The following is a 72,089-nucleotide window of genomic DNA, read 5'->3' as shown; positions in this document are numbered from 1 at the left end:
GACGCACAGTTCGGGACCCCCTACCCGAGATCCGCCGGTTTTGACACCGACATTGGTGCTTTCATTGAGAGTTCCTCTGTGTTGTCACCGATAGGCTCGATGGCTTCTTCAATCAACAACAACGCAGTCCAGGGTGAGACTTTCCTCCCCGGACAGATCTTCGTGTTCGGCGGCTTTGCACTGCGGGCCAATTCGCTTGGCCATCTGGAGCAGATCGAAAGCTACGCCCCTGGCCATCAGGTCAGGTTTGGAAGCCTAAACTTCACGGCTGACATCCGCGGAGACTTGATCTTCGATGGATTCGAGCCACAGCCGAGCGCGCCACACTGTCACGATGGGCATGATTTAGCTCTGCCACCGGACAGTACCTTGGAGGCCGCACATGAGTCCGCTCTGACCCATAGTTCAGAGCTGACCGCGTAGATCGAGGACAGGTGGCTGGACACCGCCTCGGGGGCTGCAACTTCCACAGCGATGGAGCCGAATACTGACCTTGTCCTTTGCAAAACTCGTGACTCCGAGGTGCTGGACTCCTCGCCGGACTCCGAACCTCCTGCGCCCCTGCCAATTGAATCCGATTGGGCGCCGATCATGGAGTTCACCGCTGCAGACATCTTTCAGCACTCACCCTTTGGCGACATCCTGAATTCGCTAAAGTATCTCTCGTTATCAGGAGAGCCCTGGCCGGATTGCAGTCAGGCTGGTTGGGATGCAGACGACAAAGAAACTCAAAACCCACCATCCACCCACTTTGTAGCCACTATCGACGATCTAACCGATATGCTAGACTATGACTCCGAAGACATCGACGGTATGGACGACGATGCCGGAGACGACCAAGAACCAGCGCCTACGGGGCACTGGAAGACCACCTCATCATACGACATATACATGGTGGACATCCCAAAGGATGGGAACGGCGAAGAAGCAGCGGAGGCAGATTCCTCTAAGAAATAGCCCAAGCGCCGACGTCAGCGGCGCCGCTCTAAATCCCGCCATAGCAAGAATGGAGATTCCGGCACCGGAGATAATAACACCCCAGAGAGTGCCGAAGACAACCCCCTCCAGCAGGATTCCGCACAGGAGGACGGAGAAGCCAGCCCTCAAGAGAAAGCGGCAGATGAGGAGATAGAGGATGATAATTACATGCCTCCCTCCGGAGACGAGGCAAGCCTCAACGATGACGAATTCGTCGTGCCAGAGGATCCCGTCGAACAAGAGCATTTTAAACGCAGGCTAACGGCCACGGCGAACAGCCTAAAGAAAAAGCAGCAACAGCTTCGAGCTGATCAAGACCTGCTGACCGACAGATGGACCGGGGTCCTCGCGGCCGAAGAGCATGAACTCGAACGCCCCTCCAAAAGCTACCCAAAACGCAAGTTGCTCCCCCGATTAGAGGAGGAGGCATACAAACCTTCATCACCAGCGCACAATACAGCAGACCGACCACCTCGTGGCCGCGACAGAGAGGCATCTAGGCCCTCCACCAGAACCGTACCCCGGCACCGCGCGAAAAGCGCGAAGCCACGGGGGAATGCGCCGGACTTGCGAGACGTATTGGAGGACAAGGCAAAACAATCAAGATCTATCTACGGATCACGTGGGCGCCCCACGATCCACGACAACTACCGTCGCGCCAGATACAACAACTCTGGCCGGGCCGAACACAGCAGACAAAGCTCTCTTGAGCTACATCGTGATATTGCCCAGTATAGAGGCGCCGCACACCCACTATGCTTCACAGATGAAGTAATGGATCACCAAATCCCTGAAGGGTTTAAACCCGTAAACATCGAATCCTACGATGGCACAACGGACCCCACGGTTTGGATCGAAGATTATCTCCTTCATATCCATATAGCCCGCGGTGACGATCTCCACGCCATCAAGTATCTCCCACTCAAGCTTAAAGGACCAGCTCGGCATTGGCTTAACAGCTTGCTAGCAGAGTCAATTGGGTGTTGGGAGGACCTAGAAGCCGCATTTCTCGACAACTTCCAGGGCACATATGTGTGACCACCAGACGCCGATGACCTAAGCCACATAATTCAGCAGCCAGATGAATCGGCCAGACAGTTCTGGACACGGTTCTTAACAAAGAAAAATCAAATCGTCGACTGTCCGGATGCAGAGGCCCTCGCAGCCTTCAAACATAACATCCGCGACGAGTGGCTGGCCCGGCACCTAGGACAGGAAAAGCCGAAATCCATGGCAGCCCTCACATCACTCATGACCCACTTCTGTGCGGGGGAGGACAGCTGGCTAGCCCGCAGTAACAACCTCAGCAAAAATTCTGGCAGTCCGGACCGCAATGGCAGGTCGCGTCGCAACAAAAACAAACGCCGCGTTAACGGCGATAACACTGAGGATACGGTGGTCAACGCTGGATTCAGAGACTCAAAACCCGGTCAGCGGAAAAAGCCATTTAAAAGAACTACCCCGGGTCCGTCCAATTTGGACCGAATACTCGACCGCTCTTGCCAGATACATGGCACCCCCGAAAAGCCAGCTAATCACACCAATAGGGATTGTTGGGTATTCAAGCAGGCAAGCAAGTTAATTGCCGAAAACAATGGCAAGGGGCTGCATAGCGATGACGAGGAGGAGACCCGACCGCCGAACAGCAGAGGACGGAAGGGTTTCCCCCCACAAGTGCCGACGGTAAACATGATATACGCAACCCACATACCCAAGAGGGAGCGGAAGCGTGCACTTAGGGACGTATATGTGATGGAGCCAGTCGCCCCGAAGTTCAATCCATGGTCCTCTTGCCCGATCACTTTCGATCGAAGGGACCACCCCACCAGTATCCGCCATGGCGGGTTCGCCGCATTGGTTTTAGACCCAATCGTCGATGGATTTCACCTCACTAGAGTCCTGATGGACGGCGGCAGCAGCCTGAACCTGCTTTATCAGGATACAGTGCGCAAGATGGGCGTAGACCCCTCAAGGATTAAACCTACAAAGACAACCTTCAAAGGCGTCATACTAGGAGTAGAGGCCAATTGTACAGGCTCAGTCACACTGGAAGTGGTCTTTGGATCCCCGGATAACTTCCGAAGCGAGGAGTTAATCTTCGACATAGTCACGTTCTGCAGTGGCCATCACGCTCTGCTCGGACGAACCGCGTTTGCAAATTTCAACGCAATGCCGCATTATGCATACCTCAAGCTCAAGATGCCAGGCCCTCGTGGAGTCATCACGGTCAACGGAAACACTAAACGCTCCCTCCGAACGGAGGAACACACAGCGGCTCTCGCGGCGGAAGTACAGAGCAGCCTCTTAAGGCAATTTTCGAGCCCGGACGTTAAACGGCCGAACATAGCCAAACGCGCCCGGAGTAACATACATCAAGACCACTTGGCACATCCCGAGAACGCATAGCAATGCGGCCCCAACCCCAGCCCTTGCATGATTGCAAGACTAGCCCTTCGCGTACATCATTACGCTCTGGAGATACCATGGGCATAGGGGGAGGGGCACGACCACGACAGGCCCAGAGTGCGGCTCAACCACACCAGGGGCTCCCAAGCGTGTCGTTCTTTTTATTATTATTATTTTTATCCACACGACTCCGTTCACCAGAGGCCCTGTCCGGCAGTGGATCTGCCGAACTCACGATGCAACAGCCAGGGAAGGACGAAGGCTACGACGAATACTCAGGTGGTCTCCATTATGAGCATTAATCTGTTTAATACACCATGCCGCAGCCTACCCTTGGAGGGTGACATGTCTAATAGTCCAATCCCTTTCTTACCGCACTATTTGTATCGTTCTGCACTCATGGCAGAATTCCTTGAATAAACAATGCATCACCCTTCGCTTATAATTGCATTCCTTTCTTACACATATGTTCATTCATGACGTTTTGCATCCGTACACTTTGGTACGGCCAAATACACCAGGGGCTTATGTTCCCCGCATTATGGTGTGATAAGTCCGAACACTTTCACAAGTGCGTCACCCCAAACTTATAGCACTATATGCATCGGCTCCGAATCATGTCTTGGGTCAATAGTTGGGTTTGCCCGGCTCCCATGTTTTGGTACCTTACGTTCCGTTCTATCGGCTAAGGTAGCACTGGGAGAGCCACTGCGATTGCGCCCCGGTTGAGCTGGGCGAGCGCCTCAGTGGAGAAAGCTACAACTGACCGTCATGATAAGGCGAGAGCTGGTCGCTGTTCGAGACGTCTTTTTGAGTTCCTAAAGGCTTATGCCGCTTAGAGCGAGGAACCGGCTTCGTCCGGCCCAGGCGTGGATAGCGCCCCGAACTCGGTCTTCCGAACACTAGGGGCTTCGCCAAAATTTAAAATTATAGAATTCTATGGCTAAGTGAGAGTGTTCAAGCATTATAAGTCCGGTTGCCTTGTTCGTCGTGTTGAGCGCCTCCCTAGATGGACCCAAAAATGGGAACAAGAGCGCTCAAGTTTATCCTGAACACCCCAGCACTCGTGGCATGGGGGCCGAAGCCGACGACTTGCCATCTCTCAGATTTGATAAACGGCTGCACAAAAGGTAATATTTTAAATTAATAAGCATTGCTTAGCGCATATGAACAAAGTTTTCAGCGCACAGGATAACACATTACGAGTCTACTCAAATATTACATCTTTGGGGCACTCATCCGCAATCTTGCGGGCACCCTTCAGGACACTCTTATAATACATTTCGGGTGTGCGATACTCCTTGCCCGCTGGCGGCGCATCCGTCAGAAGCTTCTCAGCATCCAGCCTCCCCCAATGCACTTTTGCATGGGCAAGGGCCCGACGGGCACCTTCAATGCAGGTGGAGCGCTTGATGACCTCCAACCAGGGACACGCATCCACCAGCCGCCGCACCAGGCTGAAGTAGCTCCCAGGCATGGCCTCTTCGGGCCACAGCTGAACTATGAGGCCCTTCATGGCCTGCTCGGCTACCTTGTGAAGCTCGACCAGCTGCTTCAGCTGATCGCTAAGGGGCACCGGATGTCCGGCCTCAGCGTACTAAGACCAGAAGACCTTCTCCGTCGAGCTCCCCTCCTCGGCCCGGTAGAATGCGGCAGCATCGGACACGCTGCAAGGCAGATCTGCAAACGCTCCTGGAGAGCTCCGAATTCGGGTAAGTAACAGGTAATTCACATTCACATGCTTGCTTTGCATGAAAAATGCTTTACCCGCCGCTATTTTCTTCACCGCCTCAATCTCCTGGAGGGCCTTATGGGCCTCGGCCTTAGCGGCTTTGGCACTCTCAAGAGCCGAGGCAAGCTCAGACTCTCGAGTCTTTGAGTCACGCTCCAAACTCTCAAGCTTTTCCACGAGAGCCTGGAGCTCTTGCTGCACCTCCACCACCCGCGCCTCCTGCTTCTCTCGCTCAGCTCGTTCCGCGTCCGCATTACGCTCGGCCGCGGACACGGCCTCCTTCAGGGTCGCCACCTCGTTCCTGGCCCCTGCAGTGCCCATGTTATCCTGGTTATTTCTCTCGCAACCAAAATCCTGTTCTGTAAGGTACAAATTTAATACGGTGTTACTCACCTTCTTTGTCCTCGAGCTGCTTCTTGGCAAGGCCGAGCTCGTTCTCGGACCGCTCGAGGTTCTGCTTCACAGCATCGACCTTCGTAGTCAGTGCGGCAGAGGTCAGCAGTGCAGCCTGCAATCCCATATTGACATAATTTTTAGAACTCCTGCGTATATCTTTTTAGATCCTCAGTCCGGCTTTTCTTTCCGAACACCAAACCGAGCATCAGGGGCTACTGTCTATGCGGTATTACATTACATATTTTAAAATTTCTTACCTCAAAGCCTGTTAGCAGGCTGTTACAGGCTTCGGTCAGCCCGCTCTTGGCGAGCTGAACCTTCTGAATCACCGCACTCATGACAGTGCGGTGTTCTTCCTCAATGGAAGCGCCGTTGAGCGCCTCCAACAAGTTGTCTGGCGCCTCCGGTTGGATGGAGGCCGCCGGTGCCACGGTCTTGCCCTTCTTACGAAGGGGCCGCCTGCCGGACTCCGGAACCACTGCGGGTTCCGGGGCGGAGTCCGGTGCGAAGTCCGGGAGGTTGCCCTGTGGCACCTCCGGAGCATCACCCTCCTGGCGGGTCCCCTCCTGGGATCCCACCTCGGCATCCTCGGCGTCGCGAGGGGTGGAGGCGGTCGGAATGGAATCCACATCTGACGGAGCCAAGAACCCGCTCGAAGAAGCAGGAAGATCGTCCTCGGCCGGACTGCAGGTTGTATGCGGCATTAGAAGGACACCATGTGGCCAAAAAAAGAGAAATTATAAATCATTCAGGAATCCAGATACTTACGATCCTGCCGGAGGCTTGGCCCTTGACGGCCACCCCTCGTCGCCGTCGTCGGCGTTGGCGGAGCAGTCCGGAGGAAGGGTCCTTCCCCTCTTGGACCCTTCGGCCTCCCCCGTTGGGGGAGCCTTCCTCTTCCTCTCTCCCCCCTCCTGGGAAGAGTCCTCTTTCTCCTCCTCGTCTTCGGGGGAGGAGTCCGCCTCGGAGCCATCGGGCGATGAGTCTGATACCACCTGGCGCCGGGAACTCCTTCGGGTTCCCGTGGCCTTCTTCTTGGCCTTCTTCTCCGGCACCACGTAAAGGGCCGGAACCAGCAGCCCCGTCAAACGGGTGTCCGCTGGGTCTTCGGGAAGGGGAGCCGGACAGTTAACCTGTCCGGACGTCCTCTGCCAGTCCTGTTAAAGGCATTGGGAGTTTTAGATCCCACATAGAGTCAAACTATGAAAGAAGTAAGTGTCCCATAAAGGATAGCGAAGCTTACCTCGCCGGCCGGGCGCTTCGTGCTGAATCCGCGATCTTCAGTTGCGGATGCGGGGGCTTCTCCGCCCTTGAACAGCACCCTCCAGGCAGCTTCGTACGTCGTGTCGAAGAGCCCGCTCAGGGTCCGGTGCTGTGCCGGATCAAACTCCCACAAATTGAAGGCCCGTTGCTGGCAGGGAGAATCCGGCGGACGAGCATGACCTGGATCACGTTGACAAGCTTAAGCTTCTTGTTCACCAGGGTCTGGAGACAGGACTGGAGTCCTGTCAGCTCCTCCGAACTACCCCATAGCAAGCCCTTCTCTTTCCAGGAGGTGAGCTGCATGGGGATACCAGATCTGAACTCGGGGGCCGCTGCCCATTTAGGGTCACGCGGCTTGGTGATGTAGAACCACCCCGATTGCCACCCTTTGACGGACTCCACGAAGGCACCCTCGAGCCAGATGACGTTGGGCATTTTGCCCACCATGGCGCCTCCGCACTCCGCTTGGACGCCCTTCACCACCTTCGGCTTGACATTGAAGGTTTTTAGCCACAAGCCGAAGTGGGGCTGGATGCAGAGGAAGGCCTCGCACACGACGATAAACGCCGAGATGTTGAGGATGAAGTTTGGCGCCAGATCGTGGAAGTCCAGGCCGTAGTAGTACATGAGCCCTCGGACGAAGGGATGAAGTGGGAAGCCCAGTCCGCGGAGGAAGTGGGGAAGAAATACGACCCTCTCATGAGGCCTGGGGGTGGGGATGAGCTGCCCCTCGTCGGGCAGCCGGTGCGCGATGTCGCTGGATAGGTATCCGGCGCCGCGCAGCTTCTCGATGTGCCCCTCCGTAACGGAGGAGGCCATCCACTTGCCTCCCGCTCCGGACATGGCTGGAGAAGGTTGAGACGAGATGTGCGGACTTGGGCGCTGGAGCTCGAGTGCGCGGAGATGGATAAGCAAAGGAGGAAGAAGGCGTAGGTAAAAAAGGTGGATCCTTATCCCCTATATATGGGCGGACGAAGACTATGCGTCCCCACCGGCCTGGTAAAACTCGCTTATCTCCCAAGCACCACAATCAATGGCGCGGTTGGGTTACCCACGTCCGTATTGATGGGAATCCCGGAATAAGGGGAACACGATCTCTGCTTTGACAAGACGTGCCAAGGAAACCGCTTCGCTAAACGCGCTGAGGTGGTATAATAAAAACGATTCAAGTAAAGGCTTGGTAGTGGTGTGACGTCATGCCACAAATACGTCAGCAGATTGAACTTGTGTACATATTATTCTCTCTACGGTGGTACGTGGAATTTATTTTGCAAAGCCGGACACTATCCTGGTGTTCACAATCTTCTATGAATTATTCGGAGGAGGAACCCGCCTTGCAATGCCGAACAATATGCGCGCCGGACTCATCATCATTGAAGCCTGGTTCAGGGGCTACTGAGGGAGTCCTGGACTAGGGGGTGTCCGGATAGCCGGACTATCATCATCGGCCGGACTCCAAGACTATGAAGATACAAGATTGAAGACTTCGTCCCGTGTCCGAATGGGACTTTCCTTGGCGTGGAAGGCAAGCTTGGCGATACGGATATGTAGATCTCCTACCATTCTAACTGACTCTGTGTAACCCTAGCCCTCTCCGGTGTCTGTATAAATCGGAGGGTTTTAGTCCGTAGGACGAACAACCATTACAACAATCATACCATAGGCTAGCTTCTAGGGTTTAGCCTCCTTGATCTCGTGGTAGATCCACTCTTGTACTACCCATATCATCAATATCAATCAAGTAGGAGTAGGGTTTTACCTCCATCGAGAGGGCCCGAACCTGGGTAAAAACATCGTGTCCCTTGTCTCCTGTTACCATCCGCCTAGACGCACAGTTCGGGACCCCCTACCCAAGATCCGCCGGTTTTGACACCAACAATGTCCACAGCGGCGAACTCCATGATCAGCGCCCAATCAGATTCGATTGGTAGGGGCGCAGGAGGTTCGGAGTCCGGTGAGGAGTCCGGCACCTCGGAGTCACGAGCTTCACAAGGGACAAGGTCGGTATTCGGCTCCATTGCCGTAGAGGTTGCAGCCCCCGAGGCGGTGTCTAGCCACCCGTCCTCGATCTGCGCAGCCGGCTCCGAATTAAGGATCGGAGCGGACACGTGTGCGGCCTTCAGGGCACTGTCCGGCGGCAGAGCTAAATCATGCCCATCGTGACAGTGCGGAGCGCTCGGCTGTGGCTCGAATCCATCGAAGATCAAGTCTCCGCAGATGTCAGCCGTGAAGTTCAGACTTCCAAATTTGACCTGACGGCCAGGGGCGTAGCTTTCGATCTGCTCCAGATGGCCAAGCAAATTGGCCCGCAGTGCAAAGCCGCCGAATACGAAGATCTGTCCGGGGAGAAAGGTCTCACCCTAGACTGTGTCGTTGTTGTTGATCGAAGGAGCCATCGAGCCTATCGGTGACGACACAGAGGAACTCTCAATGAAAGCACCAATGTCGGTGTCAAAACCGGTGGATCTCGGGTAGGGGGTCCCGAACTGTGCGTCTAGGCGGATGGTAACAGGAGACAAGGGACACGATGGTTTTACCCAGGTTCGGGCCCTCTCGATGGAGGTAAAACCCTACTCCTGCTTGATTGATATTGATGATATGGTTAGTACAAGAGTGGATCTACCACGAGATCAAGGAGGCTAAACCCTAGAAGCTAGCCTATGGTATGATTGTTGTTGTTCTGTCCTATGGACTAAAACCCTCCGGTTTATATAGACACCGGAGGGGGCTAGGGTTACACAGAGTCAGTTACAATGGTAGGAGATCTACATATCCGTATCGCCAAGCTTGCCTTCCACACCAAGGAAAGTCCCATCCGGACACGGGACGAAGTCTTCAATCTTGTATCTTCATAGTCTTGGAGTCCGGCCGATGATGATAGTTCGGCTATCCGGACACCCCCTAGTCCAGGACTCTCTCAATCATGCTAAAACTTGGGTTTCGTCTTTGCCTAAATATAGTATTGATTCTTAGAATAAGTGCAAAGATGCTTTTATCTCTAAGTATTTTCCTCCCACTAAGATCATCTCTCTTAGAAACGATATTATGAATTTTAAAAAACTTGATCGTGAGCATGTTGCCCAATCTTGGGAAAGAAAGAAATTAATGATTCGCAATTGTCCTACACATGGTTTGAATTTATGGATGATCATACAAAAATTTTATGCCGGATTGAATTTTGCTTCTAGAAATCTTTTAGATTCGGTCGCGGGAGGCACTTTTATGGAAATCACTCTAGGAGAAGCTACTAAACTCCTTGATAATATTATGGTCAATTATTCTCAATGGCACACCGAAAGATCTGCTAGTAAAAAAGTGCATGCGATAGAAGAAATTAATGTTTTGAGTGGAAAGATGGATGAACTTATGAAATTGTTTGCTACTAAGAGTGCTCCTATTGATCCCAATGATATGCCTTTGTCTACCTTGATTGAGAATAACAATGAATCTATGGATGTGAATTTTGTTGGTAGGAATAATTTTTGTAACAACGCGTATAGAGGAAACTTTAATCCTAGGTCGTTTCCTAGTAGTTCCTCTAATAATTATGGTAATTCCTACAACAACTCATATGGAAATTTTAATAAGATGCCATCTGATTTTGAGAATAGTGTTAAAGAATTTATGATCTCTCAAAAGAATTTCAATGCTTTGCTTGAAGAAAAATTGCTTAAAGTTGATGAATTGGTTAGGAACATTGATAGACTTTCTCTTGATGTTGATTCTTTGAAACTTAGATCTATTCCACCTAAGCATGATATCAATGAGTCTCTCAAAACCATGAGAATTTCCATTGATGAGTGCAAAGAAAGAACCACTAGGATGTGTGCTAAGAAAGATTGCTTTATAAAAGCGTGTTCTTCTAGTTTCCATGAAAATAATGATGACGATCTAAAATTTATTGATGTGTTCCCTATTAAATCTTTGTTTTGCAATATGAATCTTGATAATGATGGGACTGGAGATGAGTCAACTTTAGTTAAAAGGCATTCCAATGATTCGAAGTTTTTAGATCTTGATGCTAAATTTGGTAAAAGTGGGATTGGAGAGATCAAAACTTTACATAGCATTGAACCAACTATTATGGATTTCAAGTAATTTAATTATGATAATTGTTCTTTAATAGATTGTATTTCCTTGTTGCAATCCGTGTTGAATTCTCCACATGCTTATAGTCCAAATAAAGCTTTTTACCAAACATATTGTTGATGCCTTGATGCAATCTTATGAGGAAAAACTTGAATTGGAAGTTTCTATACCTAGAAAACTTTATGATGAGTGGGAACCTACTATTAAAATTAAAATTAAATATCATGAATGCTATGCTTTGTGTGATTTGGGTGCTAGTGTTTCCACGATTCCGAAAACTTTATGTGATGTGCTAGGTTTCCATGATTTGATGATTGCTCTTTAAACTTGCACCTTGCGGATTCCACCATTAAGAAACCTATGGGATCAATGATGTTCTTATTGTTGCAAATAGGAATTATGTGCTCGTAGATTTTATCGTTCTTGATATAGATTGCAATCTTTCATGTCCTATTATTCTTGGCAGACCTTTTTCCTTAGAATGATTGGTGCAATTATTGATATGAAGGAAGGGAGTATTATATTCCAATTTCCATTAGGGAAAGGCATGGAACACTTTCCTAGAAAGAAAGTCAAATTACCTTATGAATCTATTATGCGTGCCACTTATGAATTGAATGCCAAAGATGGCAATACTTAGATCTATTCTCGCTTTTATGCTTAGCTAGGGGCGTTAAACGATAGCGCTTGTTGGGAGGCAACCCAATTTTATTTTTGTTCCTTGATTTTTGCTTCTGTTTAGTAATAAATATTTCATCTATATTCTGTTTATATGTGGTTTTATGTTTTAATTAGTGTTTGTGCCAAGTAGAACCTATAGGATAACCTATGGTGATAGTTAATTTGATTCTGCCGAAAAACAGAAACTTTTGCGCGCACGAGAATAATTTTAATAAATCACAGAAACGTGATTTTGCGTTGATTCTTTTTGCATAAGATCAATAGACAAATTTCCCAGGACTTTCTATTTTGGTAGGATGTTTAGAGTTCCAGAAGTATTCTAAAGTTACAGATTGCTACAGACTATTCTGTTTTTGACAGATTCTGTTTTTCGTGTGTTGTTTGCTTATTTTGATGCATCTATGGCTAGTATCAGGGGGTATGAACCATAGAGAAGTTGGAATACAGTAGGTTTAACACCAATATAAATAAAGAATGAGTTCATTACAGTACCTTATGTGGTGGTTTTTATTTCTTGCACTAACGGAGCTTATGAGATTTCCTGTTGAGTTTTGTGTTGTGAAGTTTTCAAGTTTTGGGTAAAGATTTGATGGACTATGGAATAAGAAGTGGCAAGAGCCCAAGCTTGGTGATGCCCATGGCACCCCAAGATATTAAAGGACAACCAAAATCCTAAGCTTGGTGATGCCCCAAAAGGCATCCCCTCTTTCGTCTTCGTCTATCGATAACTTTACTTGGAGCTATATTTTTATTCACCACATGATATGTGTTTTGCTTGGAGCGTCTTGTAAGATATGAGTCTTTGATTTTTAGTTTACCACAATCATCCTTGTTGTACACACCTTTTGGGAGAGACACACTTGATTTGGAATTTATTAGAATACTCTATGTGCTTCATTTATATCTTTTGAGCTAGATAATTTTGCTCTAGTGCTTCACTTATATCTTTTAGAGCACGGCGGTGGCTTTATTTTGTAGAAATTGTTGATCTCTCATGCTTCACTTATATTATTTTGAGAGTCTTATAGAACAGCATGGTATTTGCTATGGTTATAAAATTGGTCCCAAAATGATGGGCATCCAAGTTGGGTATAATAAAAACTATCATAGAAAGTGAATTGGATGCTATGATCAATTTGATGCTTGATAATTGTTTTGAGATATGAGGATGGCGATATTAGAGTCATGCTAGTTAAAGTAGTTATGAATTTTAGGAATACTTGTGTTGAAGTTTGTGATTCCCGTAGCATGCACGTATGGTGAACCGCTTTGTGATGAAGCTGGAGCATAATTTATTTATTGATTGTCTTCCTTATGAGTGGTGGTCGGGGACGAGCGATGGTCTTTTCCTACCAATATATACCCCTAGGATCATGCGCGTAGTAATTTGTTTCAAGGACTTGTAGATTTTTGCAATAAGTATATGAGTTCTTTATGACTAATGTTGAGTCAATGGATTATACGCACTCTCATCCTTCCACCATTGCTAGCCTCTCTTGTGTCGTGCAACTTTCGCCGGTACCATACACCCACCATATACCTTCCTCAAAACAGCCACCATACCTACCTATTATGGCATTTCCATAGCCATTCCGAGATATATTGCCATGCAACTTTCCACCATTCCGTTTGTTATGACACGCATCATCATTGTCATATTGCTCTTTGCATGATCATGTAGTTGACATCATATTTGTGGCAAAGCCACCTTCATAATTCTTCCATACATGTCACTCTTGATTCATTGCATATCCCTGTACACCGTCGGAGGCATTCATATAGAGTCATATTTTGTTCTAAGTATCAAGTTGTAATCTTGAGTTGTAAGTAAATAAAAGTGTGATGATCTTCATTATTAGAGCATTGTCCCAAGTGAGGAAAGATGATGGAGACTATGATTCCCCCACAAGTCGGGATGAGACTTCAGACTTTATAAAAAAAAGAGAAAGGCAAATAAAAAAAGAGAAAGGCCAAATAAAAAAAGAGAGAAAAAGAAGAAAGAAAAAAGGAAATAAAAAAATGAGAGAAAAAGAGAGAAGGGACTATGCTACTAACCTTTTACCACGCTTGTGCTTCCAAGTAGCACCATAATCTTCATGATAGAGAGCCTCCTATGTTGTCACTTTCATATACTAGTGGGAACTTTTCATTATAGAACTTGGCTTGAATATTCCAATGATGGGCTTCCTCAAAATGCCCTAGGTCTTCGTGAGCAAGCAAGTTGGATGCACACCCACTTAGTTTCTTTTGTTGAGCTTTCATACACTTATAGCTCTAGTGCATCCGTTCCATGGCAATCCCTACTCACTCACATTGATATCTATTAATGGGCATCTCCATAACCCATTGATACGCCTAGTTGATGTGATACTATCCTCTCCATTTTTTTTCTTCTCCACAACCACCATTCTATTCCACATATAGTGCTATGTCCATGGCTCATGCTCATGTATTGCGTGAAAGTTGAAAAAGTTTGAGAATACTAAAGTATGAAACAATTGCTTGGCTTGTCATCGGGGTTGTGCATGATTAAATACTTTGTGTGATGAAGATAGAGCATAGCCAGACTATACAATTTTGTAGGGATAGCTTTCTTTAGCCATGTTATTTTGAGAAGACATGATTGCTTTGTTAGTATGCTTGCAGTATTATTATTTTTATGTCAATATGAACTTTTATCTTGAATCATTTGGATCTGAACATACATGCCACAATAAAGAAAATTACATTGAGAAATATGCTAGGTAGCATTCCACATCAAAAATTCTGTTTTTATCATTTACCTACTCGAGGACGAGAAGGAATTAAGCTTGGGGATGCTTGATACGTCTCCAACGTATCTATAATTTTTTATTGTTCCATGCTATTATATTACCCATTTTGGATGTTTATGGGCTTTACTTTAAACTTTTATATCATTTTTAGGACTAACCTACTAACTGGAGGCCCAGCCCGAATTGCTGTATTTTTGCCTATTTCAGTGTTTCGAAGAAAAGGAATATCAAACGGAGTCCAAACGGGATGAAACCTTCTGGAGCGATCTTTTTGGAACAAATGCAAACCAGGAGACTTGGAGTGGACGTCAAGCAGCAAACGAGGCAGCCAGGAGGGTGCCCGGCGCGCCCCCCAACCCTCATGGGGCCCTCGTGGCTCAACCGACCTACTTCTTCCTCCTATATATATCCACGTACCCCGAGAACATCCAGGAGCACCACGAAAACCTAATTCCACCGCCGCAGCCTTCTGTATCCGCGAGATCCCATCTTGGAGCCTTCGTTGGCGCTCCGCCGAAGGGGAAATCGACCATGGAGGGCCTCTACATCATCTCCAAGGCCTCTCCGATGAGTTGTGAGTAGTTTACCACAGACCTTCGGGTCCATAGTTATTAGCTAGATGGCTTCTTCTCTCTCTTTGAATCTCAATACAAAGTTCTCCTCGATCTTCTTGGAGATCTATTCGATGTAACTCTTTTTGCGGTGTGTTTGTCGAGATCCAATGAATTGTGGGTTTATGATCAAGTTTATCTATGAGAAGTAATTGAATCTTCTCTGAATTCTTTTATGTGTGATTGGTTATCTTTGCAAGTCTCTTCGAATTATCAGTTTGTTTTGGCCTACTAGATTGATCTTTCTTGCAATGGAAGAAGTGCTTAGCTTTGGGTTCAATCTTGTGGTGTCCTTTCCCAGTGACAGCAGGGGCAGCAAGGCACATATTGTATTGTTACCATCAAGGATAAAAAGATGGGGTTTATATGATATTGCTTGAGTTTATCCCTCTACATCATGTCATCTTTCTTAATGCGTTACTCTGTTCTTATGAACTTAATACTCTAGTTGCAGGCAGGAGTCGGTCGATGTGTGGAGTAATAGTAGTAGATGCAGAATTGTTTCGATCTACTTGTTGCGGACGTGATGCCTATATACATGATCATGCCTAGATATTCTCATAACTATGCAGTTTTCTATCAATTGCTGGACAGTAATTTGTTCACCCACCGTAATACTTATGCTATCTTGAGAGAAGCCACTAGTGAAACCTATGGCCCCCGGGTCTATCTTTTATCATATAAGTTTCCAATGTACTTTTATTTGCATCTTTTATTTTCCAATCTATATCATAAAATACCAAAAATATTTATCTTATCTTATTATCTCTATCAGATCTCACTTTTGCAAGTTTCCGTGAAGGGATTGCAACCCCTTTATCGCGTTGGTTGCGAGGTTCTTGTTTGTTTTGTGTAGGTACGAGGGACTTTTGAGGAGCCTCCTACTGGATTGATACCTTGGTTCTCAAAAACTGAGGGAAATACTTACGCTACTTTGTTGCATCACCCTTTCCTCTTCAAGGGAAAACCAACGCATTGCTCAAGAGGTAGCAAGCACACGCTCTCGTCGTCCTCGTTTGTAGATATTTTCTACATCTTTTGTACGCATGATCAATTTAGCTAAGGTTTTTTTTATTGAAGTGCATGTATATACAAAACATAAGAGAACATATTTCATAAAATCAGTGATTGCTTTTTTACTTAATTATCCTGGACAGTCACATAGTGCACTAGGGGCAAAATGGTCTTTTCAGCTCACACTTAACATTGTTAGTGACTAAAGGAGACGGAAATGTCATTGAGTGAACAAGATAAAATTTGAGTGTCAAAAAGGGAAGAATATTTTATTTTGGGCCAAAAATGGAAGCAGATTTTAAGAAAGGGCCAAATAAGGAATTCTCTCATACTCTTCAAGAGGAAGAGTGGGACTCAACAAGTCGTCATCAACTTTGCAAATGAAGCTCAGTGTCAACATGAAGCAAAGATTTTGATGATTAGAAGTGAGAACGGCACTGAGTTCAAGATTACACCTTGGATGAGTTTCTTGGTGACAAGGAATCAAGCACTAATATGCCTCACCCTATACCCCTCAACAAAATGGTGTGGCGGAGAGGAAGAACGGATGTTGATGGACGCAGCAAGGACCATGATGTCTGAGTTCAAATCCCCGTACAACTTTTGGGCCGAAGTCATCAACACCGCATGTCATGCATCCAATCGGCTCTACCCCCGCAAAGGCTTGAACAAGACTCCATATGAGATACTTACCGGCAACAAGCCCAACCTCAAGTACTTCCGGGTGTTTGGTTGTAAGTGTTTCATTCTCAAGAAAGGCGTTCGTTTGTCTAAATTCGAACCTAGAGCTCAAGTGGGCATATTTGTTGGTTATGCTACAAACTCTCATGCTTACCGTGTCTTCAACAAGTCCACCAGACTCATTGAGGAGATGTGTAACATGGAGTTTGATGACAATAACGACTCCCAAGTGGAGAAAAGTGGTCTTTGTGATGTAGGTGATGAAATTCCTCCCCAAGCCATAAGAAGAATGGGGATTGGTCAAATACTCTATCACGCCCAATATGCGACCCTATCCAAAAGGAACTCGAAGGTCCCACCAAGGATAGACCCGCATATTGAAACGCTTTTGAAAGGTGGATATCATTACATCAACATTACATAATAGATAGGGATACATACATAAGGCATACAATGCCACACGAATACAACAATACATCATACAAGAGATCGACATCCGACTACGGATGATACATAAACAGAAACTCAAACAATATCCACCCTGCTAGCCCAGGCTGCCGACCTGGAACCTATCCCCTGATCGAAGAAGAAGCAGAAGAAGAACTCCAAACAAGCAAACATCGCTCTCGCGTCATGATCATCGCATAACCTGTACCTGCAACTGTTGTTGTAGTAATCTGTGAGCCACGAGGACTCAGCAATCCCATTACCATGGGTATCAACACTAGCAAAGCTTAATGGGAAAGGAAGGGGTAAAGTGGTGAGGTTGCAGCAGCAACTAAGCATGATATGGTGGCTAACGTACGCAAATGAGAGTGAGAAGAGAAACAAAGGAACGGTCGTGAAGCTAGCAATGATCAAGAGGTGATCATGAACACCTACTTACGTCAAACATAACACAGAAACCGTGTTCACTTCCCGGACTCCGCCGAGAAGAGACCATCACAGCTACATACGCGGTTGATGCGTTTTAATTCGCATCAGGTGTCAAGTTATCTACAACCGGACATTAACAAATTCCCATCTGCCACATAACCATGGGCATGGCTCTCGAAAGTTTATACCCTACAGGGGTTTCCCAACTTAGCCCATGACAAGCTCTCGCGATCAACGAAGGAATAGACCTTCTCCCAGGAAGACCCGATCAGTCTCGGAATCCCGGTTTACAAGACATTTCGACAATGGTAAAACAAGACCAGCAAAGCCGCCCGAATGTGCCGACAAATCCTGATAGGAGCTGCACATATCTCGTTCTCAGGGCACACCGGATTGTCCAAACTTCCGGTAGGCGAGCCCAGAGTTGCCCCTGGTGGCCACCGGCGGCTGACGGTTTGGACCAACACTCACGATGAGCACTGGCCCGGGGGGGTAAAAATAAGATGACCCTCGAGAGCGCGACTCCCAAGGGAAAAAGGGCTAGGTGAGGCAAATGGTAAAACTAAGGTTGGGCCTTGCTGGAGGAGTTTTATTCAAAGCGAACTGTCAGGGGGGTCCCATAAATCACCCGACCGCGTTAGGAACGCAAAATCCGGGAACATAACACCGGTATGACGGAAACTAGGGCGGCAAGAGTGGAACAAAACACCAGGCATAAGGTCGAGCCTTCCACCCTTTACCAAATATATAGATGCATTAATAATATAAGAGATATTGTGATATCCCAACATAACCCTGTCCACCATGGAGAAATCTTCAACTTCACCTACAACTAGCAACGCTATAAGAGGGGCTGAGCAAAGCGGTAACATAGCCAAACAACAGTTTGCATAGGAAAGGTGTCAAAGGTTAGGGGTTCATGGCAATATGAGAGGCTTGAAGAGCAAAAGATAGGTAGCGCAGCATAGCGATAGAACGAAGCAACTAGCATAGCAATGATAGTAGTGAGATCCAGGGTAGCGGTCATCTTGCCTGAAATCCCGCAAGGAAGAAGAACGAGTCCATGAAGAAGACGAACGGATGAAGCCGAACCAACCGTAGACGAATGAATCCTCACGATCGCAACGAAACAGGAACTAACAGAAGAAGCACATAACATGGTAAACACACCACACATAGGCAAGACATGATGCACAACAAGCATGATGCATGACCAAGCTACATGAAGCTACTCATGGCAAGAGATGATGCAAACAAGAACAACACATCAAGGCAAGTTTAAATGAGGCCGGGAACAACATATAACAATTCCGGTAAGTCCTCATATGCAAATTTCGAAATTGGTCCAGAACTGAATAAACCTTATGTTCAAGTTGTTAAACAGCAAGTTAAGATGCACCAAGATGATCTACACGAAATTCTAGTCAAGTTACATATAAAGTTCATTAGATTCGGAGCTACGGCCTAGAAGATATGAGCAAAACAAGTTAAACATGGCATCGGTGCAGAATGCATACAAACATCAAGCAAACACCTCAAAACAAGGATGCAACATGATAATATGAAGCTACATGCAAAAACAAGCAAGTTTCATATATAGCACACTCAAAACGGAGTAACGGTGCAACACATACACTCTATACAAGACATAACAACAATCTGACCATAACAGCAACTAGGCATCTTACAAGCATCAAAACAACATGCTACAGCAACTCAACATAATAACAAAAGGCATCGGCATGAAGTATAGGTAAAGCATAACAAAACATGAACACTGAGCTATCTCCAGAAATCACTAGAACATGCTCAAAAGGACATGGGAAGATTGCAAATAATAACAGTTTCAGACTTGGCAGAAATAACATCAGGTTGCAAAGTTTAGAGCAAGCAAACAACATGTTACAGGAACATATCATGGCAAACAAAGGCATGGCATGAATCTACTAATTGCATAGATTAAAAGTCCCTTAGTGACCAAGAGCCAAAAAGGCACAGAAAATATGATGGCACCCATGTAAACATGGCAAGTTATATTACAGATTCATACATGGCAGGCACAACAATAAGTAGGCATGTTGGTGAGCTTGAACCACTCACTATAGGGCAATACATGGCATGGCAAGGCACCCAACAGTAAGAAGGCATGTTTATGAAGCTAAGCATGTCAAGAGCAAGGTCATAGGATTCATGGATCACTAGGAAAACACATGGAAACGACTGAACTTAATGTAAACAGGCTGACAGCAACATTATCAAGCAACTTTGGAGCAAGATATGAGCAATCTACAGCAAACTATAAATGCAACCAAGGGTATGAATGGATAGAGCATGACATGTATAGGGATGGCAATGGGTACCCATTACCCACGTACCCGGCGGGTAAAAACCCTATTAGGGAAAGGGTATGGGTTAAAAAAATACCCATGGGTACAATACATAGAAAAAATTTAAACCCATTGGGTATAGTGGGTACGGGTATGGTTTAGTATAACCCATACCCGTGTACCCGTGTACCCGCATATAATCTACAAATAGGCTTTATATATTATTATTTTTGAGGAGGCTTTATGTATTACTTAAAAAATCGCAGCCCTAAAAAGACCTAATCATGCTAGTCCGCCGAACCACACTAGTTGTCCCACAAAGCCGTATGAGCCTAGGATCGGAAAGAGCCAAAATCATTCACGTAATCACCGTTGTCTCAACAAGCGTAATAATCGTTTGTCCAGAATCTGATATGTGATACGTATCTTTATATGGCTATATCTGCGTGATTGGCGTGCGTCGCTGGTGGCAGACTCGTAGTCATAGCAGCCAGCCGATCGATCTCATCTTCTCACCGCCGCCTGCCACTGCCAGCGCCTCCGGACTCCATTCCAGCTACTTGCCGCCTCGCGCCATCACCCCTTTCCTGCCCTCCGAAGGTGGACGCCAACGCCATGGACCCAGGGCAATCACCATAGCTCGCACGTCGATGGGGACCATGGATTGGAGATGCAGCTCAGCGACCTCCACATCCAGGAGCACGACACGCCTACCCTGAGCCCAAGCCCAGCACTGTCGCAGGCGCAGCACCGTCACAGCGCTATGTCCGAGACGTCCATGAAGCTACGTCCTAGCCTGCTTTTCAATGGTCGATCTGCCGCCGCCATCAAGTACAAGAAGAGCAAGGCTACGTGAGTTCCGACTATTTTTATGATTATGAGCAATGCTCTTACACTGTGAATACATTTTTTTACATAGACGATGTGATGTACTACCTCTGTCCGGGTTTATTGGTCCCCATTGTATTCCGTGCCAAATTTTGACCATAGATTAAACTAACAAAATGTTCACGCATGCCACTAAACATTATATTTTTAAAAACTATGTTCAAATACGAATCTAATGAGGTAATTTTTCTTAACATTCATTAACATTTTGTTAGTTAAATTTGTAGTCAAAATTTGGCACAAACTACAAACGGGGCCTATAAACCAGGATGGAGGTTGTATTCATGTATATGAGCATTGATTTTTGCGTAGACATGATGTATATAGATGATGTGGGATTATGATTTTGTGTGTATGTAATGATAATTAAGTATGACATATTTTATTTCAATGACAATTTATATTTGCATGTACGTTTTGTGATGTATTCATGTAAGTTAGTACACATTACCCTTGATTTCTACATAGAGATGCAAGATGTGTGTATATGACATGATAAATATTAATTTTTGTGTGTGATGATTGAGTATTTTTGCAAAATATGTTTACAAATAAGCGTGTTCGTGAGAATGTGTTGTTGTTTATGAGTATGCGTTGTTGTCATGATGTGTTGCTGTTTATAAATCATTATTAGTTGTTGTTTATGACTATGCAAGGCTTAAATTGATGTGTTGCAAATCTGGGTAATTTTACCCGCGGTTACCCATTTACCCTGACGGGTGACGGGTATGGGAAAAAATTGTACCCATCGACGGGTATGGGTACGGGTGATGGGTAAGGTTTTGGGCGACGGGTAAGGGTATGGGGTGGCTCCACCCGTACCCAAACCCGGCGGGTGCCATCCCTAGACATGTAGATCAAAACATGTTTATAGAGCATCTCCAGATTATGCATAGAATGATTAGTAGAAGCATGTTAACATAGCAACAAAATATAACAGAATCTGTCAGGAAAACAGAAACAGCAAGTACCCCACTTAACAAGCTTGATGCACTCAACACACAACTCACAAAAATATATAGCATACATCCCTGGAAAGATGGCATGGCATAGATCAAAACACATGAAGACATCAACCTCATAGGATGCACACATCAAACATGGCAAAAATGATAAATAAGCAAGTTATAACAGTTTCAGCAGGTTAACAACAACATGCACTCTTCCAACAGCATTTCGGGCATCAAGATAAGCTCAAATGAAAATGATGCAATGGAATGAAATGAAGTACTCGTCGAGACGAACAATTTGACATATTATACGCACGAAACAGAGCTACGGATGCAGAGATATGATGCGATGAACATGACATGAAAATGTTAGAAAACAGGGACTTAGGCAATTTCGGGGGCAACCTCCAGATCTGCACGGGAACCGAGGATGGCCAGAAATTCGCCGGAGTTGGTCGCTGCGGGGAGGAGGTAGGGCGGCGAGGAGCTCCCGGGTCGGATCTCGCCGGATCCGGCCGGCGGCGAGCCGGAGAGGCGACGGGGGAGGCCGAAGGCGGAGCGCAACGAGGTGCGGCGCCGCGGCGGGACGGATCCGGCCGGGGCGGCTCCGGCTGGGGGCGGCCAGGGCGTGGCGGCGCCGGGCGCGGGGTCGGGGCAGAGCGCCTCGGCGGGAGAGGCGAGGGGGCGACCGGCGGCGGGGAAGACGGGAGGCGCGGCGGCGGAGGGCGGTGCCGCCGGCGGCGGCGGGGCGACCCGGACGTGTCCGGCTGCGGCCGGACGTGTCCGGTGGCGGCGGGGACGAAAAATGGCTAGGGTTAGAGGGATTCATCCGCGAATTTCGTAGGGGGAGGCATATTTATAGGTAGAGGGAGCTAGGAGAGTCCAAATGAGGAGCGGTTTTCGCCCACACGATCGTGATCGAACGACCGAGAGCATGGAAGAGACTTAGATGGGTTTTGGGCCACTTTGGAAGGGGTGTTGGGCTGCAACTCAAAGAGGGCTTTGCGGTTACCCGGTTAACCGTTGGAGTATCAAACGACCTCCAAATGGCACGAAACTTGACAGGCGGTCTACCGGTGCTATACCAAGGCCGCTTGGCAAACCTCGGGCCATTCCGAGAAAGTTTAACACCCGCACAAGAGAAGAGGCAAAAAGGGAACGCCGGATGACATAGGAGTGCCGGATTGCAAAATGGACAACGGGGAAAAGGCTTGAATGCATGAGATGAACACGTATGCAAAATGAAATGCACATGATGACATGATATGAAATGCAGATGATGACATGGCAAAGTGCAACACGCAAGCAAATGACATGGCAACGACGGCGAATAACTGGCGGACACCTGGCGCATCGAATCCGGGGTGTTACATACTCCCCATTGAGGAACCCCATGTGGCCGATGGAGAAGGACAATGCTCTACTCAAGTGGAGCCATCACCGACACTAGACCCACACGCTTTCGAAGAACAAAGTGAAGGCCCTCAACCCAATGAACAATATCAAGGGCAAGATTAACCCTGTGAAGATGGTAATGCACCAAATGATGTCCAAGATCGACTTCACACATTCGAGCTCACTCAAGATCAAGAGCAAGCTCAAGACGGTGCTCAAGATCAAGAGCAAACTCAAGACGGTGATCAACATCAAGAGCAAACTCAAGACGATGCTCAAAATGAGCAAGATGATCCTCAAATGCCCATCAAGGAACTTCTGGAGCGTCGTGCCATTAAGGTGGCTTCCAAGCTTGAGCATCGACAACATGTCATGGAAAATGTGCTTTGAAGCTTGAGAAAAGGGGTAACTACTCGTAAAAAATTGTCAAACTTTTGTGAGCATCACGCGTTTGCTTCGTGTGTTGAACCCAAAAAGGTACATGAGGTGCTCAATGATGAGGATTGGCTTGAAGCAATGCATGATGAACTCGACAACTTAGAGCGCAATTAAGTTTGGGGATTAGTGCCAAGGCCAATGGAGGGACACAATGTCATGGGACCAAATGGATCTTCAAGAACAAGCAAGATGCGAATGGTGTGGTTGTTCGAAACAAGGAAAGATTGGTGGCACAAGGCTACTCCCAAGTCGAGGGTATCGACTATGGTGCAACATTTGCCCCCGTTGCACGTCTTGAATCTATTCGCATGTTGCTTGCATATGCATCTCATCATGATTTTAAGTTGCAACAAATGGATGTGAAAAGTGCATTCCTTAATGGTCCTTTGAATGAGTTGGTGTATGTCAAACAACCTTCGGGATTCGAGGATCCCAAGCTCCCCAATCATGTATACAAACTCAAGAAGGCGCTCTATGGCCTTAAACAAGCCCCACGTGCATGGTATGAGCACCTTACCGAGTTGTTGCAAGATCATGAGTTTGAAATTGGTAAATTGATCCCACTCTTTTTACTAAGAGGGTCAAAGGGGATTTGTTCATATGCCAACTATATGTTGATGATATTATTTTTGGTTCTCCTAATGAATCTTTTAATGATGAGTTTGCTGCACTAATGACCAAGAAGTTTGAGATGTCTATGATGGAAGAGTTGAAGTTCTTTCTTGGGTTCGAAGTCAGGCAAAGAAGAGAAGGAACATTCGTCAACCAAGCCAAGTACACCCAAGACATGCTCAAGAGATTCAAGCTAGATGATGTCAAGTCGGACAAGTTTCCCATGCCCACCAAATGCAAGCTTGACAGTGACCCCATGGTAAAGCGGTGTATCAAAAGGTATATCGTTCCATGATTGGATCCTTGCTTTACCTTTGTGCATCTAGACCGGATATCATGTTGAGTGTGAGACTCTGTGCACGGTCAAGCCGCACCTAAGGAAAGCCACTATGTGGCGGTCAAGCGAATCTTTCGTTATTTGGCTCATACCCCAAACTTTGGCTTATGGTATCCCAAAGGAGCAAGCTTTGATCTCATGGGTTACTCGGACTCGGATTGGGCGGGAGATTGTGTGGAGAGGAAGTTAACTTCCGGAGGGTGCCAATTTCTTGGTCGCTCTTTAGTGAGTTGGTCTTCGAAGAAGCAAAATTGTGTGTCCCTCTCATCCACCGAGGCCGACTATGTAGCCTCCGCAAGTTGTTGTGCACAATTGCTATGGATGAGGCTAACTTTAAAGGATTACGGTGTCACTTGTGACAAAGTGCCTCTTCTATGTGGCAATGAAAGTGCTATCAAGATTTCCCACAATCCGGTGCAACATAGCAAGACGAAGCATATTGAGATTCGTCGTCATTTCATTCGGGGTCACATCAAGCGTGGAGATATTGATATCATCTACATCAACACTCAAGAGCAACTAGCGGATATTTTCACCAAGCCTCTAGATGAACCAAGATTTCTCGAGTTAATGCATGAGCTAAATATCATTGACTCGAGCAATGTGCCTTGAATCTAGGCACACCCCATCACACTCATCATTATATCTTGTTCTAGATGTATGCATGGACATAGGGGGAGTGTTGTTCTCTCAATGAACTCTCCCTCCCCCCATTAAGCATAGATCGATCAAATATTTCACATTAGCCATTTTTTATGGTACTTGTGCTTCAAAGATGAGTTTTGGTCATGGGCCCAAGGTTAAAATCTTCGCGGTGCCATACCAATTTACTCAAACATAGGTGGCTTCGGCCACCGCCCTCTCATTGAGAGGTGTTTGGCTTTCTTTGTGTTTGTGCCTTGAGTTTCTCCAGGGCTGCTTCTCTTGTTTGGTTGTCTTTTGCTCTTGGAGTTGCTCCCTCTATTTGTTAGTGTTTCATGCCTTCGTCTTTTGCCTTTCTCTCTTTTGTTACATAAGCCCTTTTCCCTTTGTCTTGCTTAATTGTCGCTGGAGCGGCACTACCGCTGGGGCAAGGCGGTACTACCGTTCATTAGCTTAAGCGGTACTACCGTCGGCCCGGGCGGTACTACCGCTCTGAGGCGGGGCGTGGGGGTATGAATCGGGCAGGGGGAGTTTCCACTCCCCATACCCGTTCGCTCTCTGCCACTTCCCTTCCTCTCTCTCCAGCGACGAACAAGGAGGGGGGGGGCGCCGCCGGGCCGCCGTCTCCATGCCGTCTTCTGCGTTTTCGTCCGATGGGATCATTTCCCACCTCCTCCTCTTGCCATGGATGCCGGTATTGCCTCTGCTTTCCTCTCCCTTAGTTCTCTTCTTTGGATCTAGGCTTTAGGCCAATATTATCAGCATTCATCAATTTTTGGCCAAATCGAGGCTTGAGTAGGGCGTAGAAGTCTGCTAGACTAGGTGGATTGGAGATTGGTAGGAGAAAAATTGAATTTGGCACCCCCGGTAGTACCGGATCTAGAAGTGGCAATTGTCAGACCATCATCCTCCACCTTGGGCAGTACTACCGCTCCCCCGGAGCAGTACTACCACTTGTAGGCGGCACTACCGCTGCCTAGGACCTGGAGAGGTACTACCGCTCGTAGCCGGCACTACCGCTGCCTAGGAGCGGTACCACCGCTCGGGATGCCGGCTTCCACTTTCCCCGTACCAATCTATGATTCTGTTTGCTTCTTTCTGCTGGCTTATGCAATGTTCTTCTTTTGCTTTCCTTGTTGTGTGTGGGTTCTAGGTGATGGAAATTCGGAGCAGCCAGCCCGTCACATCAACCCCGGGCTTCCTGGAGGGTCAAAGCGCTATCACACCTCTGAGATGGCTGCTGCATCATCAAGTGCTCAACCAACGCAGCCCAAGCCTCCTTCCAAGAAAGTTGCGAGCAAGCCAAAGTCGAAGGTTGAGTCTGTGTCAGAGATGTCAGCTAAGGAGTTATGTGTGGCTTGTTGCCGCAATCTGTATTCCCGGCCTCAAGAGCCAGCTCTTGTCAACCGCCCTTTCTGGAACCGGTAGCAGTGGTCTATCTTCTTCGATGTGCTCAAAGCAAAGAAGAACCTCTTCATGAGTATCCGTTCCATTGACATTCCTTATTTGGAGAAGGACCATTCCTACTTTGGAGAGGCTCTTGATATGTGTGCTCAATTGAACATCCTCAAGCTCATGGATTTCAACAAGGACTTTGATGCGGAAATGGTGGCTCAATTTTATGCCACTATTCACCTTGGCACTGATGAGGAAAGGACCTTGACGTGGATGACCAATGGCAGACTTCTCACAGTCAAATGGGAGGCATTCATGGAACTTTTGGGTGTTGAAGATCAGGGACTCAACAACCTGGTAGGTTTTCGCCCCCACAAGGAGGCTACTTCTACTCACAAGTCGGCTCTTTGGCCATATAGCACAGTGAAGGTTCATCCTGTCAAAAAGAAGAAGACATATGAGTTGTTTCCTTTTCTGGATATTCTTTATCACATCTTCAGGCACTTTCTTTTCTCTCCTATTGGGAACTTGGATCAGGTTCATTCTTATCTTGTGGATATGTTGCTCTTTTGCCAGCATGAGAAGGAGGCAAGCAAAGGAGAGTCTTTGGATGTTTCTCATGTCAAGTGGTCGGAGCTTATCTCTGCCATCACTGAGTGCAAGTGCCCCATCTATGCCCCCTATGTGATTGTTACTTATTGAGAAGGCATGGGCATACACTTATCCTGATGTCAGGTTGGAGACCGGTGATTTGGTCTCTCATGAGATTGTTCGACTGAGACAGAAGGAGCACTGGGGCACTCCTGTTCCGGAGACCGAGACTCCTTTGGGAGATGATGAGGCTGAGGCCGACGATGATGAAGATAGCCCTCTGGGCTGGAGCCATCTTGGTCTAAGAAGCTCAAGCTGAAGATGAAGAAGCTGTTCTGTATGGAGGCTCACAGATAGTATATGGTGCATGTGTCAGAAAAGAAGTCACGCAACCATCACAAGGTTCTCATGCATCAACTGGGTGCAGAGGTTGCCAGTGAGTCAGAGGACAAGATCACTGACGAGGAGGAGTGGGTCTTTCAGAATTGCCCATGGACGGATTTAGATACCGATCAGCCTGCTGCTACTGCCGATGACGGAGGCGCGGGCGACCACGCGGAGCTGTGATAATGGGGATCTTCGGCATTGCTATCACCTGTGACCGTAGTAGCACTCTTTGCCCTTTTGGTGTCTCGATGCCAAAGGGGGAGAGAGTTTAGGGATTTGCTGAGTTGTGAGTGCGTCTTATTTGTCGTGTCTTTCTCTCTCGCAAACTCTTTCATCGTTCGTTTGCTTTGGTTTGGTTTGTGCTTGTGAGACTTGGTTACCCTGTCATATGGTGTGATACATATGCTATCTTATTATTATCTTATGCTTGTCTAGTACTTTAGTAGTATGTGAGTTGCATGCTTAACTTGTGCTTCTTATGCTCACTTACTACTTCTTGCATCCTAGTTTAAGCTTCCCATATTATAGATGCAAGTGTTGTTGGTCTATAAAATATAGGGGGAGTGTTGATCCTAGTGTGTGTGTGTGTGCTTTGCATTCTAAAAGCATTCTTCATTAAGTGCACAAATCTAGGGGGAGCCCGTCTATATTTTGTAGATTATGGGGTTTGCTTATTCTCTTGTTATATCTCTATGCAAATCCCGTGTTGTCATCAATCCACCAAAAAAGGGGGAGATTGCTAGGGCATATTTCTCTCTAAGTGGTTTGGTGATTGATGACAATGCATTTGCGGACTAATCGTGTGCATTGAGCATTTCAGATATTCATTCATATGGCACGAGACGATTTCTTCCCCTTAGAGCTTAAAATGAAGACGGTATAGTTTTCCTTCTTTTCAGTTTTGGTGGACTTGACTCGTAGGAGATACCGTATACTATCAAGAGGGGTCCATATCGGAAAGGGTGGGTGGAATCAACACATACACATCTCTTTTGCACCAATAGCTCTTTCCCGCATCCTTGGAGGATCCTTCGTTGTCGTGGAAGTGGCATTGGAGAGGAGACAGCGGTAGTACCGTGGAGGTAGCGGCAGTACCACCCAGAGCGACGGGTGGTAGTACGGATGTAGCAGCGGTAGTACCGCTCAGAGCTATAGTTGGTAGTTCCGCTCCAGTTCTGCCCTAGTACTGCTTTGACTCGAAACAAGCTGTTCTCGTGTCGGGTTCAACGGCAGTAGCAGCAGCAGTACGAGCGGTAATACCGCTCATGAGCGGTAGTACCGCACCTACCACCGCTACTAGTGTCGTTCGGGGTCTCTCTCCTCTGTCCCTTCTCCCTGTGCAGCTACTAAGCACGGTCACAGCGGTAGTACCTCTGCAGCCAACGGTAGTACCGCTCCCATGAACGGTAGTACCGCTCCCATGAACGGTAGTACCGCGCGCTGCGGGCTGAGAGTGGGGATAACGGTTGGATTGTTCCCCCACTATAAAAGGGGGTCTTCTTCCCCAAGAAGACTTACCTCTTCTTCCCCCAAACTCCATTGTTGCTCCAAAGCTCATTTTTCCCGGTCTCTCTCCCTAGCCAATCAAACTTGTTGATTTTCTAGGGATTGGTTGAGAAGGCCCCGATCTACACTTCCACCAAGAGAAATTTGATTCCCCCCACTAATCCCATGCGGATCTTGTTACTCTTGGGTGTTTGAGAACCCTGGAAGGTTGAGGTCACCTTGGAGCCACATTCCATTGTGGTGAAGCTCCGTGGTTCGTTGGGATCCTCCAATTCGGTTGTGAAGAGAGCCCCAACCTTGTTTGTAAAGGTCAGGTTGCCGCCTTCAAGGGCACCACTAGTGGAATCACAACATCTCGCGTAGTGTGAGGGCGTGAGGAGAATACGGTGGCCTTGGTGGATTCTTGGGGAGCATTGTGCCTCCACACCGCTCCAACGGAGATGTACTTCCCCTCAAAGGGAAGGAACTTCGGTAACACATCCTCGTCTGCACCGGCTCCACTTGTGGTTATCTCTTACCTTTACTTTGTGCAAGCTATTGTTGTGTTGTATCCTTGCTTGTACTTGTTGTTGTTGTTGTTAGCATCATATAGGTTGCTCACCTAGTTGCACATCTAGACAACCTTTTGTTGCTAAGCCTAATTTGTTAAGAAAAGCTAAAAGTTGGTAGTTGCTTATTCACCCCCCCCCCATCTAGTCAACCATGTCGATCCTTCCAACCTCTATGTGAGTTTATCAAACATATTATTAAGTAACTTATTTTGTTTATTTAAAAATAGTTGACAACTTATTTTCATTTACAACTTATTTCCATTCTTCAAAAAATGTACGGAAAGTAATAGACAAAACCTACTAAAGTTATGGGTCAGATAAATCATTTTGTTTCATGGATTAATGATGTTGAGACTTTTAAGACGAGTCATCATATCCCTCGAAGTTATGGTCAATATGTGCCACTAGTCAACGTGTTGAACTACGGTAACATCCATCGAGATATCATGGTAATATTTTTCTTATTATGTCACCAGTGCATCTTTTGCATACATTCTTCTGAAGCTAAACTATATTTTGCTAAGTATGTTATTATGATGTTCTTCAACAGGAACTCCCGGCGGATTGTGTACCTCGTCTTATGAAAATGAAAGGTGACATGAATATTATTAGCTTACGGCCAAGTTGGCCTACGTGTCACCGTAGTGCATACACGATTCATCAAAGAGATGATGTCCTCACAATCAAACACTGGAGAAAAGTTCTGAATGATCACAGGGAACTACTTGGGGGCAACATCAAGCGCAGCCCATAAATGGGAGACATGTTCATCTGTATTCTCCATAATGGAGATTCAGGGGTTTACCTGTTTTATGCTATTTTACCTTTGAGAGAGTAGCAGTTCTTAGGTAGTTATGTGCTACATTGTATAATGATGAGCTAGTTATTATATGACTATGATGATGAGTTGTTATCATGATGATGATGAGTTATGTGCTACATTTTGCTAGAATGATGAGCTAGTTCTTATATGACTATGTTGATGAGTTGTTATCATGATGATGATGCTGAGTTATGTGCTACATTGTGCTAGAATGATGAGCTAGTTCCTATATGACTATGATGATGAGTTGTTGTTGTTATTATTATTATGATGATGAGTCATTATATCAAAATTGGTACTATATCAAAATTGCTGCTATATCAAAATTTATATAATGATGTATAAATAGAGTATAAAATAAAAGAATTGAAATACAGATGAATAGTAGTAGCACAGGGCGAAGCCCACGCTACTGCTACTTAGCAGTAGTGCCTGTACAAAAAAGCGCTACTGCTAACATACTTAACAGTAGCGTGGGCATACCAGCACTACTGCTAAAGTTTAGCTGTAGCGTCGTAGCAGTAGCGCCGTCCCCCGCGCTACTACTAGAAAAAAAACATGCGCTACTACTAGGGTTTTCCCTAGTAGTGTAAGGGGCGAGTAGGTGCGTTGTGTGCTTGGTTGGTATTTTATCGTGCTTGCGGTGTACATGGAAAGATTGTGTTCGGTGGGGGTGGTGCTTCTACTCTCTCGTTTTGTGTTTCGGCTGGTGCTCTGTCTCACACCAAATATAAAAAAATTGACCCTTGCCTTTTCTGAATTTCATTTGGCTCTTATTTGCTTTGGATTACTTTCTCTGAACTAATTTAAGAAAATGGTCTGCCCCTTTTTCGGGAGGCAAATGAGCATGAGCTTAACTAGTCGAATTCTATATCTAACTACGCTCTTTCACATATACCAATTTCAAGACCAAGAAATGGATAGTGCTCATTATATGAATCCATCACAAAAAAAACATCTCAAATGGACATCAGTTTGAAACTAGGTTTAAATGAAGTTTAAAATCAAATTTAAATAAATAATTTTAAAAAATCCAAACTTGTGCAAATTCGGTTAACTGGATACTTGGGATCAACATGAAATCAATGCAAAGACTTTCTAAATTTGGAGTTCTAGATCAAACCGTAACAACTTCAAATTTAGTTTTGAGTTTTTCCAAAAACTCTACCATGGCAGTGTTTTGAATCGGTAGAAACTCTGCCATGGCATCATTTTCTGGTTTTGACAGAAATGGGCATGTGGCGGACCGTGATTGGCTAGTACCGGTTTGCCCTTGAAATATAACATGGTGTTGGATTTTACGGTCATCATACGGCTTAGATTAGGCCGTACTGTTTGGTTAATTTAGAATTTGGTCAATGGATTTGAGGGGGCGGCTCACAAGATCCCACACCGCCCTAGGGTTTTGGCCGACCAACATCCATCACCGGAGATGAGGATGGCGGTAGTGACGCTATGGTGGTACTCAGGATCAATGCTACAACAAGTCCTTGGGTGCACACCTTATAAATTTCGGCTCAGCGCCACATGACGGCGACCATGGCGGCGCCAAGGATGGACGGGTTTGTTGGGAATCACTCCCCAGAGATGCAGACACAGCGGTGAGCTTAAGATTTGGACGACGATGAAGCTCCATTGCTACCACTATCCCGCAAGTTGTCAGCGAGGTGCGTTGCAGCACGACGAAGCAAATGGACAAGAAGGCATGCCAGGTATGCTCTTACCTCGCCAGTGGTGGTGCTCGTGCATGGTTAAAGTCGTGCTCATGGGTCACCCTGGATGTGCGCAAGGTGTCAGGAAGATGCACTGGAGCGTGAAATAGAAGTAGGAAACATCATACTTGAAGCAATGGCATCAAAATACTCGTGGATTTGTTCTTTCGCATGCCAGGTTCGCACAAGAACATCAATGTCCTTCAACGATCTCTGTTGTTCTCAAGAGACTTTGTGATAGGGATACTCCAGCATGCAACTACACTGCACAACTACACCATGGATACTACCTTGCCGATGATATCTATCCTTAATGGGCAGCGTTTGTGAAGATTATCCATGAGAACCAAAACAAAAGAAATGTCCGTTTGCACAAATGCAAGAAGCTATTACGAAGGATGTGAAGAGGGTATTTGGAAAGCTTGGTGTAATCTTGCACAAGATGATTATGGATGATGAGGGTGATGTGGCTTCCCGTACTTCTATTTTGAGAAGCTCAAAGTAAATGTCCGCCTCCTGGAAGAAGATGCAATGCATGTTGTTAAATTCTTAGAGATGCGTTAACAACTTCGAGATCAAATGCGCGTGTGCAACTACTCAATGTTCTTTATGGAGCATATGTGGATTCACATTGGAAACCATCAACCGTGTGATTTCATATTAGTTATGTTTAAACTATGCACTCCAGATAATATTTATTTTTGAACTATTTAAAAAAATATGAACCTTTTTTTTTTGAATTGCCATGTATTATTTTGATTGTTCTTTGTTATCTGTACGGTTCAATGATCCATGTGCATGTATTTGCATGAGAATGAGGATTTGCATGGGGAGCGTTGTTGTCCATACTGGCAAATGAGGGTTAGTACGCTCCCATCTGCGAAAGCATCCACATATATGATCAAATTAGATAAATGTGATTGAAGATGCTATTAAAATCTACAACCAACGAAACGTGAACGACTTACGAGGAGAATATCACGTGTTCGCACACCTCCCATGCTCCCTTGATACAAGAGCTCCTGGGCCGTTGGATTATGGCACACTTCCCATGCTCCCTTGATACGAGAGCTCCTGGCCGTTGATCATCCAACAGATCCAACGGCCACAAGGGGACCTTGCGCGAACTTGCCAAAAGAAACCCTTGAAGAATCCCATAGTTCCACGCAGGTCCAGATTTTCCAACAATCCAGCGGTTCAAGAGCTCCTGTATCATGGGAGCATGAGAACAGTGTGGGGGCGCGTGATATCCTCGCACGACTCGTGTAGCGATCAACGTGTAAACTGCAGTGCCGTGTTGGAAGTCTAGCTGCAGTCAATACACTCAGCAAAGGGAGGAAAGATCAAAGCAGTTGCCCGTGCATGTTATTTCGCGGCTGTGCCTCCGCAGCCGTCAATCGATTCGCAGACACGTCGTAATCACATGATACCAACAGTTATATGCTCCCATGATATCAATTCAAAAAATTCAAATTTAAACGTCTCAAAAAAATCCGAAAAAAATCATAGATGTTCTCAACATATGTGTCTACAAGCCCTAAAAAAATCAGATCCAAATTCGATATACACATTGAGAAAAAAAAAGACAAATCTGTTGTGAATAGTGTAGATTTTTATACTATTCATGTTTTGTCTTTATTGACACTATTCATGCTGAATTTGTCTTTTTTGTTTCTCATTGCACAATTTGAATTTGGATCTGATTTTTTAGGGCTTATAGACACATATGGTAAGAACATCCATGATTTTTTTTCGGAATTTTTTGACACGCTTAAATTTGAATTTTTCAAATTGGTATCATGGGAGCATATAAGTATTGGTATCATGTGATATTCTCCCCGTAATCACCTATGCAGTTCCACTTCAGTTTCGGTTCTTACCTTGCCCCTGGTGTGTAGTGTGCCGTGTTAATTTACTTCCCTTTTGCGATGATGCTCTCATCGCTCTGTTACATTTTGAATGGATATACGCCAAACTGAATGTCATTTTTCAGTCCCTACCCCGGCCGTGCGATGTTTGTAGCCTTCGTAGTTCTGCTCCTCTCCTTGCCGGCGCCATCGGCCGGTGACCAGCTGCTCTGCGCCGGCGCCAACGGCAAGTACAGCCCAAACAGCACCTACCTGACCAGCCTTAGATCCCTCGCCGATGAACTTACCGCCAGAGCCATGAACTCGCACTCGGCCACTGGCACGGCCGGCACGGGCTCCAACGACAAGGTCTACGGCGCCGTGCTCTGCCGAGGGGACTCCACCGGCGCCGACTGCAGCGGGCGCCTCCGGGAGGCCTTCGGCAGGACCATCGACGCCGACAGCACCGGGGCCGCCGCATGCGCGCTCCACAAGGACGTGGCGCTCTACTCCGAGCTGTACCAGCTTCGCTTCTCCGACGAGGACTTCCTCTCCGCCTCCAGCAACGCGCCGGAGTGGGTCGACGGCACCAACCTGAATCTTGTGCCGGCCGCCGATGCTAGGCAGTTCGACGAGCTGGTCGCCAAGCTAACGAGATCCCTTGCAGAGGCCGCGGCAGCGCAACCGGACAGGTACGCAACGGCCGACGTGCCGTGGTCGTCACGGGAGAGCGAGCGGACCGTGTACGGGCTGGCGCAGTGCATGCAGGACATGCCGCCGGAACGCTGCCGCGCTTGCCTCAACGGAGTCGGCGCTGAGATACGGCGGCGGATAGGTAGCAGCAAGATGGGCGGGGCGATTCATGGTGCGCGGTGCACACTCCGGTACGAGACCGGCACCCAGTTCTTTACGGAGGCTGCCACAGGCAAGTTGTTGCCTATGTTATTCAAAACTCTAATTGAGCATGCCACATATTCAGATCCTTATACTAGCGACCTAAAACGTCTTATACCATATGTTTATGGAGGGAGTACAATTTAGAGAACAAGAGAGAAACTGGGATTTTTTTAAATTCATTTTTGTCTTTAAAAAAATCGAGCGTTGAGAGAGAAACTGAGATTCTTTTTTAATCCATTTTTTCTCAGCACAGGTGCGCACCAGTGTTTGAGTTCTAGACTCGGCTCTATGTACTCCGGAATTTTCTTCTATAAAAATAAACCACCAATCACTAGTCTCATTTTTAAAATCCTTTTCATGAACATCAAGTTTTTCCGCCTTTTTTATCATCGGAGTTGGACTATCAACAATTAGATAAGATCATAAACAGGTTTCATGTGTTTCTGGGTAGCTTAAGAATAAAAAGTAAGACTGCATAGAGTTTTGCTAGATATGATTCTATAATAATGGAACTAACAGAACACGGGTAATGGCACAAAGGTTCAGTTTGCTTAATCAAATTTGGGTACATATACTGGAAGGAAGCAATCATGGAAAGTACATGACTTTACCTATCTGAGTCACCTTCTGACATTTCCCTTCTACCCGCAAAAAAAAAGTACTTATGAAAGAGCTGGAACCTTGAGAAGCTATTAGAAGTATCGTTCATCCCCTACCTGTAAATTATTCTCTTGAAATATTCAGGGCAAAGGAAGGGCCACGCACTCCTGATTATTGCCACAGTGTACTCGCTCTCGGTCGTCTGTACACGTTTGCTTTTCTGTGTCCTATACATCATAAGACGAAGAAAAAGAGGTAAGCAGTTCAATAAATTCCATGCGCTAATGATGATAGTTGCAACTAACTCACTACCAAGTGATCTAATTTCATGTAATAACTGATAACTGATGGAGGGGTGTACATTTAGGGAAGATAAACTCCACGGAGCAGCCCAAGAACATAGATGAAATCCTGAGGCTTTGGTAGATGGAAGATACCGGTTCTGAGTTCTCCTTGTATGATTTCTCACAAATCGCAGATGCTACAGACAACTTCTCACCCGGCAAAATATTAGGACAGGGTGGCTTTGGGCCCGTTTACAAAGTATTTTCCGTTGTATTCATATTTCCTCAATAAAAACATAATTAACACGAACCATTCTAAGTTATGGAGGATCGTTCATGATTTTTGCAGGGAATTTTTCCTGACGGACAAGAAGTAGCGATTAAAAAACTCGCTGCACGGTCAAGACAAGGTCTAGTGGAATTCAAAAATGAGATCCAACTGGTAGCAAAACTTCAGCACAGACACCTTGTTAGGCTGCTGGGTTGTTGCATCCATGACGAAGAGAAGATTCTGATCTATGAATACATGTCAAACAAAAGCTTGGACTACTTCATTTTCGGTAGGTTTTTGGAGTAATTTACTAATGTCCAATTGTATGCCCCCTCTGTAGTACTAAACACTTGGCCGTGTGTCATACTTGCAGATCCAAACAGGAGGACATCATTAAACTGGATGATACGACTTAAAATAGTTGAAGGAATAGCCCAAGGGCTTCTATACCTTCATGAGCATTCACGACTACGTATCATCCATAGGGATCTGAAAGCAAGCAATATTCTGTTAGACTCTGAGTTAAATCCTAAGATTTCTGATTTTGGCATGGCAAGGATATTTCCGTCAGATGCCACTCAAACAAAAACAAGCAGGCTTGTTGGAACATAGTAAGTACAGCACACGAGTAAATTACCAATTAATGTTTCTACCCAAGCATTTTCCTTCTTACTATTGCATGTCATCTTTCCTAGTGGTTACATGGCTCCTGAGTACGCATTTGAGGGCCTCCTTTCGATCAAGTCAGATGTTTTCAGTTTTGGGGTATTGCTTCTTGAGATTATAAGTGGAAAGAGGAGTGCAGGATTTCAGCATTATGGAGAAGGAGAATTTCACAATCTTCTTCAATATGTAAGCAAGTTAATATCTGTAAAATTGGTGCATTCTCGATTTTTCATTTCCATGAATTGTAGGGGTCTTTTCATTCTTTCCCCGTTTTATTAGCTACTATAAGTTTGTGTGCAAATTTAAATACAGATATATAAGGTTACCCCTACCGTCAAATTTATGTAAGGACCGTATTTCCAGGCATGGCAGATGTGGGAAGAAGAAAGATGGCATGAATTCATTGATCAATCAATTGGTGATGAATATGAACCAGGAGACATGATGAAATATCTCAGGTTGGCACTGATGTGTGTCCAAGTAAAAGCAGTAGACCGTCCCACTATGTCTGATATTGTTGCAATGCTTAGCAGTGACGACATCACTGTACCAGAGCCAAGGCAACCAGCTTACTCCTATACCAGAGTAGATGTGTCAGTGAACATCAATTTATCATGCACCAGAAATGATATAACCCTCACCACTACTGATGGTAGATAAATGAGTAATTTATTTCATTTGCAAAGTGTGTGACTACTGGTTTTGGATGTTCTTCTTGTATTGACAAATTAAGTAGACAGGGCACTGTTTGTATTCCATTAGTGACTCAGAACTTCACCCATTTATCCTATTCCTGCATATGTAACAAGATTTTCCATCATAAGCAATATTTACAAGGGACTATGAGAATATTTACATATCTGTTTCGAAACAACATAGCACTGGAACTAGCACAAGACCTGCGAGCTGCTGGGCAGATCAACAAAACCACCAACTATCTACCGTCAGGCCGTCCTTTGAGACATATCTACTGTAGCTTGTAAAATTGATTATGGAGAAGGTATTCTACACTCCCGGTACTCCCAACTCTAGAAATCCCATACTAAAAGTAATGAAAAATTTCAACAAAAATTGGCAATACAGACAAACTTATATATAAATCATATAACAAAAAAAATCAAAACAATGGATTTGAAATACACGTCTAGAAACAAAAATGACAAATATAGCTGTGAATAGCACTAATCCAATTTGGGCCGTGAATTCAGCTCATTAACAATATGAATGCTGGATTCTTCTTTTTTGTTTCTCGAGCTACAGATTAAGTTTTGGTTTGGAACTTTGTGACATAGCAGATACATATAGTATAAGTATTGCAATTCTGCTCATAAGTTTTGGTAATTTTTTGATAGGCCAAAACACTCACGAGCACCAGGAGTATTCCACACCGGGATTACTCCATACATTCTCGTCCGTTCTATGCATGTTAGACATGAAAATGAATTAATGATAAAGTGAAAGTGCAATCTAGAACATATGGTGACCTTGTTTTAGACATGAAGGTACTGTAAAATTGCCTTTACTAAGATGTGAAACTAGGACATGCTACAACAGTGATGATGGTCTCAAAGGCTCGAACTGAATAGAGGTGGTATAGCCCACCGGGGATAGCAACATATTTCCCAACACAAATAGATAGTTTCTCTGTAAAATGTTCATATAATTAATATGCATGAAAGCAGGATTAGAAGGAAAAAAAAACGCAATTTCAGATAACGGGATTGAAAAGTATGACAGCACCTGTGTGTGTAAATAAAGTCCAATGCTTACACTTGGACCAAATTGGAGGTCAAGCCCCTGTCCAGTAGGCATGTTTCTCTGCCCTACTTTGCAGGATATGGTGACCATCATCATCAGTCATCCTGTCAATTCAAAGAGAAATGTCTAACTTAGACCAGTCTGGTCCCAAAGGTCATTTTCATAAGAACCTTCAACATGTTTACCTCTTGTACACAAAGAGAAGATGTTATTTGCCACTCATTCATTACAGCTTCATGAGTACTTCTGCAACGCAGATAGATCAAAGGCCATTTTCTGAAGTAAACGAGGAGGATGCCACTATTATCTCTCTTAGTTCTCTTCCTCTCCTCGGCTTCGTCAGAAGGTCAGGCTCTCTGCAGCGACAATAATGGCGGCATGTACATGCCAAACAGCACCTACAAATCCAACCTTGTATCCCTCGCTGAACTACTGTTTGCCAAAGCCACAGAGGATCACTCAGCTACTGGCACGGCTGGCATAGGACCAGACAAGGTCTATGGTGCAGTGCTTTGTCGGGGTGATTCTGACGGCTCCGACTGTCGGAAGCACCTAACCAGGGCCCTTGATGAAGCAATCAACAGCAAAGCTGGCAACTCTTACTCCCTCCAGAGTAACAACGTGACCTACTACTACGACCAATACCAGGCACAGATAAGCTTCTCCGACCAGGACTTCCTTTCCAACTTCAGTGACATGCCCGGGTGCACCGTGAATACTAACCTGAATTCTGTGACGGCCACTGTAGTAACCGAGCGTTATGAAGACCTTGTCACCAAGCTGCTGCATGCGCTTGCTGATGTTGTGGTGAGCCGAGCAGAAAAATATGCAGTCGGCAAAGTGTGGTTTGAGGAGACAGGACAGACGGTGTATGGGCTGGCGCAGTGCATACGGGATATGCCATATGAGCGTTGCGTGGCATGCCTGGATCGCATAATCTCTGGCAGGCAGAATAAGATCATTTCTGGCCAGATGGGGGCAGCATTTCTTGGGGTGTGGTGCACATTGCGTTATGAGACGGACACACAGTTCTTTACTGATACCAAGATGCGGTCGCTCGATGCGCTCCCAAGAAGTATGTTTTCTTGAATGGTTCCATTAATTGCATAACATATTTATTGGCTTCTTTTGACCATTCCAGTAGAACAGAAGTAAATAACTTAGTCTTAAGTATTTTCATTAGTAATTTCGACTTTGAGCCTCATTATCTTATCCTAAGAGGGCATAGATTTGAAACAAGGGGGTGTTTGCAAGTTTCTTTTCCTAGAATTAGGGGGGAAAAACTTACCAAAGATGTGCTAAATTAAATGGCTAGAAACCAAAATACCTATTCCACTTCAACTGTTTCAGATAGTAATTGACAACTCCTTTAGCCTCCAATTTGCCTTTTTACAGCCAATTTGTTTCAAAGATCAGTCTTCTCCACCCTAGACATGATGCTGGGAGACAAGCTTGGCAATAAATATGAAAAGTCGAAAACTACTCCCTCCGTTCCTAAATATAAATGTTTGTAGGCATTTCACTATGGACTACATACGGAGCAAAATGAGTGAATCTACACTCTAAAATGCATCTATATACATCCATATGTGGTTCATAGTGGAATCTCTACAAAGACTTATATTTAGGAACGGAGGAAGTATGTCTTAAAACTCATATTCTTCAGTTTCAAGAGTAAAGACACTTTAACCTGTAGTTGGAAGTGTTCCTTCAGTTATGATGAATGGTACTAGTCATATCAAAGACATAGCGTATCAACAATGCAGCACATAACTCGCCATTGGTTTATCAAAATAGATTTTCATTGGAATTTTATGTGAATGTACAGGTAAAACACACTTTTTTCGATGGAACAATGCAGTCTTGGTTGGCGTTGGAGGTTTCATACTAGTAATATCAATTTCTTGCTTGGTTTTTCATATCTGGGTCAAAACACAACGACGAAGAGGTATGTATTCTCATCAATTCACCACTGCATAAGATAATATTTGTCACTCTTTATTTTTCTAAGTACATATATGAATAGCATAACATTTCATTATTATGTTTCAGAACAAACAATATTTAAACTAGGACAGCTGTATTTGTCAATACAAATTGCAATAAATCTTTGGAGGATGGGAGGAGCCAACCCAGAATTTTCACTTTATGATTTCTCCAAGATAAAAGAAGCTACAAATAACTTCTCAATTGGTAACAAACTGGGACAAGGTGGCTTTGGTCCTGTATATAAGGTGATTGTGTTGTGTACTGGCATCCTAAATGCTATCTTACTCAAAATCCAAAGTAAACATTCACTTGCTTGACTGCTTTTGTTTGAATACCATATTTCGTAGTGAGTTGAATTACTTATAGTCACCCATGAAAAAGATATGTGTTCTGCAACTATGCACAATTTAACTTTTCCCAAAACATGATACACTGTATACATTTATTAACTTGTTTTCCTTTTCTCAATCTCAGGGCCGATTAAGAAATGGACACAAAATAGCAGTCAAGAGACTGGAAACATCTTCTTTGCAAGGTTTACTGGAATTCCAAAACGAAATTCAACTTATAGCAAAGGTTCAACACAAAAATCTCGTTAAACTGCTGGGATGTTGCACTCAAGGAGATCGAGAAAAGATGCTTGTATATGAATACATGGAAAACAAAAGCCTAGACTACTTCATCTTTGGTAGCCTTTCTAGTTTTGATGTGCCAGAAGCCTAGAGCACAGTATTATTTATAATTTGGCGATGCGTTTCGATTTATTATATATGTTCTGCAGATACCATTAAAGGAAGGCGATTAAACTGGTCAAAACGTTTGCGCATAATTGATGGGACAGCTCAAGGTCTTCTTTATCTTCACAACTACTCACGAATATGCATTGTTCATAGGGATTTGAAAGCAAGTAACATTCTCTTGGATAGTGTCATGAATCCAAAAATATCTGATTTCGGAGTGGCCAGAATATTCTGCTCAAATATGGCAGAGTCAAATACCACCAGAATAGTGGGAACACAGTAAGAACATAAAAGCATGTTCACTTTTAGTAAATATCAAATGTGTCCGCTTCTTTTGGAAGGAATGAAAATGCATTGAAGCATCCTATGAACTTAATCTTGAATTTCTACCTTTTGCATTAGTGGCTATATACCTCCGGAGTATGCTTTTGAGGGGGTTTGCTCGATCAAGACAGATGTATTTAGCTTTGGCGTATTGATTCTGGAAATAATAAGTGGAAAGAGGACAGCCCAGTTCTATCGATACAATGGGAAACTATACAATCTCATTGCATATGTGAGTGAAGTTACCCTAGACCCCAATTTGCACTTCTATGCATACCAATTTTCATTTTACAATGTAGTGTGTATATTGTTTGTTTCAATATTGATAAAATCACAATATTTTGACAACAGGCCTGGCAACTTTGGATAGATGGAAAATGGAGTGAGATGGCTTATTGTCCAGCAGAGAACGAAAATCAAGAGATAGAGAGGTGCGTTCATGTGGCACTTTTATGTGTTCAAGAAAGTGCAGAGGATCGACCAACTATGGAGCATGTTGTCACAATGCTAAACACCAAGAGCATGAGCTTACCTCCACCTAAGCAACCAGCTTACTTCCATGTAAATCCGAGTGAGCAAGAAGTTTCATCATGCAACATTACTATAAGCATCACATTAGAGAGATAACACCACATAGTCATCAGCGCTGAGAAAGATGCTAGTTGCATTGATTAAGTTTATTTGCCTCCAGATGAAAATATTTGCATTAATAATTTACTATAGTGATGCCGATGTGCTTGATGTTTATGCACATCTTTCTGTCCTATTTTGTCACCCAAACAATATTATACATTTTTTCAACATGCAAAATTTATCGCTTTCTTCTTCTTTATTTGCATTAATGCATAAACAGAGCTCATGCTTTTCCCCGTCAGAAAAAAGAAGAAGCGTGTTGAAGATATATATCACCAGTTGCAAGATAACTGAAAGAACGAAAACAGAAATGGTAACATTTTGTTATGTTGTCCAGTGACACATTCCTACCATAAAGTACATACGTACAACAATAGAGGTGAAGTGATACTTGGCAAATGACAAAGGACTCTGACAAAATTAAGAGTACTAATTCAAACGAAACCTATATGCTCTTGGAAGAACAGTAATTGCTAACGTTGCAATCTCAGTTGCCAATTCAAGTACGCCAGCAAAATGAAATTACTAATACTACAGAGCTGACAAGGAACTCGGGATAACCGCAAAGCTGTTTCCCCGGCACTCCAAGCATAAAGGACCACATTTTCTCCCATTATTCTACCGAATCGGCGATTCATATGAAGAGCAGATAACAGTATGCAGCATCCCTATTAAGCGAATTTAAAAGTGGAATTGCGATGCCGATTCTACATAGGGAAACTAGATCGGTTATAGAGTTGTAGAGACGAATCTGGGCTCCCGTTTGCTCAGGTAAGCGAAGTTAGGTCGCCCGGGAAAGGCTAGCTGAGACTTGTCGGTCCGCACGCTGCAGCCCTCGCCGTCACCAGTAGGGTGCTCCGCCGGCGCAAGTGCGTCTATCATCGGGAAGGAGCCTGCGGCGCTCCGGTGGGCTGGAACGCAGGGTCGCCCCCCGTTGGGCCAAAATCGCTGTTTTATCCTTTTGGTCAAAGGTTTGCTCCCACTTTAAAATTTTAGTTTTTTTTTTACCGCTCAACATCAAAAGCAAGATGATTTTTTTTGTCATCTACTAGTGTGGGCTCTTTGGCGGTAGGGTCATGGTCAACCTCTACTCATCTCTTTAGACTAAGCTAACGTAACCACTACGGTAATCGATGATAGCGACATACCTTACCATTGGGGCTTCAGCGATAGACTCCTGAAAGATAAGTGGTGGGGGCGCACCAACCCATCCATTACCGAAAAAGGCTTTCGCCCCGCTTTATATATAAAGCAATGACCGACCACAGCTCAGATACAAACGCATGCCACCACAACACACGCACACACCCAAGGCTAGATACATAGGCGCTGAGCGCGGCAACACTACCCCTAGTACTACAAGAGCAACCGGAGTCCTCAACCATGGACACGCCAAAGCGAAGAGAAGAAGCCGCATATGACGAACCATGTGCTCCAAGGCGGCGCCTTCAAGAAGGTTACGACACTAGAGGGCCGTCACCGCCCGACCCGAGGGCCAGAGTTTCCCTTGAAGCAACACGACAGGCAGTGAGAGCCGCAACGACGCCTTCAAGAAGGGAGCGAGCTTCGCCGCCGGCAGTCCGTCCGAAGACAGAACAGGTTTCCAACCCATCCATTCAGCCCCCAATCTTCTTCCTTTTCTCATAGCCAAACATTGCCCACCTCTCTCTCTCTCTCTCTCTCACACACACACACACACACACAAATTGGTGCTATTTGTTCGGTGAATCGGATGTTTCATCCTTTGAGGTGGCCTCTGCCATCCCTCACCATTTTGATTGGTTGGAATCATCTTATTTTATAGCATTGTTCATTTTTAAGCAAACTAGTTTTGGTGATTTCTCTCAAATCCATTGCAAAAATGGTGGAATGTAGGGTGGTATGAGTTTTATGATGTGCAGTAGGCATTTTGCTCATGGTTTATAGCAAGAACTAAGGGTAGGGCTAGGGTATATGTTAAGTAATGCCACATAACGATCAACCTGATAAGGCTTAAGTCTCCGTGCTTATCATGCTGGTCCATAGATCGATTTGTCAGAATACACAGTATCGATGTAATACCAAACACAATGCTTCATTCTATTACATTGAAATGACCAGAAATAACATAATTAATTACAACTCTAAGTGAAGTATTCTGTTACCAAATATACTACGTATCAATAGTTCAATGCAGTGGAAAGTATAAACAAATCTTGATAGAGCTCCAACTATGCCACGTGCGAGGTATGTCGAGTGAAGGTGTGTAACCCTATGTAAGGTCATGCTTCAACATAATCACCTGCAAATATGATACATTGCAGCCACTAGGTGTTGAGTATCATAGTATAAAAAATCATGCCTTTGATCAAAACCGTGGGAACAACTATGAAGATGTAAGAAATCAAGCACAACAGATAAGAGGTGTTTGTGAAGACATGCAGATTGCCGCAACCAGGTTAAACCTATATGCCCTTTAAGATCCGGTTTAGTAGAAGTTTCCCGTACCTTTCCCCAAGGTTGTGCACCATGATAGAGAGCCAAACAAGTTATTGTTATCAGATTAAATTCCAATTATTGTTGTGGCTGGGGATAGGAGAAAAACTATGTAGATCGACATTCTTGGGTATGTTAATCCCATCGTGTGGCTCGAAGCTAGGGAATGGGTTGGGATCACCCATGAGAAGGTTGGTGAATGACAGATTAGATGCAGTGTTTGTGTGTGAGAAATGAGGTGGGGGGCATTTATTGTAAAAAATCAACAATTTTCAGACCATTTAACCCCTCCAAATTTCAAATTTGAAGTTTAAAAGGGCAAACGTTGCTAAAAAGGCCAAGCAACCCTAAAAAGGCTAACTTGGGCTACATACCTCATGTGCCGGGCACGGCCCTGTTCCCGTTCGCATGCCATGCGCTGGGGATGCCCCTCCTGGCCACCAGTCTCTCTCACATGCCTCACATGTCGGGCATGACCCCTTTGCCCCCCTCCTCGCTCGTGTGCCACGCCAGCCTGGGCTATGGTGGCTCGCGAATAAGGCTTGGTTTCGAGGATCGACCTGGTTCCATGGTAGGCCGAAGGTCGACATGACCCTTTTTATTTGTATGTAGTGTTGGGCCCATGCCAGGCCCAAAATCCATGCCCACCGGCTAGCCCGTGAGGCAAGACCCATAATGCGAGGTTTGTGCTCTAACATGTGAATGGGATAAAAAAATGAACATTGTGCTCACCCGACGGACCACCTTGCGCACGTCGACCACCTCCTCGCCCGTTAGATCTTCTTTTGATCGAATTACCCGCAAAAAACTTCACATAGTTTAGCTTTTGCAAATTAAGTCTTGTTGCAATCTTACCGAGTGCGACTGGGGGACGGGGTCTTTTGCAGACGCAACATGCTCCACTCTCTCCACCTTATCCCCAACTGAACGTGTTAGTCCACATGAATTTCACCCAAGCGACACCGCCCAACTTCTTCCTTCTTAGGCACTCCCTTCTCTCCCAAATCCTTTCTCCCTATAGCTCGCCAAGCTCCACTTGAAGCAGCAAGAGTTTTTGGCCTACCGCGTCGATGATCAAGGCCAACATCATCAGGGAGCGCACGCTGGGGTGTTGCAAGCGCTACAACCCACCATAGCTGCTACAAGCATGTCACCACCTGGTGTCGCTAATGCAGGGGACCACCTGTTGTCAACGCACCCGAGACAGCGGAGGGCGTCATCGCGCCGGTGAAGACAAGCCCGACTGCAGGATCGTTAGGAAGTAGTTGATCGAGCCGGCGACGTTCATAATCTGCATGGAAGGCATGAAGGTTAGCGGAGGGTCCTGTTTTGCAATTGCAACAAGGGTTCTAGCAATTGCAACAGAATTCTTGTTGCAAAAAGCACCTCCACGGCTATGTCCGTCGCCATTGCAACAAGAGTCCTGTCAGGATCAGGGCTCTGATCAAGGCAATTTAGTATGAAACGCAGCAATTTAGAGGAACAGAAAGGGCTTCGAACTAGGGTTCTTGATTGGAAATTGAGGAAAGTTGGTACAGCTCGCCACCGGCGGCTAAGGTTTAAACCCAATACAAGTAAAGCATACCTACTCCACACGCAGGTGGCTGGCTTTATAGCCATTACAAAGGAGCTAAAGCAGAAAGTAAAAATAGAGCACATGCATTGTCGGGACGACTACAGAGTCTCGCTTTGATCAGCAGCCGTTGGATGGCAGATCGACGAAGGAGAGATGCCTTGTGCTGGCGAACCGTTATCTTTGCCTCTGAGCCACGGGATGGAAGATCTACGGCTGTCCCAGCTAGCGGCACGCAGGAATAGGGCAAAAACATGAACAGGGCCTGACAATACCCCCCAATTGAGATTGAGCTTGTCCTCAAGCTCTGAAAGCAGGAAAAACTTTCTGGATAAACGCCGAATCTTCCCATGTCGCTTCTTCCACTGGCAGATTACTCCACTTAACCAACCATCTAACCATAGGGATGCTGATATTACCTTGTTTCCTGGGAATCAACTTCCTTTCCAGAACAGCCTCAGGTTCCAGTTTGATTATACCATCCGGGCCTACCAGCGGCAGTTTTGTTGAAGGCACAACTGCAGGTCCAATATGCTTTTTCAACTGGCTGACATGGAACGTGTCATGTAGTAAACAACCCTCTGGCAACAACAGCTTGTAAGCATGGTTTCCAATTCTCTCAAGGACTCTGAAAGGTCCATAGAATTTAGAATGCAGCTTGAGATGCCTGTGCAGACTTAAGGATGTGTGTCTGTAAGGCTGTAATTTCAAATATACCATAGCTCCCACAGTAAATTCTCTCTCCTTTCTCTTCTTATCAGCAAAATGTTTCATTCTTGATTGTGCTTTGAGAAGATTCTGTTTGATTACTTCAAGTGCCAGTTCCCTGTTGTGAAGAAGATCTTCATTTTCCTCACAAATAGCATCAGGTAGAGCTGATTCTGCAACCATTGGGGGAGGAAATCCATATAGTGCCTGAAATGGTGTCATTTTCAGGGAGGTGTGAAAGGAGGTGTTGTACCACCATTCAGCCAAAGCCAACCATCCATGCCATTTCCTTGGTTGTTGAAAACACATGCACCTCAAGTAGTTTTCCAGACACTGGTTAACCCTCTCTGTTTGCCCATCTGTTTGTGGGTGGTAGCTTGTGCTCATGTGTAATTTGATATTCAATGATTTGAACAGCTTCTGCCACAGATTGCTAGTGAAGATCCTATCCCTGTCAGTTACTATCACTAGTGGCATTCCATGCAACCTAAATATATTATCAGAAAATGCTCTGGCCACAGATTGCACTGTAATTGGGTGTTTCATAGCAATGAAATGAGAGTACTTTGTAAACCTGTCCACAACCACTAGGATGAGGTTTTTGTCCTCAGATTTTGGGAGTCCCTCAACAAAGTCCATGCTCACATGGGCCCAAGCAAAGTCTGGCACAGGGAGGGGTTCTAGTAGTCTAGGGTAGGGGGTGTGCTCATCTTGTTAACCTGGCAAACAGGGCAGTTTTTCACAAATGTCACCACGTCCTGTTTCATTCCCTGCCAATGAAACACTAGCTTAACTCTTTGGTAAGTTGCTCTTTCTCCAGAGTGGCCCCCAAGCTCAGAGTTATGGAATGTTTGAAGAATTTCCTGTCTGAGATTAGTAGTTGTTCCCACTACAATCTTGTTATGAAATCTGAGGATCCCATTGTTGAAAGAATAAGCAGAGCTTTTGGATTTATCCACAGTAGTTTCAGCAATGATTTCTTTGATAATACTATCATTCTTATAACTCTTCATAACTTCTTTAACCCAAGTTGGATAAGTAGCAGTAGCAACCAATGCCGAGATCATATGTTTTGCCCTGCTTAAGGCATCATCTACTTTATTCTCTTTTCCTTTCTTATACTCAATTGTGAAGTTATAGCCCAGCAACTTTAACAACAGCTTGTGTTGAATGCCCTCAGTTAGTTTCTGGTCCTGAATATACTTCAAACTCTCCTGATCAGTTCTGATCACTAGGGCAATTGCCAGGAAATAATGTTTCCACTTTTTGACTGCTTCAATTATGGCCAAAGCTTCCTTGTCATAAGTGCTCATTGCAGCTGCTTTAGGACCAATACTTTTACTGAAATATGAGATAGGCCTCCCTTCTTGCATCAAGACAGCTCCCAGTCCATATCCACAAGCATATGTTTCCAAAATGAATGGCTTGGAGAAATCAGGGAGAGCCAACACAGGAGTATTTGTGAGCTTGTTCTTCAATGTGACAAAAGCCTGCTGTTGCTCCTCTTTCCAAGCAAAACCTTCTTTCTTTAAGCAATCAAATAGAGGCCTGCAAATTATCCCATAGCCCTGGATAAATCTCCTATAATAACCACTCAACCCTAGGAAACTTCTCAGTTCAGTAACTGTAGTTGGGGCTGGCCAGTTCTTAATAGCTTGTATTTTGGAAGAGTCAGTTGACACTCCTTCTGAGTTAATCACATGTCCTAAGTATTCAATTTCTCTCTGTCCAAAAGAGCACTTCTCAAGTTTTGCATACAACTTGTTTGCTTGCAATATATCCAATACTTGTTTTAAGTGATCCTTGTGCTCTTCCATGGAACAACTGAACACTAGTATGTCATCAAAGAAAACCACCACAAATTTGAGGTGACCAAGCAGGAAGTTCATTAGTGCTTGGAATGTAGGAGGGCCATTAGTAAGTCCAAAAGACATGACCATAAACTCAAAGAGCCCCATATGAGTAGTGAATGCAGTTTTAGGTATGTCTTCTGCTGCCATTCTTATTTGATGATATCCATTCCTCAAGTCAATCTTTGAAAAGACCTTTGCTCCCTTGAGCTGGTCCAAGAGATCCTCAATCACAGGGATAGGATACTTGTTTTTGATAGTGATTGCATTCAACTTCCTGTAATCAGTGAAGAGCCTCCAAGAGCCATCTTTTTTCTTCACTAGTAACACAGGAGAAGAGAAAGGACTGGAACTAGGCCTAATAATTCCCTTTTTCAACAACTCTTGAATTATTTTCTCTAATATTTGCTTCTGATGGTGGGGAATTCCGTAGGGCCTTTGATTAACCACTTTTGCTCCTTCGACTAGTGGAATTCTGTGGTCACAAGGCCTGCTTGGGGGTAGTTCAGTAGGTTCCTAAAATACTTTTTCAAATTGTTCCAACAGAGGTTGTAATTCAGCAGGAATATCTTGACTGGCAGCTGTGAATTCCTGACCAGATGCTGTAAACAGAAAAAACCCACAAACAGCCTGCTCTAACAGCTTCTCAGTATTGTCTTGGGTTTCAGTAACAGGAGCCAAGGGAACAGTTTCATCCACAAATGTCACAAACTGTCCAGAGCTACTAGAAATTTTCATTTCCATTTTAATAAAGTCCATTTGGATTGGGCTATATTTCCTGAGCCAGTCCACCCCCAAAATCATGTCATACCCTTTTAGTTTCAACACCCTGAAGCTGTCATTAAACTGGTGTCCTTGTATCTGATAAGGGCAATTTTTAGCCTGGAATTCAGTCCATAACACTCCCCCACTAGCAACAACTACCTTAATTTTGGGTGTAGGGCTAGGGACCACAGGGAGCCTGCTTGCCATTTGAGGATAAATGAAAGTGGAGGTACTGCCACTATCTACTAATGTTGTGGCCACTGTATCCCCTAACTTAACAGTGAGGATAAAAGTATTCCTAGCTGCTCCTATGCCCATTGCAGCATGCAGTGACACCTTTAACACTGCTTCTTCAGGTAATGGGTCAGTTGCTTCCAAGTCAGGATCATCAAAATCTGTAACAAATATTGTTTCAGGGTCTTCTTCTTCTTGAGCTTGCAGTGCCTGAATTTGTGCTTTCTGGCTCTTTTACAAACCTGCCTATGGCCAGGAACCCATGGTTCTCTGCATTTGTAACACACCTGATTCTGCTTTGCTTTGCTGGATGATTGTGTTCCTGTTTAGCATTGGTTGGGTTGTGGATATCTTGGGCTGCTCAAAGACCACTTGTCTCCTGGGCTGTGGCACATAAGGTCTAGTTTGCACTGGTTGAACTGGAATTTGAGCTTTTTCCATTCTTCTAGCATACCAGACAACAATTTGTAAATCCTTAGGCTTGAAACACTCCACATGGCTCTTAATATAAGGAGTGAGCCCAGACACAAAACTTGTGACATAATAATCATTAGGTATGCCAGGGTTTTCTCTCCTCATAATATTCATCAACTGCTCAAATTGTTCCACATAGGCAGCCACTGTAGAAGTTTGATGTGCAGCATGAAAAGAACTAACCACATCACATACTGACTCTGTAGCAAATCTTTCAGTCAGGTAAGAGCAGAATCTGTGCCAAGGCACATTGTTGGGTGCATATCCAGTTCCTCTCCACCATTGCACAGCAGGGCCTTTCAAATAGGACACTGCTAATTCAGTCCTGTGTTCAATTGGTGTTCTGGCTGCAGCAAAGTACTCTCCAGGTTCTGTATCCATGACTCAGGGTCAGCCCCCTCAAACTCAGAAATGTTCAGTTTTGCTGGTTTCACTGTCAAGACCATCCTTTTGTTATCCTGGTGTGTGTATTGTCTTTGCCTCTATCCATCCGGCCACTCTTCCAGGAGTATGTCTTCCACTAATTGTTGGTTTGGTTGTTGAACCACACCAACTCCCGTTGCTGGAGCCACTTCCTTAGTGTTACCAAAGTTGGGATGACGATAGGGCATTTTGGGTGTACCATCTAAATTCAGTTCCTTGCCATTGATATCCTTCAGAGTTGCAGATCCTCTAACCACATGCTGCTCTTTTTCTTGGCCTGCTCCTACAGGAGGAGTATGGGGCAACAACTGCTTAGGCCTCCCTGCAGGAATTCCTGGGGTCTGAACTTCTGGTGTTTTGTTTTACACGCTGCCCTGCTCAGACTGGTCCACTGACTGATCTTCAGGTTCAGGTTCGAGCAACAGTCTTCTGAAATTTGCCTGAATCTTCTCAAAATTAACTTGCATTGTGGCAAAGTTCCTGTTGACCATGGCCTGGAACTCCTGAAATTCCTTGTGATCTTGCTCTCTATTGTGCTGCGGCGCCTTGATGTCTAATTCCAACGACTGCAGCTACAGATCTGCCGTTGTGACTGATTCCGATGGCCCTGCCATAGCACCAGACCTGGGCAAAAACAGGGTTGGGATGGGAGGGAGTGAAGACAATTGTCGCCGCCGCCCGCCGTCGCCTGCGCCCGCCTCCGATGGTACACGGTCGGCCTACAAGAGCTGGGATTTTACTCCCTAAGGATTATCCTCAGGTAACCAGGTTGCAAATCCGACTGTACCCGAACGTCGCCACTCCGGCCTTCTCCAATTCGCCGCCGCCAAAGTCGAGAGGAGAGAGGGATTTTACAGCCGAAACCAACCTCACCCGCTCAAAAATCAACGCCGCCACCGAGGAAGGACTGGCCTCTGATACCAATTGTCAGGATCAGGGCTCTGATCAAGGCAATTTAGTATGAAACGCATCAATTTAGAGGAACAGAAAGGGCTTCGAACTAGGGTTCTTGATTGGAAATTGAGGAAAGTTGGTACAGCTCGCCACCGGCGGCTAGGGTTTAAACCCAATACAAGTAAAGCATACCTACTCCACACGCAGGTGGCTGGCTTTATAGCCATTACAAAGGAGCTAAAGCAGAAAGTAAAAACAGAGCACATGCATTGTCGGGACGACTACAGAGTCTCGCTTTGATCAGCAGCCGTCGGATGGCAGATCGACGAAGGAGAGATGCCTTGTGCTGGCGAACCGTTATCTTCGCCTCTGAGCCACGGGATGGAAGATCTACGGCTGTCCCAGCTAGCGGCACGCAGGAATAGAGCAAGAACATGAACAGGGCCTGACAAGTCCTTGTAACAACCATCTTTTCTCTTTTAATTAATAGATACAACTCTATTTTGTTTTTAAAAAAGAAGAGGAAAGGACCCGGAACGAAGACCCTCCAAACCACGTTGCTGAAAAAAAAGTGGGTAAAAATCTCCCAAACCGCTCTTGGGTTGGTCTCTGCGCTGGCTGCCCTCGCCATGGAGGACGATGGCCATCCCGACCCCTACCTTGATCTTCGCCCTGAAATCGCCGAGGAGCGGCGGCGCGCTGCTAGACTCGCTCTTGAGCGCCGCCGCCAGCACCGCGAAACCGCTCCTTGTCTGCTCTCGCCGCCGGCTCCCGTCGCCATGGACGGCGTTGCTCCTCTCGTCTCGTTCCTTGATCTTCACCCTGAACTCGCCGAGGAGCGGCGGCGCCCCGAACCGTCCTCTTCCCATAAAACCGAGTGAGCTTTCGCCCTTTCTGCATGCCCATCTCTTACCCTCCTCACATGCTTACTTCCCATCATAAAAGGAATTCTTTTGCTCCCACCCCCCACCTAAAATAAAAATGCAACTTTGATGACAATTGCGAGTAGAACCACAGCTTCCATCCCTTTTTTTTCAGAGGGATGGAACAAGCTCAAACGATATGCTTGTTATTGAAACCTTCTTCAGATCATTGCTAGTACTAGTACTATAGGATTAATTAAATACTGATCCAGATACTATTTGTACCTGCATGCAAACTCACACCTCGAGACATGCATGTGAGGTATACAGTATACTACCTCCATTCCAATGAATGTCACGTGCACACATTTCAAAATTGAACTTTGACCATAAATTAGATCAATACCTATTTTTTATGGTTAAAGTTGAATTTTGGAATGTGTGTGGGTTATATTCGTTGGAATGGAGGGAGTAAATTAACAACGCATAAGTATGCGAGGTTTTATGGAGAGAGGGAGTCTTAATGATAGATCTACCTAGAAATTCTTGGTTTACTGAACAAGCATGTTTTTGCTAGATGTGTCTTAGACTGTATAGGTTATATTATTTATGATGATCTGAGTAATTCCTTTTTTCTTGTGGGGTATGAAATCCTGTGTGAGAATGAGAGCCATATGGTGGATTGTTCTTAATTAAGTTCATGCTGATCTGTACGACCTGCCTCCCAAGCTTTTGCTTTTAGCAGATAGCCGCTCTGCCAACTGAATTTGATCCGAGCTTATCAACCGGATCAAGTGCTTAATTACAAATGAATTCCCAACTTCCACTGATCCTGCATTCCTGCATCGATCATGACGCCACAAATTAACACCCGATAAAGATTCTCATGGAAAAAATTCACCTCATCCCTAGTTGTATAATCCAGGAGCTCTGTATTCACCTCTGCTTCTCAAAAGTTTCTTCTAAATGTGAGATAAGCTGATCCTCTGGCCAGACATGCTGCACTGAGGCATCCTGTGTAAAACAGTGACTCTACTTCCTTAGTATCTTCCTAGATACTCGTATTTGCTTCTAATACTAACGCCACAACCACAGCATCGATGGACAATCATCTACCGAGACATCATTCCAAAATAAAATAAAATCCTGAGCATCATTGGTTGTCGAATTATTTTGACCACACCATAGTTCAACCTACGCAAGTCAAACTCTTCTTTGTGGAGTGGGCCGAGCATCCCGACCAGAACGACCTCCCAACATTTGTTTCTTGATTTTTCTGTTTCTTAATCTCCAGCTCTATGTTGTTGTTTTGTTTGCAAGCCTTAAAGGTATTAACATAAGAAAGAAGCCACAAAGCACATAAGTAACTGCATATATGGATCGAATAACCAAAACTGGAAATGGACCAGCATGTCAACACACACCAAAATGCAAACGTTGTGGATTGAACTGTTGCTGTTCGGTCAACTGCTATCACGATGTAGTTAAACAAATAAGGAGTATAAACCTATAGACGCACAAAATAATGCTCTAGGTTGTAACTTGTGATACCACCAACAGGGCCACAACATCTGGCCTTTCATTTAAAGCAATCAAGGGTTGCTTTGCTATGCAGATATATCTTCACTTGCTCAATACCAAGTAACAAAGATTCATTATGCATTGCATAACATTTGGGTATTTTGAAATCCTTGTCCTGTTTTGTTTCTGTGTATGTCTGTCTTGTTTCTGTGTATAATACCTTGAGCGGGAAGGAAGTCTTGTTTTGTTTCTGTGTATGTCTGTCTATTCCATCAGTATGTCAAAATATATGGGAAAAGTTTGTTTTTGCCACTCTAGTTTTTGCCAACTTTGCTTGTGCCACTCTAGAATTTGACATCTCACATTTGCCACTCTTAGCTTTTGATAATACATCACAAATGCCATTCCGTGGCAAAAACGATAATTTTTCATTTCACTTTTGCCATTCTTAGCTTTTAACATGTATCACAATTGCCACTCTAAATTTTTTGCTTTTGCCACGGAATGGCAAAAGTGATATATTGTCAAAAGCTAAGAGTGGTAAAAGTGAAATGTCAAATTCTAGAGTGGCATAAGCAAAGTTGGCAAAAACTAGAGTGGCAAAAACAAACATATGACTTCCATATATGTGTTTTGGCTGTTATTTACACTGACCTTCTGCCTTCTTGCATAATAAACCTTATGTCTTAAATTTCTGATACTTGCATATTTACTGACTAACAACATGTTCTGATCAGGGTTGAGGAGCATGCTAGCGAGGTTAGTAGCAGTGAGGGCTCTGTAACTGTGGATCTGTCAGAATCCACTGCCCTAGCACTGAATGACATGCCTCGTACACTTCAGTCGACCTATTGGTATGATCATAACTATCTCTGTATTAACGGATACTTATTATGACCCACAGTACCCTTTCTTATGTTTTGCACATCATTGGATATGTTTGATTCATCATCAACTTCATAAGTAGTAGTATATTATTTACATAAAATTAAATGCTAGGCAGCTGAACATTAGAATAACCATTAGTTGTGTGGATATTTATTGATGTAGGTCCAATTTGTGTTATGATACTGGCAGCAGCGAGACTGAGTCGGAAACTGTGGTAGGGAAGCCCGAAGAAGAATCAGATTTTGATTTGTACGTATGATTTTGCTGTTTGTTAATATTGAGCTGTATTTTTTATTTGTAACTTTTAAGTCTTAGCTGCATTAATATCGCAAGTTTTGGAATTGAATCACTCAACTCCCCTGTTATGGCGCTGCTAGAAGGAGGGCGCGAGAGGGCCGGCCGGGGGCCTTTTGCCCACGGCCGGGCAAGAGGGAAGGGATGTCCTTCTTAATTCTTGCTTGATTAGATTGATACATCTCCTCTCTTTATATAGAGAGGTTTACTTGACTCCCAAGCGACCCTTATCTCTAATTAATCCTAAGACTAACGGGCCCATTAGGCCCATTACGTACTCTAACACTACACCCCACCTGGACATGCAGCTTGTCCTCGAGCTGCAGCCTAACCAACTTATAATCATGACTCGACGCAACACAAACCTAACACCTAAAAACAAGCCTTTTACATCTCGGCTTGTTCTATTATTCTCAACCTGAAATGGACTGGGTCGCTTTATTTTGGACCCCTTAACAAAAAGTGGACGCCATCCGCACGTCGGAGGTGCACGTGTACAGCCACCTGGATCCCATGGACACCACTTGGACAAAAGGAGTGCATGTGTATGGCCATCTGGAAGTGGTCGCAAGAGTGACCAGCAGAGGCGCCCTCGCGGCGGCCGGTGGCGGAATGCAGTGGTGCTACGCAGTGCGCTCCTGTCGGTGACACCATGCCTTCTCCCTGCCGGACGGCTGTTGGTCTGCACCGCACAGGGAAGAGTGGAGGGCTTGCGATGGAGAATGGCGAGAAGGGGTGCGCCCCCCAACCACCGATGTCGCAGACTTTGAGGTCGCTGCCCGCGGGGAAAACAGCATGTCCGCCGCCGGTGGGGGAAACCGCATGCCCAAGATCCCCGACGCAGCGGATGAGATCGAGGTCCTTTGCGCAGCGAAGGGCAACTTGGAGGAGCGGCAGCTGCAGACCACGCATCTCCCGCACACGCCGATGCGCTAGGAGGCCGCGCGCAGCAGCCTGCAGCCTCACCGCCGCCGACACGTGGCGGGTAGCGATCCAAGACGGAAACGGTGACGGCGACGACGGGGACTTGATCTACTGGATGTGGACGCCCTAGGACGGCGGCGGCGCTGATGGGAACGAGGTCATCGCAGTCCCGTCGTAGGGCATCCCATACTGGGCGGTGGAGCTGATCAGCGGTGGCTGTTGCGGTGTCGCGCCGGGAGAGGCGGAGGCCGCCAGGAGCGATGACTGCCACTGCAGCCAGGGCTGGGCTGTGGTGGCGATGGATGGCAGCTGGAGCGGCCCGGCGAGCGCGGCGGAGGCCGCCTGGTGCGGCGGCTGCCATTGCAGCCAGGGCTGGGCAGTGGTGGCGATGGATGGCAGCTGCAGCGGCTCGGCGAGCGCGGCGGAGGCCGCCTGGTGCGGCGGCTACCACGACAGTCACAACGGCGCGAGGGCGGCAATGGGCGCGGGGGGGCGCCGCGAGGGTCGGCGACGGCCACTGCGGCCACTGTGGGGTGGCAGCGGGCGGCGGCTGCAGCTGCAGCGGCCTTGCGAGCGCCGAGGAAGCCGCCGCGGGTGGCAGGTACCATGGCAGGGCCGGTGGGCCGGTGGTGGCGGCCGGCGGCGGGGGTGGCGGCGGCCCGTAGGGACTGGGTAAGTACAGCCGGATCCCTTGGGCCGCTGTGACCAGGTCGTTCAGGACCCCGGTCACCTGCTCCGGGGTGAGGACGGAGGCAGGGGGCGCGGTGGAGGGAGGCATCTGGCCGGTGGAGGTGCCGGCGGTGGAGTCCAGCGGCGCGGATGGGGAGAGCAGCGGCGCGGACGGGGAGATCAGCGGCGCGGTAGTGCCGGTCGGCAGCGGAAGCGACGGGGTGGGCGGCGGCGAAGACATGATCGGAACTGAGCTATCTGATACCAAATTGTTATGGCGCTGCTAGAAGGAGGGCGCGAGAGGGCCGGCCGGAGGCCTTTTTGCCCACGACCGGGCAAGAGGGAAGGGATGTCCTTCTTAATTCTTACTTGATTAGATTGATACATCTCCTCTCTTTATATAGAGAGGTTTACTTGACTCCCAAGCAAGGCTTACTTGACCCCTAAGCAAGCGACCCTTATCTCTAATTAACCCTAAGACTAACGGGCCCATTAGGCCCATTACGTACTCTAACATCCCCCCTCTTCCTGCGATATGCTTCATCCACTCTCAAACACACACAGGACTACTACTAGCAGTGAGGCTTGATATCTTACACACACACACAAAACACTAGCACCTGAAGCTTAGCTGAGTCACTCAGCCCCCCTCTGTTGGAGCAGCTCCTCTATCTCTGTTGGAGCTGAATCGCTCAGTTCCTCTCTCTCTACATGCACAAATACACAAGCTATTTTTGGTGACTTGCTGCCTCACACAGCCAAAGCCTTCTCTTATTGATGCACTACATGCTTCTCTTTTGGTGCTGCCATTGCTGCCACTGGCTGGGCTTTCCCCCTTACTTATAGCTGAAAGGACTAGTACAGACTTTTTGACTTTTTGACTTGACCCACTGACTTCTAGCCTAAGACAAAGACTTGACTCACTACATACTCCCTAAGACTTGACTCATTGAATAACTGCAGCATGACTAATTACGACAAGGATTATAACTAACAGCAAGTAGTCTCAAAGCACTAAAACTTTACCTGTTTATAGGTGGATCAAAATAGCCAAAAAGAATAGAAGAGTAGCATAGCTGCATGTCATTAGTAAAGTGCAGCATGACAAATGTGAGTCCTTTGAATTAAACTACTATTGACATTCTAATGTATGGTTTAACTGTTATCACTATGTAGCTACTTAGATATTGACGCATAAAGCACAAAATAATGCCGTAGGTTGTAACAGCACCAGCAAATAAGCAGCCAAACAAGTACTACCTCTGTATCAAAATATAAGACGTTTTTGCAGTTCAATTTGAACTGCAAAAACGTCTTATATTTTGGTACGGAGGGAGTATTTGTGTTCATTTACAGTAAATTTTCTTTGTTTTGCCTCGGTGGGATACATTCACTAGTTTAGCAGCACATAGACTTATTTATTAACTATATGGGGAATGCTTTTCTTCAGGGAGAAGGAACTGCAAGAAATGGAGGATTACTTGCAAGAGAATACGTGCAACACTATAAGCGAAGGGATGGATAAGATTTTAGCTGTTGAGCGTTCCACTCTAGCTGCTAAGTACGACAATATGTCAGCTGCTGAGTATGCTGATATGACTGCTCGATCTTCCTACTTTAGTAAGAGGCTACCTCCCCTATGGTGGCTGTCTTCGCCAGCTGATTCAGAAACGGAGTCACTTCAGGCAACAGAGCAAGCTTCGAGGAATGAACCATCGCGGCAGTGTCTGCTACGCCGACAACCAAGGTAAACCATCCTCTCACTTGCAGGTATCTGGCATTGATTTAGTTTTCTCTAAGCAGCGTAGTTGAAAATTTATTAATATGGATCTGAGTATATATATTTCCTTGGTTTATAATGAAGAACTGTATCTTGTATAGTCACGCAGATGGAAAATGAGGTTTTCTTTAAGAACTTTCAGCAATTAAACGTTTGGGTTTGCATAGAATAAAAGCATAAAGCACACTGGAGACCTAGTCATGCCAATTCACTTAGTTCCTAAACCCAGGAACTGCAGATTCATACCACTAAAGCTGTTTAATTGGGTCATTGGAAGCTCAAACTGTGTGATCCTAGATCTGATTGGCAACTGGTCGACTGCTGAGGGTGCCTGCTGTTGGGGAACGTAGTAGAAATTCAAAATTTTCCTACGTGTCACCAAGATCTATCTATGGAGAAACCAGCAACGAGGGGAAGGAGAGTGCATCTACATACCCTTGTAGATCTCTAAGCGGAAGCGTTCAAGAGAACGGGGTTGAAGGAGTCGTACTCGTCGTGATCCAAATCATCGGAGATCCTAGTGCCGAACGGACGGCACCTCCGCGTTCAACACACGTACAGCCCGGCGACGTCTCCCATGCCTTGATCCAGCAAGGAGAGAGGGAGAGGTTGAGGAAGACTCCATCCAGCAACGGCGTGGTGGTGATGGAGGAGCGTGGCAATCCTGCAGGGCTTCGCCAAGCACCGTGAGAGAGGAGGAGGAAGAGAGGTAGGGCTGCGCCAAGAGGGAGAGAAACTCGTGTGTTGGGCAGCCCCTAGACCTCCACTATTTATAGGGGGAGGGGAGGGGGCTGCGCCCCCTCTAGGGTTCCCTTCCCAGGGGTGGCGGCAGCCCCCAGATGCCATCTGGGTGGCGGCCAGAAGGGGGGAGAGGGGAGGCGCACCTGGGATGGGCCTTAGGGCCCATCTGCCCTAGGGTTTGCCCCCCTCCCTCTCTTCCTTGCGCCTTGGGCCTTGTGGGGGGGGGGGGGGGGGGCGCACCAGCCCACCTGGGGCTGGTCCCCTCCCACACTTGGCCCATGCATCCCTCCGGGGATGGTGGCCCCACTTGGTGGACCCCCGGGACCCTCCCGGTGGTCCCGGTACGTTACCGATAAAACCCGAAACTTTTTCGGTGACCAAAACAGGACTTCCTATATATAAATCTTTACCTCCGGACCATTCCGGAACTCCTCGTGACGTCCGGGATCTCATCCGGGACTCCGAACAACATTCGGTAACCACATACAAACTTCCTTTATAACCCTAGCGTCATCGAACCTTAAGTGTGTAGACCCTACGGGTTCGGGAACCATGTAGACATGACCGAGACGTTCTCCGGCCAATAACCAACAGCGGGATCTGGATACCCATGTTGGCTCCCACATGTTCCACGATGATCTCATCGGACGAACCACGATGTCAAGGACTCAATTAATCCCGTATACAATTCCCTTTGTCTAGCGGTATTATACTTGCCCGAGATTCGATCGTCGGTATACCGATAGCTTATTCAATCTCGTTACCGGCAAGTCTCTTTACTCGTTTCGTAACACATCATCCCATGATCAACCCCTTGGTCACATTGTGCACATTATGATGATGTCCTACCGAGTGGGCCCAGAGATACCTCTCCGTTTACCGGAGTGACAAATCCCAGTCTCGATTCGTGCCAACCCAACAGACACTTTCGGAGATACATGTAGTGCACCTTTATAGCCACCCAGTTACGTTGTGACGTTTGGTACACCCAAAGCATTCCTACGGTATCCGGGAGTTGCACAATCTCATGGTCTAAGGAAATGATACTTGACATTAGAAAAGCTTTAGCATACGAACTACGATCTTTGTGCTAGGCTTAGGATTGGGTCTTGTCCATCACATCATTCTCCTAATGATGTGATCCCGTTATCAACGACATCCAATGTCCATGGTCAGGAAACCGTAACCATCTATTGATCAACGAGCTAGTCAATTAGAGGCTTACTAGGGACATGGTGTTGTATATGTATCCACACATGTATCTGAGTTTCCTATCAATACAATTATAGCATGGATAATAAACGATTATCATGAACAAGGAAATATAATAATAACTTATTTATTATTGCCTCTAGGGCATATTTCCAACACCTGCTGGCCGTTGCTAGTAATTATCCCCTTGGCCCCTCATAATATGCAGGGTTATAAATTATCCTATCACCCTTGTATGCTATACATGTTAATATTATAGCATCTTTGTGTTTGCAGAAAAGATATCTTTTTAAAAAAGGAGGATCACCCCCAGCCTCTGCATCAGAGTGATGCATGCAGCCATTTTATTAAGCAAAAGGTCCAAAAAGATTTGCGATTCAGGACATGCTCACAAAGGGAGCTAAATAAAGTGTAGAAAAAAATTGCCACAACCGGCGAAAATAGGTCAAGATGACTAAACACCTAGCCTATTGTTGGACCGCCATCCAAACCGGTTGTAAATAACCTGTGCTACCGTCTCCCACCGGTTGCACCCAATAACCAAAAGCTCCCTGGTGTCCGCATGAGTGAGTAACGACCACGTACGGATCCAAGCAGTGGCTCTGTAGATAACCTGCAAAAAATTAATAAGATTTTGTCTGTTTAAAAGTCATGTCATTTCTCCAGTTCTGTATAGCCCAAATTAATGCGCATACTCCTATCCGAATATGTCCCGCAGTATTTGGCTCCACTCCATTTAGCCACGTCCAAAATAACGTGTTAATACTAATTGGAGGACTGACATTAAAGGCTACATGAATCGTAAGCCATAGAAGCTTGGTGAGAGGACATTGGAGAAAGAGGTGTTGTATGGTTTCATCCTGGTCACAAAAGCAACATCGTTTACTACCCTCCCATCTTCGCTTTGCCAAATTATCATTGGTCAGAATCACTTCCTTGTGTACAAATCACATGAAGATTTTGATTCTTAAAGGCACTTTAATCTTCCAAATATGCATTGATTTTGGAATTGGACCAGAATCAATTAGGTCCAAATACATAGACTTCATTGTGAATACCCCATTCATAGATAAATTCCAATGAATCGAATCTGGCCGATCACTCTGCACGAGATGCAGCCAAGAGTCCCATCGGTGCCCTACTAGGGACCTCCTGAACTGGATGTTTAAGGGAACAGACTGTAATACTGTAGCAATATAAGCGTCCTTACGTTGTACAATATTATAAAGAGTAGGATATTGTGTTGCTAGAGGCGTCTCCCCTAACTATGTATCTTCCCAGAATCTAGCCGTGTTACCGTTTCCAATGATAAATTTAGTCCTTTGAAAGAAGGTTGCCTTCGTCCTCATTAACCCCTTACATAAAGGCGAGTCATTGGGTCTTACAATAACTTGGGCCAAGTTCTTAGATTGCAGGTACTTATTACGCAAAATCTGTACCAACGTAACCTCGGTCTCAACAGAAAGCCTGTATAGCCATTTGCTAAGCAGGCATCTATTCTTGACCTCTAAGTTCTCAATCCCTAGCCCACCTTAGTCCTTCGGTCTACAGATAATATCCCACTTGGTTAGCCTGTATTTTGTCTTTATTTCACCCCTTTGCCAGAAAAATCGAGATCGATAGAAGTCTAATCTTTTCCTTACCCCTACGGGCACTTCAAAGAAAGACAATAGGAACATCGTCATACTAGTTAACATTGAGTTTATCAGAACAAGCCGACCACCATAAGACATAAGCTTACCCTTCCAGCAGCTTAGGGTTTTTTCAAATCGATCTTCAATACACTTCCACTCCTTATTGGATAATTTACGATGGTGAATTGGTATGCCCAAGTAGCTAAACGGTAGGGAACCCAATCCACATCCAAACAATTGTCTGTAAGCATCTTGTTCATCTTTGGCTCTTCCAAAACAGAACAGTTCACTTTTTTTAAATTGATCTTTAATCCCGACAATTGCTCAAACAAAGCACTAGCTTCATATTTCTAGCCTTTGCCAGATCATGTTCCATGAAAATGATAGAGTTCATGTATGTTTATTGGTTCTTATATAGCAAAATAGTAGAAGATATTGATAATGTTCATGTATGTTTATTGGTTCCTCTACATACACCATAGAGTTTTCCCCAATATTCATTATTTTAGATAATGAGAGGGATCACGGGCCATGAGAGGCACACAATTTCTGAGCAACCAGTACGTATACCAACCTTAAAAGCAGATTTAGGTGTTCGCAACTCTGCACCACACATATATATCTAGTTAATTTACTTTCCTTTCGATGATATGTGCTTCTTAATATGTGTTGGGGCCAAAACCCAAAAGCTTATCAATCATTGAACATGATGTCAAGATATTCTGGTTTCTATTTGTTCTACTACTTGAACAGAAAATGCAATTTTGTGTTGGCTGTGCATATAGGTGTGAAGTTCCTGACGAAGAGATTATTCAAAATGGGAAAAACTGGATGACTAAGGAGGTGATGTTGGCATTCGAAAAATATGCTGAAAGAAGTACTAATCTCACGGTCTGTATATAACTTTTGAGTATTTTAATTGTTAAAACCACAAGAAAAGACCAGAAAAACTGTACTAATAAAGATTTATATTTTGTTTTAGGATCTTGACTGGCAGATTGAGGAAATTTGTCACCAATGCTTTAATGTGGAATACTATCACAAAGTTTTCCACCATTACAATTTCACTGTAATGATTGAGAGCCCTAGGTCAAGTGATTCCAGAGTGGCATTGTTCTTCGCCGAAGTGAAAGAGATATTCGGAAGAAAATACTATTTCTGCTGCCCTCTAGAACCAAATGAAAATGGTACTAATCCTCGTCTTCATGACAATATAGTGAATTAGCTATGAATATTTGTAGTTTTCTGTTAAGAGTTTGTTGGTTAATTTGTTTCAGGTCAGTGTTATGCATGCCATAACCAAGGATTTGATGATCTAAGGCATCCAGCTACAGGTGGATATGACTAGGGTTCGATGGATATGGCATTCCCATTTACTAATATGGATTATTGAAAGTTGTTGAATCATACAGGTTTAGAATTAGTTCGACTGGTTTGAATCTAGTAGTCTGGATCCCACAATCCATTTTCATCTATGAATCTTTCATTATGGGTCTGATACTGAGATTCTGTGCTAATATTGTTTCTGCACTTGAGCACTTTTTATGCAAATATGTGTTTTCGTCAGTGAATATAAAATGAGGCTGTTATCACGATGAGAGGATTAGCAACTTCTCTAAGCTTTATGTATCAAGAAAGGTTTTACCTATAATGTTCTCTTGATCTTTAGTAAACTTTCAGTAGGTTACTTGGACTGGAACTAAACCTGATCAATTATAGGCACGTCATGCGACGCCAATGACTTACGACGGAAGAAAGAATCCTCGGATAATTTGCTCCCTAATAATCTTTATAAGTAAAATGCATCATAGGTCTTAAAAGTATTCGAGGTATGCCAATTGAATCTTATAATGTTTAGAAATGTACATCATCCTAATTGTGAGCAAGTGGTTCACCATGGGTCAGGCGCAGCTGCCACGTAGATGTCATTTACATAAACACCCCTGATATGTATCTCCTGATTTATGATCCCTTTCTTCTTTTTCCTCTCCTCATGGCTCGGCTGTACGACCGTGGGACTGGTTGCTGGCATCAGCGCGTCCGTGCAAGTAGATTCTTTTTTCTTCGAAATATAGTAGGAGCTTTGCAAATTCTATGGAAGGAAAGAATACTTTGAGTATAACCAAAAACCAACAAAAACACTCGTACAAGATTAACAAAGATCATGGTTCACAACTCTAGCGAAGGCTAGGGCACGTGCCAACGTTGCCTCCTTGACCATGCTTGCTACCGCAGCAACCGCGTGATACTTGTTGTCAAACACCCTCTTATTTACCACATGGTCCATGTGGTAAGCAACCTAAAAAAATACCCTCCTATTTCTCTCGCAGTAGATATGCCAGAATGTGTAAGCGACGATGCCATCAATCATATGCCTGGAGGGACGATTACCAGGCCACGGGTTGAGCTTTGCTACACCTATGAAAAATAATTACGAAACTTTACGTATGGGATTAGTTGACAAATTTTGATTAGAGGGAAGGGGGCCCACCCTGAAATACAGGGGAGAGATTGATGAGAGCAAGACACGACGCCCTCACGCAAGTCAATTTTCGTAGGTGCAAGATTTTTGCCACGGGTTTAGTGCTACCACTCAGGAAAGGAGATTGTCTCCTTCACAAAAGAAAGGCAAGACAGAGGGACGGTCATGCCCAGTAGCAATAGCATGCCACACCTGGGGCGTGAAACTATACCTAAGTATGAGGTGATCATTAAAGTTGTTGCCACACATCACAACACGTTGCACGACCATCGCCTTGCAGACAAATTTTGTTTAAAGTAAGGATCCGCTGCCTTATGAGCAACCACAAAAAACCTGCATTTGTTCTCCACACTGGCCTTCCAAATTGCATCCGAACAAATCTGGAGTGGTGAGTAGGAGCCTTGGAATTGGATGTCGTATGTAGAGCTCTTAGAATAGATACCATTCACCGTCCAACACCAAGTGATGGTGCCCGGAGTCCAAGGCGAGAGAGTGAAGTGTTGAATCAACATCCAAAGGCCAATGAACTCATGTACCCCCGGGGTAGTGTTAATGCCCCTAAGGGGACGAACCCAATTATTGTCCTGCATGGCCTTAGCAACCAAGATATTCTTTCACCTCAGCAATGTGAAAAGACCTGGAAGCGACATCTGCTGAAATTTTAAAGACGACCCCTTATGCTAAGTATATGAAAGACATTACCACTAATAAAAGAAAAATACCTGAAGCTGAAATCTCCACCATGCTTGCTAATTATTCTTTTAAGGATGGAGTACCTAAGAAATTAGGAGATCCAGGAATACCAACTATACCATGCTCCATTAGAAGGAACTATGTCAAAATTGTTGTATGTGATTTGGGAGCCGGTGTTAGTGTTATGCCTTTCTCTTTATATAAAAGACTTGATTTGAATAAACTCACACCTACCAAAATATCATTGCAAATGGCTGACAAATCAACTGCCATACCTATCGGTATTTTTGAGGACGTGCCCGTTGTTGTTGCAAATGTTACTATCTTAACAGACTTGGTTATACACTACTGGAATCAGGATCTTTGCTGTCTGTTAGCTAACGGCAAAGAAGGTCTTTGTCATCAGCTTACAAAAAACTGACGGCAAAGATCATGTTTGCCGTCAGCCAGCTCTTTGCCGTCTGCTAGCAGACGTCATAGAAGCCTTGTCATCTGCTAGCAGACGACAAAGAGGGAGGTTGGTCCACTAACGAGCACAACCTAACGGCCCCCTCTTTTTGTCGCCTTCTAGCAGAAGGCAAAGAAAGTGACCTAGCTAACGGCCGTTCCTCCCGGCCCCACCCCACTAGCTAGGCTCTTTGCCATCTGCTAGCAGACAGTAAAGAAATTCGACCTAGCTAAAAACGGTCAGTGCCCCGCGCCCCACCCCTCTCTCTCCCCCTCTATCTCCCCTCACCTCCCCCCCGCCCCCTGCCCGAGCTGCCGTCGGCCCCGCCCCACCGCAGGAGCCGCGCCGCCCCCTCCCCGTGGCCTGCCTCCACGGGCCGACCTCGCCAGAGCCAGGCCGCCCCGCCGCCGGAGCCACGCCGTGCCCCGCCCCGCCCCGCCGCCGGAGCCGCGCCGCCCCCTCCCCATGGCCTGCCTCCACGGCCTGACCTTGCCGGAGCCGCCCCGCCGCAGGAGCCGCGCCGCCCCCTCCCCGTGGCCTGCCTCCACGGGCCGACCTTGCCGGAGGTGAGTCTTGTGTTTTGTTTTCTTTTTTTAGATTTAGTTTAGGTAAGTTTAGTTTATGTTAGTTTAGTTTAGTTTAGGTCAGGTTAGTTTAGTTTAGTTTAGGAAGAAGAAGAAGATGAAATAAAGAACAATAAGTAGAAGAAGAAGAAGAAGAAGAAGAAGAAGAAGAAGAAGAAGAAGAAGAAGAAGAAGAAGAAGAAGAAGAAGATGATGATGAAAAAAAGTAGGAAAAGTAGAAAAAGAGGGTCACCGAGGGTCGAGGGTCACCGAGGGGTCGAGGGTCGCCGAGTGGTCGAGGGGTCGAGGATCGAGGGGAATGGGAGTCAAGGGTCGAGGGGTCGAGGGTCGAGGTGTCGAGGGGTCGAGGGGAAAAGGGGAAAAGGGGTCGATGGTCGAGGGGTCGAGGATCGAGGGTCACCGAGGGGTCAAGGGGTCAAGGGTTTGCCATGCCGACCCCCACACCCTAACCCCGACACGCCGACCCCGACACGACACCCCGACCCCGACACGACACCCCGACACCCCGACCCCGACACAACACCCCACCCCGACACGACACCCCCGACACCTCCCGAAAAGGTGCTCTTCAGCCTTCCAGAGGCCGGCGAGGTCATATATTTGTGAATTATGAGTTAGGCCATATATTTTTTTGATTTTGTTATAAAAACATCATATTTGTGTTGATCAGGTGGTTTTAAATGTGCAGTTGTTTCGTCGCTGCGAGGGTCCGGTGTTCGACGACCTCCCCGTGCGTTCGACGAGCTCCGACCCTGCGCTTGTGGGTGAGCACAAATGACATCTCCTCCTGCCCCTTCATTTGTTCTGTTCCGGTCTTCGTGCCGATGAAACTTGCTAGCTATAGGTGTCTTCAATCATCAGTATGCGTGACCACTATGCGTCTCCCATTCGAAAGGGTTACATCTGTAAATATGCATGCATTTGCATATTTATAACCTTGATTCTTTCGAATTGTCCAACGTTATCCATGGACAGCTCGAGTATGTGTAGATTGGGTTCGTTTTCCCATATGCTTTGCTCCGGATCCAATGCAGAATTTCGCCAGTGTCTCTCTGTTGTTCTCCGGGTACACATCCTCTCTGCTTATTGCCGAGACGTGTATCAGGAGAACATCGGGGAGCTATTGCTGAAATTTTGCGTCGGATCCGGAGCAGAGCATGGGAAAACAAACCCAATCTACACATACTCGGGTGAGATTAAGACCTATCTTTACCTATTAGCGTCTAGGTTGCATGGAGTAATAAAAGCGATGAACTCCATTAACTGATGAATATATACATGCTGATATATATATATATATTTCTTATGTGTCCAGTAGCTAGGCAAGATGAGTGATCATGCGTGGATGTACACCGGCCACACTAGTCAGAAAGACATGACCAATGAATGGTTAACAAAAACCAAGGGGTTTGTGAGAGCCGCATTTGCAAATGGCCAGAGGACAACCTGGTGCCCCTGTGCCGGGTGCGACAATTGGCACAAGAGGACAGAGGATAAAATGGGCAAACACCTGCAGAAGAGGGGTTTTACGCAAGGTGAGGGAGTCCTGGACTAAGGGGTCCTCGGGCGTCCGGCCTGTTAGCCATGGGCCGGACTGATGGGATGTGAAGATACAAAGACCGAAGACTCTACCCGTGTCTGGATGGGTCTCTCCTTGGCGTGGAAGGCAAGCTTGGCGATCGAATATTCCTTTCTCTGTAACTGACCTTATGTAACCCTAGATCCCTCCGGTGTCTATATAAACCGGAGGGCTAGGTCCGTAGAGGCCAATACTCATAATCATAGTCATACAGGCTAGACTTCTAGGGTTTTAGCCATTACGATTTCTTGGTAGATCAACTCTTGTAATACTCATATTCATCAAGATCAATCAAGCAGGAAGTAGGGTATTACCTCCATAGAGAGGGCCCGATCCTGGGTAAACATTGTGTCCCCTGTCTCCTGTTACCATCGACCTTAGACGCACAGTTTAGGACCCCCTACCCGAGATTCGCCGGTTTTGACACCGACACCAGGTTATACGGTGTGGACATTTCATGGCGAGTCTGCCCAACGTGCCAGAGCTGAGGTGCTTCATCGTTGCCCCGATGAGCATGGTACCGGGATGGAAGACATGGTGCAAGACTTTGATGATGCTCGGGACTCGGACGATGAGATGGAGGAATCTGCAAAGGCCTTCAATGAAATGTTGGAGTCTTCAAAACGTCCTCTCCACGAGCACACTGAGCTTTGTCAGTTGGATTCCATCTCACAAATAATGGCTCTAAAGGTTCAATTCAACTTGGGCAGAGAATGCTACGACGCGATGATGACAGTATTTGGACATTTTCTACCCAAAGGCCATGTACTACCTGCAAAACTGTACCAGTCAGACAAAATCCTCCTTGCTCTTAAGATGCCCTATGAGAAGATACATGCATGTGAGAAAGGGTGTGCCTTATTTAGGCTTTAGTATGCGGACTTGAACTATTGTCCCATTTGCAAGTCATCCAGGTATGTTGTGGTAGACAACGGTATGGGTGAGAAGACACAGACCAAAATCCTCGTTTATATTCTTTGGTATATGCAACAATCCCTTTCGTATTAAACTTGTAGGCTAATTCAGAGTTTATGGACGCCGAATTGAGACAAGTCGCTAATGTTTTTGACTTTAAGGTCTGTTCATTTGACAAATACGACATCAACGGGTATCCCTTTGTACCTATGGCAAAGAGCTATCTATGGCCGACCAAAAGTCTACACATTGTTGTGTTTCTGCTATCGGCGAAGGAGATACTGAGTATTATGGAAGAGTTGAAGCAATTTATGAACTTCAATTCTATGGAGCGAACCCACCAAACGTTGTAGTCTTCAAATGTTATTGGTTCCAGCCAAAGGACACTAGAAGGGCTCATGAACATATAGGGCTAGTGGAAATCAAACAAAGCACCCATTTGGATGTTCCCGGTGTCTATATTACGGCTCAATAGGCAACCCAAGTTTTCTATCTACCGTGGGCCTGTCAAAGTGATCCAAAGGTTGGGATGTCGTTTATGAAGTGCTGCCACGTGTTAGACCACCTCCCTTCAATGAAGAGGATTATGAACCTCACATTAACCCATACACATATGAAGGAGAATTCTTCCAAGAAACACGTCTTTCCAAAAAACGTTTCAAGAGCCACTCTACTTCACCCCAAAACATTGAAGTAGACAGCGACAGTGAACCTGACTTCACCCTTGAGCCAGAACAAGAAGAGCCTGAACTAGAAGAGGTTACTGCTGCGGATGATCTGTCAATGCTTGATCGATTACGTAAAGGTGGCCTTCCACATGATGATGCATTTATTGATGATGATGATGAGCACGTCATTACTGATAGTGATGATGATGATGCATTTATTGATGATGATGATGAGCACGTCATTACTGATAGTGATGATGATGATGCATTTATTGATTCCGGAGCATATATTGAACCCGACGATGCAGATTATTATTAGGTATTCAATTTTTTATGTTGTAGATTTATATAGTTACTTGTATGATTTATATAGTTACTTGTATAATTTTCTTACTTTGTATGATTGTTTGTTATACATAGTGCCATGGTCTTGATATCCGCCCCCGTCGGCCCTCGCCCGCTTTATGACTCGGATGTGGTAAATTCTCTTTTATAACTATTTGTTGCATTTCACATTTATGAAAATTATGGCCATCAAGTTGACATAGAGATATTTTTATCTAGGAGGTATGTGAAACGGAAATTGCAACTGACCCTCTTGACGAGAAGTTAAATTTAGTTGAAAAAGAAATTGAGTATTTGAAAGAAAAAATTAGAAGAATTGAAGAAGAGAAGATGATATTGGAGTTGTATGTTGCCGATGTCGTCGATGATCAGAAGATGAAGATGAATGCTATGCGCTTGAAGATGGATGCAATGCGCTTGAAGATTAAGAAGATTAGAAAATATGCCATTGATAGTGAGGCTTGGTATCATTATGCCATTGGATCAAGTGTTACCTTAGTTGCAATCTTCATCGCATTTGTTGTGATGAGGGTAAGTTTTCTCTAGTGTTTTGCTTAACAAATGCATACTTAGCTTATTTTCCTCCTAAATGGCACAATTACCTAAGTTAGATAAAAAATGAGCTATACTTACACAAGTTGGCTCAAAAATGGCATCATCATCTAGGTTAGCACGAAAATGACCTATACTTACCTTATTTTTCTCCAAATTGACATAATAAGCTTAGTTGACATATACTTAGAATAGCTATAAAATGACCTATACCCACACTACTACAGGATGCTGCTAATGCGACACTACGACCAGAGACCCTTCGACGAAACTGTGTGCGATGCCATAATCGCAAATTGTGCTATAAAAAAACCCGTCAAAAAAGGTGCAAAATGTTTGCGATGGAGGATGCATAAAACACGGTTCAGATTTTAGTTGCGTGTGCGATGCAGAGCATACGGTTTAGTTCAATTAACTGTTTGCGATGAGGAGGAACAAAAGAAACGGGCAGCAGATGAATGTGTGTGCGATATACAACATACAGTTCACTCGGATAAACTGTTTGTGATTAGGGAACACAAAAGAAATGGTCAGCCAGATCAAGGTGTGTGCGATATACGGCATGCAGTTCACTCGATGAACTGTTTGTGTTGAGATAAGAAAACAGAAACGGTTCAATATAACAAGATGTGTGTGATACGTGGCAAACAGGTCTGTAATAAGAAATGTGTGCAACGGTTGCTGCTAATAAGACGTGTGTTGTGCGATCAGATTGCATATAGAACAACAACATACACACACACACACACACACACTTATAAGGACATGGTTGCATAACCAAATTAAACATCCACTTACATAGGTGGCTACTACAACCATGGCATTTGCACACACAAAGTAAAGTATTACATGCATAATACATAGGTGGCTACTACACACATGACATTTGCACACACCAATAAAGTAAACTATATATTACATGCATGATTAACTAGCATAAACGATCATTTTATCATCATCTACTTCTTGTGACGCTTGATCTTCTTGTGACTCGATCCGGGCTCGTCGATTTGGGTAACGAGGCACTCACTCATGTCAACGATCCGCCTGTGCATCTCGTAGCATGTGTACACGCTCTTGGCCGCAAACCGGAGGTGAGGTTCATCCAGTTGCCGCATCTAGGTCCTGTGCCAGGATACAGGACTTGTTCTCTGGGCATCCTGCTTCATCTTTTCGTAGTAGGGGTCGATGATGGCCGAGGCGAGTTTGACCAGGGAGTCCTTCGTGCTGCCCCAAACCCTGTAGTGGTCACCGATTTTGACAAGGTTCTTGCAGGCCAAGCCCGTAACACTGAGCACTTTTACATTATCGGTGGTTTCCATTGTGGCGAACTTATAGTCGGTGCTGTTGACAAACCTGTTGAAACGGTCACAAGGCTCCGTGGCCATGCAGAGTGGTAGATGAGGACATGATGGAGCACGCACAACTGGGTGACGACAACCTTCTGATCTATGCCGGGACGACCGGCGGTGTACTGGAGGTCGATGCCGACCACCTTGTACTTGTCTCGAGAAAGCAACTGCTCAACGCTGTTGATGTAGTCATCCACCATGGATGGGTCGATGGTGTACACCACCGAGAGATCCTTCTCCCTCGCGTGGGTCTCCACTCTATGCTCGCCGAACTCCATTGGAGCGCCGCTAGACATCCCCTCTCCATGTGTCGTCGTGGGTGTGCTTGTTGTGTTGTGGGGCACGATCGAAAGGTTGAAGAGACTAAGGTTATAATGGCCGCGGGAATTAAAGGGGAAGCCAGACGACCAGGAATATCAGCTGGCCCTGATGGTAGTTCTAATTTGCAGCGCGTAACTCCATCGTGTCGCATGTAACTGCATCGC

General features: G+C 45.5%; 3 protein-coding genes and 1 pseudogene across 3 annotated transcripts; 3 read left to right on the top strand and 1 right to left on the bottom strand.

Moving 5' to 3' along the window:
* Positions 1-33,783: 33,783 nt before the first annotated feature.
* Positions 33,784-37,461, top strand: LOC123044636 (cysteine-rich receptor-like protein kinase 6; annotated as a pseudogene).
* A 1,019-nt stretch (positions 37,462-38,480) lies between these two features.
* On the top strand, positions 38,481-42,136 carry LOC123044637 (cysteine-rich receptor-like protein kinase 10). Its single transcript, XM_044467436.1, has 7 exons — positions 38,481-39,453; positions 40,207-40,326; positions 40,431-40,612; positions 40,842-41,055; positions 41,149-41,386; positions 41,510-41,663; positions 41,783-42,136. The coding sequence occupies exons 1-7, from the start codon at positions 38,673-38,675 to the stop codon at positions 42,056-42,058; spliced, it is 1,965 nt and encodes a 654-aa protein (XP_044323371.1). The 5' UTR covers positions 38,481-38,672; the 3' UTR covers positions 42,059-42,136.
* A 9,885-nt stretch (positions 42,137-52,021) lies between these two features.
* LOC123041173 (uncharacterized) lies at positions 52,022-63,503 on the top strand. Its single transcript, XM_044463861.1, has 7 exons — positions 52,022-52,337; positions 54,582-54,698; positions 54,895-54,981; positions 58,070-58,366; positions 62,772-62,877; positions 62,969-63,173; positions 63,264-63,503. The coding sequence occupies exons 1-7, from the start codon at positions 52,090-52,092 to the stop codon at positions 63,332-63,334; spliced, it is 1,131 nt and encodes a 376-aa protein (XP_044319796.1). The 5' UTR covers positions 52,022-52,089; the 3' UTR covers positions 63,335-63,503.
* Positions 55,172-57,430, bottom strand: LOC123041174 (atherin). The gene is made up of 2 exons (XM_044463862.1): positions 56,210-57,430; positions 55,172-55,353 (listed from the first exon to the last, which is right to left on the bottom strand). Exons 1-2 carry the CDS (start codon positions 56,858-56,860, stop codon positions 55,312-55,314), a joined length of 693 nt encoding a protein of 230 aa, XP_044319797.1. The 5' UTR covers positions 56,861-57,430; the 3' UTR covers positions 55,172-55,311.
* Positions 63,504-72,089: the final 8,586 nt, after the last annotated feature.

This window comes from Triticum aestivum, chromosome 2B (genome assembly GCF_018294505.1).
Source record: "Triticum aestivum cultivar Chinese Spring chromosome 2B, IWGSC CS RefSeq v2.1, whole genome shotgun sequence".
Taxonomy (NCBI): Eukaryota; Viridiplantae; Streptophyta; class Magnoliopsida; order Poales; family Poaceae; genus Triticum; species Triticum aestivum.
This window is presented reverse-complemented; position numbering and strand designations above follow the sequence as displayed.

What these genes read in the sequence shown, in the direction of transcription:
- LOC123044637 (XM_044467436.1), top strand. Translation starts at nt 38,673, where the DNA reads ATGCCACTATTATCTCTCTTAGTTCTCTTCCTCTCCTCGGCTTCGTCA. An exon ending in ACCAGAATAGTGGGAACACA is followed by an intron (nt 41,387 to 41,509) that starts GTAAGAACATAA and finishes CTTTTGCATTAG; the next exon opens with TGGCTATATACCTCCGGAGT. An exon ending in TATACAATCTCATTGCATAT is followed by an intron (nt 41,664 to 41,782) that starts GTGAGTGAAGTT and finishes TTTTGACAACAG; the next exon opens with GCCTGGCAACTTTGGATAGA.
- LOC123041173 (XM_044463861.1), top strand. Translation starts at nt 52,090, where the DNA reads ATGGAGGACGATGGCCATCCCGACCCCTACCTTGATCTTCGCCCTGAA. An exon ending in GAAGAATCAGATTTTGATTT is followed by an intron (nt 54,982 to 58,069) that starts GTACGTATGATT and finishes GCTTTTCTTCAG; the next exon opens with GGAGAAGGAACTGCAAGAAA. An exon ending in AAAGAAGTACTAATCTCACG is followed by an intron (nt 62,878 to 62,968) that starts GTCTGTATATAA and finishes ATTTTGTTTTAG; the next exon opens with GATCTTGACTGGCAGATTGA.
- LOC123041174 (XM_044463862.1), bottom strand. Translation starts at nt 56,860, where the DNA reads ATGTCTTCGCCGCCGCCCACCCCGTCGCTTCCGCTGCCGACCGGCACT. An exon ending in TGGCTGCAGTGGCAGTCATC is followed by an intron (nt 55,354 to 56,209) that starts GCTCCTGGCGGC and finishes TAAGTTGGTTAG; the next exon opens with GCTGCAGCTCGAGGACAAGC.